Source organism: Vidua macroura, chromosome 3 (genome assembly GCF_024509145.1).
Source record: "Vidua macroura isolate BioBank_ID:100142 chromosome 3, ASM2450914v1, whole genome shotgun sequence".
NCBI classification, from domain to species: Eukaryota; Metazoa; Chordata; class Aves; order Passeriformes; family Viduidae; genus Vidua; species Vidua macroura.
In genome coordinates this window covers 104,043,714-104,115,802 of record NC_071573.1, presented here as the reverse complement: position 1 = coordinate 104,115,802, position 72,089 = coordinate 104,043,714, and positions in this window count along the sequence as shown.

Here is a 72,089-nt window from a genome sequence, read left to right as displayed (position 1 = left end):
CCAAACATAAGCCCATACAAGCTACTATGAAAAAATTTAACACTATCCCAGCCAAAACCATCACATTATCAAAAAATCCACATAGATATTCAGCATCATGCTGCAATTCCATAATTGAGATCCAGCTTAGCTGTAGTCCTTATTAACATATTTATGAAATAGGACAGATGAACTGCTAGATTTATTTTATTTGCTGGACTAGAGGGAATTATATCAGAAAGGTTGAATTTTTAAAGGATTTGTAGCTTTTACTAAATAATTTGAAATTTGGAAATTATATACCTTAATCATTGAATTAAGTTACAGGTGAGGGGAGGGGAGAGTGAAAGGAAATTTTTTATCACCTCTTTTCTCTGAATAACACCTAATAAATCTAAAAAAAAAAAAAAAAAAAAAAAAAAAAAAAAAAAAAAAAAGCCAAAATGCTCTGTTTCAGAAACATTAAAGTCAAATGTGTAACTCTTCTCAATTTAGAGCTGGTGGCATAGTGCTGATCCAGTCCTTCCTGTATGCCTAGATTTTTTTTTTTTTTTTTCTGTCTGCTTTTCTGGAGCATGCATGATTTGCCAATAAAAAAAATACAAACAAAAAATTCCCCTCTATTGCAATATGTTTCTCAACTTTAAGGACTACTTTAGAAGAAAGGACAAAATTGGCTTCAGTGGTGCAGGGATCTGTGGGATCTTCTGGTACTGAGCTGAATTTAGAGCCAGCTTAAGTTCTGCCATAAATAACAATTGCTTGCTTTGAGATCTTTAAATTGAAGCTCTGTGTGTGCAAAGATGTTTGTTATGCAAGAGACTAAACATTTACAAAGCAGTAGCTACATTCTCAAAGTTATGTCAACACTGAATTACACAGTATTAAGGCAACTTAAAAAGTCTGGAGTTTTAGTCTTCTCCTGGATATGGTATTGGAATATCTCATCTGGCCAGGTCTCCTTGCTTATGTTGCATGTTATTGACTGATTACTGTGTATTAAATGTTATGCTGATATTCTGATGTTTTAAAAAACATGGCTAATTTCCTAAATTGGCCTACAAAAATAAACATGTATATGAAATGATCCTTTAAGGTATTTTGATAATTAAATAATTTTAAAATGGAGCTTTGTCCTCTCTCATCCCCACTGATTTTAATGTGATGAATAATTAATTTCTCACTGGCTGTTAGTTAAAGAAGGTGATGGACCTCTTTCCTGCTAATTCCTGCCCCTTACAGAGCAAGACTATGGATGTCCAGTTGTTCAAGAAGACTGACACTCTTCTTATTATAGTTCACCCTGCTAATGTCAGAGATCCATGTATTTTAACATGTTTCACTGAAACAAAGAACAGAAGCAAATGAAAATTAACTGTACCCAGGAAAATCCCCAGGCCATATTCAGGACAGAGTCTTTGACATAAAAAACTGTACATCACATAAAAAACAAATATTTTTTCCAATACAATTTATTTTTGTTGTTGTTGTTAGTGTTAGTTTTTTATCATTGTTGTTAGTTTTTCTTAGATGTATGAACCCTAAGGTTCACTGTTTTTTTAAAATGGATTTTTTTTTTCAGTACCAGACATCTAGTGCTCCCTATAGGGAGAGAATTTAAACTGAAATTGAAAGCCATAGCCAGTGGCAATGAAACAAATATAACTTAGTTAAGTTTGCCATGACAACTTCTGACTGTAAATCATGTCTTTTTCTAAGTTAAACTTTCTGGAACCTGAAACCATACATTCCTTTTTCAAATGCAAACAATTGGCATGAATTATCATCAACTAGTGATGAAGAAGAAATTAATTAAATCAGTTCATTTCCAAAGCTGAACCATGACTTCCAAATTATTAATTTACTCACTAAAATAGTGTGATTTCTTAGTTATGATTACTTTTATTGATAAGCAGATTGACAGTCCCCCAGGCTTACAATGTGAAAATCCTAATCAAACTGATAAATAATTCCCTCCATTCACAATAGAACTTAGGTGACTGAGTGAGCAGTCTCACTGAAACCCACTATGATGCTACAAGAGGGAATATTGGCAAATTTTCAATGGCACTAATGTCTGATTTCAGTGTTTCCTTTAAAGTCCACATGGAGTTCCAACAGGCACCTTGGAATCAAAAATCTTACTTCTCATTGCCAAACTTCTGCAATAGTACTGTAGCTGTTTTAGCCTTTTGTTTAATGAGCTAGATTTGGATCAGATATGTCAGTTATTTAGATCATTTTTAGCAACTTAAACTTCACTCATTTGCACCATAAATGAAACTCTTATGTGAGAATAGGGAAGAAGCCTACTTTTCATTCCAGCTTCAATAATATCTGCAAAATCTAGAAATTTAACATCATCAAATGTGCAGCTGCATTAAGAAAGAAATGTGTGTGTGTATATCAGGGTAGTTGAGAAATATAGATTGAAAAGTGTCTAAAACTCTCAATTCTCAAGTGTTTTAATTTAAAAATATTCTGGTCATGTAGGGGCTAATTCCAGATCTCATCAAACTCTGAGAAGCCAAAATAACTCCTGCTTTTATCCATGGTAAGGTAATGTAGGTGGGAGCTGTAATTGGTCCATAGCCTTTGTTTTGGTTTAGATTTTTTTTTCCTCAGGATAGCAAGACTTTGTACCAATTAGCTCATGAACCCAAACTAAAAATGTACATTTTTAGTCCTTTGAAAGATGTCATTACGTCAGTAAATTTTCTGCCATCTCTACATGTTTTGACAACTCTCTGAAAGAGATCTGAAGAATAAGACATGCTTGAAACATGCAAAGTTTTTCTGGACAGTATGCCAGAATGGAATTCAGTTTTATTTTAAATGAAATTTAAGATTAAGTAGATTATTTTCACCTGGTCTCATATAGTCTAAGAGGAGGCATTATCTGTGGAAGAATTCTGTCTCAACTTACTCAGGGTCATATACACATCAGGTCATGGGAGTTGCATTCAGATGCCCTGCATTATTTCTTCTCTTACAATCTGAAAACAGAAGTAGTGCAAATGACTAACAGAGCAGAGATCTAACTTCAGGGAAATAAAGTTACAGGAGATCAATCTGACCCTCCATATCCATTTTCACTCAATAGCCATAAGCAGCAGCACTCATAAATTCTGCCTTACAGGAATATGGGCAATTACTCTGTTTAGCATTCCTACTGTATCTTGTCTCAAAATAAAAGTTATTCTTGGTCTATCTAATTGATTCAGACTCACCTCTGTATACAAACCAATCATTCATTTTTCTCATTCAGAATTATATTTATTGTTTGTCACTGTAAGATATTTTCCAATGTCCATACTGTGATTCATTGTATTCATTACATTTCTCTTCACTAAAAAAAAAAACCACGAATAGAATAGACTATTTTGGTTGTAAGGGACCTAAATCAGTCATCCAGTCTAACTGCCTGAGAACTTCAGGAATGACCAAAAGTTAAAGCATGTTCTTGAGGGTATCATCCAAAGGCCTCCTGAGCACTGACAGGCTTTGGCATTGGCCACCTCTCTAGGAAGCCTCCTGGTGCCCTCTCAGTAAAGAAAAGCTGCCTAATGTCCAGTCTACACCTTCCCTGGTACAGCTTAGAATCAATCCCACATGTCCAGTCCCTGGATGACAGGGAGAGGAGCTCAGCTCCTCTCTCTCCACCTGCCATCCTCAGGAAGTTTTGGAGAGCAATGAGATCGTCCCTCAGCCTCCATTTCTCCAGACTGGACAAACCCAGAGTCCTCAACTGCTTCTCACAGGATATTCCTTCCAGCCCTTTCATGTGCTTTGTTACCCTCCTCTGGATGCATTCAAAGACCCTCATGTTTTCTGTCCCAGACCTGCCCACAGTGCCCAAGGGGAGACTGCACCAGCCCTGAAGAAGTCAAAAATGTATGAATATTGCTGTGTGAGTAATGTCTACTTTTTATTCTTCTCGTTTCATTATTACATGAAGTCAGTATGAATTTGCGCCCAGCTCTGGATAGATAGATATTCGTGGTTCATGTACAGACAAGCATTTATGCATCTGGCAACCCTGGCTCTCAGTGGCAGACCAAGAGTGAGATGGGATCAATATTCAGTCTGCTATGGGGGAACTCAGTGAGTCAATATTTGCCTGTCATCACTTCCTTTGGAATTTGGAGTGTCCCAAGTCCTTTGGAGTAACCAAAGTTGACATGATAGACTAAAACCTAGTTCTTGAAAGAGGTGAATTCGAGAAATATTTATTGCAGTTAATATCTTTGTTAGCAAGATGTCTCTAAGCAGTTACACTGTGACTAAGTTGTAAAATATAATGTATGGGAGGAAAGCTAGACATCCAGTTATCTTGGTAACTGAGGAGAAGCTTTACAAATTTTCTGTCATACTTAAATTTACTCTACCACAGCAATAAGCCATAAGACCTCTTCTTGTCTCTACCACCACCTCTTCTTACTCCATGCTCTCCCAGCTGTATGTCATAAATAGAACTATTGGAGCACAAGAATAAAGCAGTTATTCCTGGTCCCTACCTCCCAGGAACTATTTCTTTCCAAGCAGCCATGGGCTGGAGACTTCAAAGATTTCTTGCCATGTTCCAAATAAAAACTATATTCCTGAAAAGAAATCCATAACCATTCACTATGGATGGACAAAGCTGACATATTAATTTTGAATATAAGAGAATTTATATAAATATTACTGTAATATTCTGAATGCTTTGAGGTACTTACAGCAATCAGTATAAATACATTACTTATTACTGGATTTTAACTAGAACTCAATCTAAATTAATACATGAACCTTTACACAATACAAGAGACAGCAATAAAATAAAATTCAGACTACTGAATCTAAAGTCAAAATCAAGCTTCTCATTGTCCTCCAATATCTACAAGAGAAAGAGCTGATATTGCCAGGAATGTAAGACCTGAAAGATACAGAAAGTGATTCTGAAAAAGTCCTGGCATATTTTGAAGGTTTTTGTTTTTAAAAAGTGAAGGAAAGAGATTTGAAGGGTGTGCTTTATCATAATGATGTAGTCTAGGAACATTTTTTTTCTCACTGCAAATGGGGAAACAGAATCTTTTTCACTTCATGTGGTGCTCTCCTACAACAAATAAAAGGCATAAAAATCACAAGTTAAATGTGCATGTACCAGACAAGTGTGTACAGACAATAACTAGAATTCAAACACTACAGGGCTGTAACACAACACGTTGCAACACTAATTCATCATCCTGCTTGCCAGCAGATCCATGTGAGGGACAGGTTACTTTTCATTTTAGTATGTCACAATGGAGCAGACAAAGCAGAGATCTCAGGAGCACTGCACTCAGCAGTTGTACATGTATGCTGGAACAATTCTTTGTGCCACCTCAGCTTATAGCTTAGTCATAATTGGTGTCATTGTAAAAAAAAAAACTGTTATAAATCTGTTATAGGTGTTTATCTTTCCCTCCCCCCTAACAGATAACAAATTACCTCTCATTGATTGATGAGGAGCCATAGGTTAGTTGCTCTTCCAAGTACAAAAAAAAAAGTTGCTGTAAAAGTTTAAATTATTTTTGCATATTTACAGTTAATATAGAGTTGTGTAACCAGAAACTATTTACACATAGATAGCTCAGTTGGTTAGAGCAGGGTGCTAATAACACCAGGATTGCGTATTCAATCCCCACATGGGCCATTCACTTCAGAGTTGGATTTGATGATCCTTGTAGGTCCCTCTCAACTCAGAATATTCAGTGGTCTTACAGATACACATGTGCATAGATTAAATAAAATGTTGCTTGACTGAGTTTTCAAATGAGCTTTTTCCATTCTGTTGGGTGGCTAGGGGAGGTTCTTGCTTCTTTGAGCTTGGCATTGGCCTGTGAATACACAACTAGAAGGAATGTGGCTTTGCCCTTCTTACTGACTCCCTAGCAATCATGAATTCAGTCCCCAGGGAAAGCATGGAATAGGGAATGGCAAACCGAATGAGTTTTCCATGAGGACACATTCCAAGAGCTCAGCTGGAACAGCACTGCCGGCGCTGGTGCCAGGAGGGCACTTATAACAGAGCCTGAGCTCAGCTACAGGGCTGTGTGCCTCCTGCTGGAGCAGAGTGAACCTGTGCATTCTGCATGGCTGGGCTCTTCCAGGAATCCCTCTGTAGAGAAATGAATGCTTTATTTTGAGAAAAGAACTATCTGAAGGTAACAGTGGTGAAATGTTCTCTCTTGTTTGAGTTTTAGCGCAGCAACAAATACTTTACCCTATTTGAAATGTTTAGTGTATTGTTTCTTATAAAAAACTACATCATAACCCTTAGAAACCAGAGTGAGTGCCCTCTTAAAAATTAATCACTAGGAGAAGGTGTTTGCACAGAGCTGAAGGTATTAAGCTGTACAGACAATAGATAGCTTGATAAAAACATCTTGGCAGAGAAGTGGTTCAGGTGTTTTACATGTCACCTCCAGCTTTAATCTTGACTAATGGACTTAATGAGGATTTTTTTTTTTTCACTAGCTAGCAAAGTGTTTTCTGTTCTTTTCATTAAATAAGAAAAATCCCACATCCTCATTTTGAGATTCTCCTTCTCATCTCTCACTATGAGAAGGAAAGACAAAAATGGGTCTTATAACAACTTTGTGATATTCTACACATCCTTAATTTACACTCTGTCCTAGCAGCTCCTGTACAGGATTTTACTAGGTACTACCAGCTCATTTAAAAAAATATATTAAGAAATAATAAAGAAAACTAATTAGGTCCCTAAAAAATGTGTGGTGCAATTTAAGGCACCATAGAATAACCATGATGCTTGGAAAAGAGGTACCAACAGAAATGCCAGAGACTCTTGGGCTGACTGCAGCCCTCTGGCAAAGTTTCCTGGAGGCCAGGAAGAATGTTCTAGGAAAAAACCTGCTTATCTTTGTAAACTAAAATAGAGATTCAGGCTCTGCTATATAAATGAAGTAGATAATAAGTAATAAATAAAGTGAATCTATGTGATGACATTTTTATGCAGCCTTAATGTTTAGATGGAAATAGCTGCTGAATCTAATGGGTTTATGGAATTTCATGAGAGGGTTCATTATGTTCACCGTGGCATGAATGCAAAAACTAACTCTGCTGTACAGAAAAGAAGGTGTCAACAAGAGATTGGGATTCACACTCTTTTCTTGCACATAGATTTCTAAATTTTATCATTCAAAAAAGACATCATAGCTACTCTGCTTTGGCAAAGGAGAGTGAGGAGATTCTCCCTTGTATTCAGTGGATCACTGGCTAACCCATCCATTTGGGATTATTTTTTATTCTTTAGGGAGGGCTTCATACTTTCATGGGTTTCATGGCTCATCAGCCTGGGGAAGATAAAAAAATTTATTTTCTACCTGAAAATTAAAGTATAGAGAATATACCTGCCTGGTTTGCATTATGACTGCCATCTGCTTCAGCAATTCTGCTTTGCAAAAAGAAGTTGATATTTAATGGGCTGAGAGCACAAGCATCTGGGGAAAACAAATGGTAAGATGTGGATTCTAGCTTTTTTCATGAGGAGTATTATATATTTTATCCCTTATAGGATGTATAATCAGTCTTTAAAATAGGTATCAGAACATATAATTCCCTGATCTGACCCCAAATTACCACTTAGTGGATTGGCAGGGTTTCTGCATTGGGCACAGAGCATGTCATAGAATATTTTTATTGGAGAAATTAATGTACTTGCCTAAAATTGACTTGAATATCTTGCAGAATTTCCCTCTAAAACTGTCCAGCATTTTTAATTTGAGCTTTTTGTCACATTAATAAATTCTAAAGATAGTCTTAATCTTATGTTTCACTCTGGCATTATATTTCTTTCATTATTGCTCTCAAGCTTAAAATAGCACAAAGGATAAGTGGACATAAACACATGGTGAATATCAGCCCATTAATTGGCTCAAATAACTCCTAAAAATACTACAAAAACATTAACTCTTCATCAATTTCAAGAGAAGGTTAGTTTTAATTGGGTATGTTGGCAGCTGCATATTTGCAAAAGGAGAAAAAGCTGGATACCACAGCCATAATGCACCTCTTCTAAATGTAATTATTATATTTCAAGCAATTATATTTGCATTTGAATTTTATATAATACATATAATTGTATATGTATGCACTTATATAGTACACCAGTATATTGTCATATATTTTATGTGAGGTTCTCTTTCCTGCTAGAAGAGAATCATCTTTAACCTATAGCTCACACTTACCAACAAGAACAGTGTAATAGAGTCTGCTGGGTCTGCATTGCCAGATTTTGGTACCGGGGACGTTACCACGTTGGGGGTGGCTTCTGTGAGAAGATACCAGAAGCTTCCCCTTGTCTGACAAAGCTGATGCCATCTGGCTCAAAGATGGACATGCTGCTGGTCAAGGCTGAGCCCATTAGTGAGGGTGGTCACAGCTCTGTGATAAAATATTTAAGAAAAAAACAAAAGTTAGTGGCATAAGTAATTGTGGCCAGAGAAGAGCAGAGTGAGAACATGTGAGAGCAATAACCCTGCAGACACCAAGGTCAGTGAAGGAGGTGCAGGAGGTCCTTCAGGCACTGGAGAAGAGATTCCCCTGCAGTTCATGGAGGACCACAGGGGTACAGAGCTTCATCTGCATCCCATGGATGGGAGGATCCCAGCAGGAGTAGGTGGATGCTAGAGAGAGCTGTGATCCCATGGGAAATCCATGATGGAGCAGGTTCCTGGCAGGGACCTGCAGACCCACAGAGAGAGGAGCCCACTCTCAAGCAGGTTTCCTGATAGGACTTGTGACCCTGTGGGGGATCCACACTGGAGCAGCCTGTTCCTGAAGGACTGTACCCTATGGAAAAATGACCCATGTTGCAGCAGTTCATGGAGAGCTGTTGCTTGTGAGATGGAGTTGCATTGGAGAAGTTTGTGGAGAACGGTCTCCCGTGGGAAGGACTCGCCTCCCTGACCAGCAGCAGAAATGAAGCGTGATGAACTGACCATAACCCCCATTCCCCAACTGCCCTCATGGAGGAGAAGAAGCAGATCTTGGGCAGGAGGGAGGGGGATTGAAAGGTGTTTTTAAGATTTATTCTACTTCTCATTATCCTGCTCTGTTTTTGTTAATAATAAATTCAGTTAATATCCCCAAGCTGAGTCTGCTTGGCTCATGATGGTATTTGGAGAGTGATCTCTCCCAGTCCTTATCTCAATTCATGAATCCCTGTATTTTCTCTTCCCTTACAGTTGCAGAAGGGAGTGATAGTGAGGCTTTGGTGGGTGCTTGGAATTCAGCCAGGGTCAACCGCCTACATACAGTTAACTATAAAATCTTTAGGCTAGGGTTATTTTTATACCCACATAATTTTATAAGACTTTTATTCTTTATTTTATGGGACATTCGAATACTTTCATTCTGTATGTGGTTCTTAAATCTACTGTACAATTGTAATTCTTTGTAACCACATACTAAAATTAACTGGTCCCTCAAGAACACTTGGGAAATTAGGACTGGACAAAAGGAGAAGTAGGACATAGTGTCTTGGTGCCTTTGGGCATTCTTTTGAATTTCCACTAAAGCTCCACCTTGGCTGCAGGTGACAACACTCCTATAGATGCCAATATGTGGTAGAGCAAAGTCTAGCAGTGTTGAAGCTTTTGCTAAGCAAAACTTGCTTTGGTTGGAAAATCAAAACTTAACACACATAGAGAAGTCAGAAGAGTCTGTCATGGCAAATGGAAGAGGGGTTAAAAAGCAGCAGCACTCTGAGTACACTTGTTCTGTCTCTAAATAAACACTCCAGAGTTGTTTAGTTGGCTAAAGGTATGTTAGGCCATTGCTAGGCATCATGACACTGCATAAAGGTCTAGATTTCTTACCCAGTCCTCTGTATTTCAGGAAAGAGAAATTCTATACTGCATAAACTCATCTGGTCATCCAATGCCTTTCTTCTCTTCCACATTAAATGGTGAGTCAGATGATTCTAATCAACTGAGTATTGACTTTAACATTGTCAATTAACTCTGACTGAGGATCTGACTTGGTTTTTAGACCGCTGTGATTTTTTTCCTTCCTAATGAGGGCTACACTCTTACTTCTGCTAATTTTGAAAGCTGTGTGGAAGTACGTGGAGCAAGAGAATATTCTTTTTCCTGTTGCTGTGTATGACCTGGGCTCAGCAAAAGCAAAACTGCCTGTTGTATGCATGATCTGAGAACTGCAGACTGTTTCGTCTTGAATCCTAAATAAGAAATTGTCAAGAAAATACAGAAAATCTGTAAGAGCGCTTTCCCTTCAATTTTCAGACTCATACTTGCCTGGAAGAAGAGCAGCATCTTTTAAGGAAATTTAGGTGCTGAGCCTAAGAAATTATCTTGAGTGGAGGGCACTCTTTTATAATTAATGCAAAATCATGCTCTGAAATGCAATACTCATATTTCTTTAGAGAACACACCCTACAGCAGATCAACACATCACCCAACAGAGTCACTTGAGCACATATATATGTGTAGATATTTTCTTACTTAACTCTAAGAAAAGTTGGGTGGAATAAGCACATTACAAATCTTTGATTCTTTAAATTAAATAGTACTTCTTTTTTATGATTTTTTAAAATTTTATTTTAATTTACTCTTTTTCAAGGAAATTAATTTATATCCACAACCAATCTTGAAACAAGTCACCTGAATAAGGTAAGTAGATGACTGTAATCAAAGAATGCCATTTAACAGTCATAGGAGCTTAAGGAGAATAGAGACTAAATTTGGAACTTCTTGGCCTTTAATGAAATTTAAATAAAGTGATCAGTTTAAATCATTCAAAAATGATCTCTGCTTATGATGACAAATCATGCAGTTATTGATTTGGTAATGCCTCATCAGAATTTAGGGCAACCCTTAGTCTCTGCCAGAGTTTTACACGTTTCTCTCAGTTCCCAGCCCTGTGCTAAGATAATGCCTGATCTCAGTCACAACAGCACCAAACAGAAAAAACTCCACTGAACAGAGCTAGGTGTGACCAATTCTAAACATCAATTCAGCTGTGTGTGCTCTTGCTTCAGGTATAAACATCCCCACTCCTAATAATACCACAGGCACAGACATTTTACATTATGTTCTTCTGCCTTTAGGGACATAGCCACTGTGAACAAAGATAAGTGATCCTGAACTTGCTTTGTCTGAGCTCTACACTAGACAAAAATGATTTAGGACTGAAGAAGTGTGGCCACATTAGTTCAGTGCTGCATCCAAGCTGCTGCAGGCAGTGTCACAGTGTCACACTAACACAGCATCTGTTGGGGCTTTCAGACTCTAAAATGAGGGCAGAGATTTTGCATACAGTGGCCCACACAGACAGGTCCTATGGCTCTTCTAGTGCATCTCTGTTAATAAAATAAACAGAGAATGGACAGAGGTGCAAAAGCAGCAATTTGGGCACTGTATTTTTACACTGATAGAACAATTTCTGCAACATTTTGATATGGATAGTCTCTAAAATAACACTTAGGTACAATATTGGAACTGTCACTTAACACCACTCCTAACAGCAATTAACAAGTAGTCACCCAGTATCAGGACTCAGGACAGTGTAATAATTATGGTCTGACCATGCCACCTCTGGTCACAGATCCAGGAAGCATGCTCTACCACTACTCCAGTTTACAAGACTTTTACCTCTTGATGGCACTCCACTCATGAATGTGGCAGCAGCTCTCTAGCCAAAGAGAGCAGGCACAGACTTTCCCAGGCATTTTCCTGGGGAAGGCTGCAAGAAGATCAGAGAAAAGAATGAGAAACAATTCTTATCTCCACTTTTGCACCTGCTGTTGTGCACATGTGGAATGTGTCATGGAGATTTGTTTACTAAAGGGTGATTTCTTAATTGGACAGTGGATGGTGTTTGGATTGACTGACCAATTAGGTCAAAGCTGTATCAAACTGGCTGTAAGGGTTACCGAGTTTCTTAATAAGTACAGTATAATATAGTATAAGAAGATATAATAAAGCAATCGATCAGCCTTCTACAATCATGGAGTCAATGCTAATTATTCCCCGGCTGAAGGCCTGCAGCAACACATGAATCATGAGTCTTGAAGCAGCCATATTCAGATTTCTTTATCCAGCCAAAGTTGTAACATGATCTGAAGTGGCTAAGCAATAATCTGCTGGCTTTATACATGCAGAATTCACTTTAAGGCTATTGCACTCTCTTTTTCCTGATTTAAGGACCTGATTTAACTCTCACTATCATGGAAATATACTCATGAGTTTCATAAGAGGCAAATCATGTCTCAGACAACACAGAAAGTTGCACAGCCCAAGGAGTTCTTTAGAGGAAATATCCTTGCAGCTGACTCCAGGAGGAGTCGGCAAATCCTTGTTTTATAGTTCTAATGAATCAAGATCAAGATATGCACACAATGAATTGGATGCCTCACTTCACAGGTCAATATATTGGCAGAAGCATTTTCATCTCTAATCTAGTTCAAAACATAGACATAATACACTTATTTTCTTTTTAAACTTTTCTGTCCTAACCACAAGTCTTTCCAGCAGAGTTAAGTGAACTGATAAATCTGTCTCTGTTGTTATTATACTCCATTGATTAGTTCTGGTTCATCCCACAAGATCTGTACATGAAGAAGTCCCTTTTTAATAACTAGAAGTAATCTATTTTATGTTGAAAACAATACTAGGTGAAAATATAATTTTTTTATCAATTCATTTCAAAAGTAGAACAAATTATATTTTCCAAGTTCAGATACAGTCATCACAATTAGGAAATTGCTTCTCATCATTCAAAACGTCTTTTAAATTTTCATACATTTTTTGAACTGTTAAGGGTTGAAAATGCCTTTTTACAGAGGACATTAAAGCCAAATGACTCATAACCACATCCTGGGTGGGATGGTGATTAGGAGTCTGTGAGTAAGCTCAGAGAATAATTAATTCAGTGACAGGGCAATTCTTTATCTGTTATATAGACAAAATTGTGCTTTCCCATGAACACTTCCTGCTGGATATTTGATAAACTGAGGCATATGAGACCTCTGTCAGTAAAAGTACTCATGCAACATCTCTGATGTGTATGGCAGAAGTTTTCTCACAGGAATTCCACTACCTTAGAATTTGCTTCTGTCAATGGAATCAAGTACTGTGAATGAAATAATCTTCATGGCATGGTACAAAATATACTTTTTTCACCAGATTTTTCCACTGAGGAAGGTTTTTAAGACACTAGAGAGAACAGTAATAATATAGCAAAGAACTACTGTGGGGATGAGGAGAGGAAGAGAAGGACGTTTGTGATGAATTACCTGAAATTTCTCCACTTTCAGTATAAGTATACATTCTTTGGAAGCATTGAGGCATGGGGTCTTTTGGAGGCCTTTAAAAAATCCAAGCAAATACAGAGGAATAAAACCATGGGTGAGCTAGAGATTGGTTTCTTTCGCTCACAGTTTTGTAGATTTCCAGCAGTAAAACTTGTAAGTATTTTCAGTTGAAAGCCAAACTCTAGTTCTGTGATGAAAACTGGCCCTACTTCCCTCTCAGATTTCCAACAGCACTATTCAGAGTCCCACTTACTGAAGCTTCCCAAACACACAGCTGCACAAGTAGCACCTTTGAACAAAGTAAGAGTCTTTAAAACCTCAACAGGAATTGTAATCATAACTTTATTTAGATTGGAAAAGACCTTTAATATCATTGAGTCCAACCATTAACCTCATACTGCCAAGTCCACCACTAAACCAAGTCTCTAAATGCCCCATCTACACATCTTTTAAATACTTCCACAGATGGTAACAATGGACATTCCCTGGTTTTCTAGTTCTTTCCCATCTCTTCATACAAACCCACAAAGCCAAGAGGGACAACATCATCTATCACCACTCTGTGATTCACAGAACACCATTTCTTCTGCTGAAATCAGTCAAAGAGACCACATGTGTACATTTTTAGTTCAGAATAGATTTTGCCAAAAGATACATTTCTTCTCAAAAATGTTTCATAAGAAACATGTTGTGTTTTAGAAGAAAAGCTTAATTCTGCTGATTTTCGGGGATATTGAAATTGTTAAGTTGAAAGAGTTTTCATGCCACTGTTTTATGTAGTTCATTTTTTATACTTTAAAACACTCATTTTACAAGTAAGGGATATTAAAAAAATTGTCATTTTATAACATGAAGAAAAATCACATGCAATCATGTAACAAACTCCAAAACATTGCAAACACAATGAATGAAGCATTTCCTTTCTCCTTTCATATGGGAGGGCAAGGTGAAAAATAGAGGATTCTTATTGAAAACACTGTACTTTCAAAGAAAAGAAATTAATATTTTTTTATTTAACACTAAATACTCTAAATATGTTTTCATGTCACCTAATTTTGCTTATATAAACATTCATTCTGTAAGAGTCCAGAGACACAATTCTTCTTTTAATATTTGTCCATTTAAATTACATTTGTGATTCACTGACCTTCCAGCTATTCATCATATCTGTGAGCAATGAACTTATATTAAGAAATAGCACATTTTATATCTCTCAGAAAAAAGTGCATGAAACTCATTCATGTGGTCAAGCTTAATGTAAATGGTCACTTTCCAAGGTTCATTACTACTATTTCAACTTCAATGTTAAGTCATATACAGTACAATGTTTGGCTTTACAAAAGAAAACAAAAACCCACCCACTAGAAAGACATTTCAGAAAGCTGCAGACATTTACAATGCACTCATTTGTATTAGATTCTTATTGACTTGAGTGTTCTGCAGAAACTTTGCCAAAGAGGAGAAGTCTAACACAAGGCTCTTGGTTTCATCCAACATTGTAATGCCATCCAACCTTAGGTAATGTGTCCTGAATTTGTAATGGTTATTGGACATAAGCCTCAGCACTTATGAAGACATCCATATGACTGTGGAGATGTATGTTGTTCTAAGTTGATACATTCATAAACTCTGCAGGTTTTGACCGCATAGGAAATCAAGGGACTAAATTAATTACTATATTACTTTTTACTTTAAAGCAGACTTAGTTGGCACAAAAGAAATTTATTACAAGTCAAATAACATGTTTTACAAGTCAGAGCTTGGATTTTTTTGCAGTTATTCCCAAATTTGGGATCAAGGTCCTTCAGTAAATAATGAACAATTATTTACAAAATGTCTTCTCATTCTGAAAAATTATTTGTCAATCTAACAACTTTCCTTCATTTTGCACTATGTTTTCATAACTAATTTTAAAACATATCCTGCTCATAACAAACTATGTTTTTTTATGTTGGGGTTGCATAATATTTTCAGTCTTCACATTCACAAAGTACAGAATTCTTTTCATCCAGTTGTGTAAATTTGGATTATAGATTTCAAGAGTAAAGTAATATTGTCCTCAATATTAGGAAGCCAATTTTTTCTTATGGTAGAAAGGGTCCATCCCTTTTAGTGTTCTTGTTCATTCACAGAACATAGTTCAGTTCTGCAATTTCTATCTCTGTTCTGTTCCGTGTCAATGAGCCCAAATCCCTGTAATTCACCCCTATCACTATGCTGATGTGAATTTCTCAATCACTTCATTGTTTACTCTACAAGATCTCCCCTTGCCCTTTACTTCTCATCTTTCAATAGTTTCTTTTGCTCATTCCTTCCTATTAGTTTATTCCTTTCAATGAGGTGCACATTTGCTTTTTTGGACTCTTCCATGTAGCCAGTAGCATCCAGTTCAGGGAGGGACAAATATAACTTTCTAAGGACCTTAGTTGCTTTTGAAATCGGCAACTCTGCACAATCCATTTAAGCATTTAAGAAAAGACACAAGGGTGTGACAAGAAAAAGAAGAAGAAAAGGATAACAAGATTCCTCATGTGGTTTCTGCTAGCTTGGTTGTAGCTTTAGGATTTTGAAATGACATGTTTGTATTTGATTTGTTGGGTTTGATGTGTCAAAGTAATAGTAGATCAATATTTATGTACTGGTAATTAAGGTATTCTCCCTACCCCCTCTCCTCCAATCCCAATAGCATAGCTATAGTTTATAGTCTGTCAGTATTTCCATTACAAAGTCCATTTTTCAGAGGTCAATAACTCAGCAATTTAAGACTACATCAGCTCAAAAGTAGATGTGCAAGTTGTCAGAGACTCTTAATTCACTTTTTATATCCATGGTGGAAGGAAATGTTGGTTTGGGCTTTTTTGTTTTGTTTTCTTAGGCTTTTTGGTAATGTATGAGATTTTGTTTCCTTTTTGAGCTACAACTTGGCTTTTACTCTGAAACTGAAATGTTGCAGCTAAATTGTAACTTACATTGACTAAACATTTCAAGATTTTTTAAAGTATAACTAAACATTCAAAACTTCCAGATAAAGAGCACAGCTAGCAAGCAGTCAGTGCAAATGGGTTTTGTCCCTTTTTAGACTGCAGAAAATGTTTGCCTTAGCTGTCAGGGTAAATGGCATGCTATGAGTTTTCCAAGAAAAGCACGTTAGGTACATGCAAGGCGATGGCAAATAAAAGGGCTCTGATTCTCAGCTTAGGCTGTTTGGTGCAATTCCAGCCGAATGCTGGACTGGTGTCAGTCTGTGCCACTGGAAATTGTATTCCATGCAATAAACAGAAGTGAAAATGTTTCTGTCAAATTTTCAGCCACATCAGCTCTTTCTAGTTGCATTAGGAAGCCATGAAGTCATCAGCTCAAGTGGAAACACCATTGATTCCTAAGACACTTTACTGTAATGAAGATGCACTGTGTGTTGTTTTGCTTATTTGAAAGGATTTATTTTGCCCTGTCTGAAATGACATCTTGAACCAGTAGTATGGTTGCTTGGTTTTAATATGGGCTGGTTAAGGACTCTCTGAAAGTTGGTGTCCCTTGAATAAGTGCATCTTTTTGTGCCAAAATATTTTTGAGCACAATGTGGAAACAAGGGACTATACCACAAAATCAGAAAGATGCAGTTTCCCTCCATTGAGAAAGAAAGAATTGAGAAAAACTTGTCTATAGTTTTATAATAAGTTTTCCAAGCAAGGACAACGTCTTTGATCCATTTGAAGGACCCAGGTGAAGTACTTTTCCCACTAATGCATTCCACAGTATGACAGTGAAAGACAAACAGGCACAAACAAGAAAACTGACAGAAGAAATTAATGTGTCCTGTTACAAAATTGTCATCAACAGTTTTATGTTTATGTATGCTGTATTTGTGATTATAAAGATTATATCAGGCAATAACACACTACAGACTACATTGGAAATCACTAAAGTGCTTGTATTGCATTCACTATTGCTTCTGGAAAAACAAACCTGAAGAAAAAGCAACTCCTGGATAATTGAAAAACAAGAGTACCAAGTGTAAATAATCAGCCACTACATTTGCTCCCACTAGCTGCTAGGAACAAGTTCATATATTTAATTCAGAACCAGTGCATACTCAAGTCACAGCCATTCTTTCCAAAAATTATCTTGGTTGTAAAAACAATGGAAGTTTGGATTTTTTTTCCCAGCAAAGTTTAGCTGTTTTACTCTGCCAGTTTGCACATGCAGTCACCCAGAGGAAGGCCAGTGAGCATCAGAGGTTGTGTGCATCTGTTTCCTGAGCAACCTGAACACTTTCCACTCTGTGCTTCCTCTCTGCAGCAATGTGCTGCCATTCAAGGGCCACAGGACTTGAGGCAGCTGGCTCCCTTCCTCAAAACCCATCTGCACATTTTGGCATAGAATATGTTAAAGCAGTATAGCCAGCCTTGTCCTTTGGGATTTGCTGTAACTATAGAAGAAATGGAAGTGCTGCAATGCCTGTGAGCTTTGTGCAGCACCGTGCAACACACAATGATTCATTACAGTTTACCAAACCTTTGAGAGCTCTGTGGCAAATGGACATTGTCACTGCCAGATGTGATTTAGCCTTCAGATGTTTTAATTTGAAAAGTGCTCTATGCATGTGTATTCCTGGTCCTCATAAAATTTAACTATAAATAATCAGGGATTAATTTTTTTTAAATGGCTTCAATTTTTTCAGCACTCTGTTGGAAAAATTCTTTAATGCTTTCTTATACTACAGAGTCATCAAAGGAAAATGCCAATAAAATCAATGAATAATCATTTTTTTAAATGTTAATGGGAAAATATCCTAATTAGCTCAAGTACTATTACTCAAGTAATATCTGTCACTGTATAACACAATGCAAGCTGTCAGATCAGAGTTCAGTTGCAAAATCCCAGTGAAGTGTCAGAGCAAATTTTCAAAGCAGAAAATATTCCTTTTGTATTTTGACAGAGAAAGCATTGTGAGCAGGAAGTTCCATTTTAAATAGGATTTTATTAGTCTTTATAGTTCATATTCATGCTGTGCAGACTATATAATTGTGGAAAGTATGAGCCTCCTCTGAAACTTCTAAAAAAAACTATTTTCCACTTAGAATAAATTAATTTCAGTGACCATTAGTATCTGAAAATGAATGCATATAGTTTAGGGAATTGTTTAGCCTTTTCCTCTATCCAGTGGGTAGAAATGGAAATCCCAGTGTTCTTCATTTTAGCTGCATAATAACCTTCTTTATAAAAGAGTACATTTTTCTCCATCTGTAATGACTTCTTAAGTAACTAGAGAGCTTAGATCTCTAGTTAACAGTATATACTGTTAGATAACAGTAAGGAAGATAAAATTGGGCAAAATTAATCAGAGCATCTAATCAGCTTGGTTTGCATTAACTTAATTCTTCTGATCACTAAAGAATAAACTGGAAAAAACTTGAAGAACCAACATATTCCCCCCGTCCTTAGTTCCCTGATATAAAATAGTGGCCAACCTATAACTGCTTCCTCACTGTCATGCCACCTTCACCACTCATGCAGATTAATAACTGTACTTTTGCAGTTGAAAGCTGATTGTAGATGTCTAACAGCAACATCTTGGGTGTATACAACAGTTACAACTTGCCCACTCCAGTGATCACTTTGCCTGGTAGGGCCAGGAAGCAGGATGTTACTCTAAATGTCTAAATCAACACAACATTAAATATAGTGACTACATATATATAGACCACCAGAAACTAATAAGAGTTTCTACTACCAAGGTTACAGAGCAATTAAATTTGTATCTTTAACATTAGGCTTAATCAGCAGAAAGAACATTTCCATTAATGTACAGATTCAGTGCTATGTGTCCTTTCTCCAAAAGAATTGACTTAAAGTCAGTTTTAAGGATATTGAATTATGCTGTTACCCAAACAAATGAAGTAAATTTGTGTTGCAAATTATTTATTTCAACACAAACTGTCCCATGGGACACAAGATTTAAAAAATTCTTTAAAAAACAAGGTCTCTGAGCATTGCCAAAGATGCTAAAAAAGTCAAAGAAAACAGAGCAATTAGATGGCAAAACTTCACCAATGTGCCTTTTCATCTTTCAGCAAGCTTTGGTTCAGTGATCTCACCAGTCAGAGGCAGCAACCTTAACATTGAACGGACATTTAAATTTACATTTTTATGTCAAGTCATGACATAGAAGATTCACCAAAGTTGTGCCAGAAGGTTGCTTTTTTGCACACAGAATTCCACTAGATTATTTGTTTTGGCAGTTTACAAAATATGCTAGTAGCAGTAAATGAGAGAGAGTTTGATACTAAAAACTGTGCCTGGGGCAAAGAATGCAAAGAGCTTGAATCCAGGGAGCATTTTCTGATTTATGAAATCTAAAACATGCCCCGGGAGAACATCCATTTCTGTAAATTCACATAAAATTTACTGTGGCTGTCCTAAACTATAATATAGTTATAATATAGCTTAAAATCTCCTCAGGCACTAGGAGGTTTGTACAAACATGGGTTCTGACCTTTGGGCTATTGGGAAAAAGAAAGAAAATGTTTATTCCAGATTTTTGAGATGAAGAGAGATGAAGGACTGCATTTTAGTACCCAAGCAATACCTAACAATAAGATTAAAGCTTACAAAACATTAAGAATTTCTGTATAAATCTGTCAGTACATTTTCAGCTCTAAATGTTTTGTCTCTTCAATATCAGTAGCCAAGATATGCTTTTTGTAGCAGCCAAGACAAAGTTTGCAGTGTTTTTTGCAGTCAGATTGCAGGTACAAATTCTTGCTTTCATACTGACATGCGAAATCCGGGTCAAGATTTGGAGCCTTTTGTACTCAAATCTATAAATACACAGATCAAGACCTTTCCTCTATCAAGGATGTTACAAAACTCTCTGTTCTTCAGACACAAGTTGTACTTTCAGGCTACTGTAAGCAACAACATCCTTCAATTTAACTGTTTTCTGTCTCTTCTGTGCTGTGCAGGAGCTGTCCTCTTACCTTGGAGCTCGCTGCTCCTTTGAAAACATAGGAAATGCAACATGTAGCACAACTCCCTTTTTCAAAATGATCAAGAATTGGAATCCATTAGTGCTGTGAATGCTATGTCACTTGCCCCCAGTATGGAAATATATGGAAACCTGTAATACAAATTGAAGTGAAACAGCAGGAAGGTCCAAAAGAGAGCCATTGCCTTCCACATGACTGTTGCTGCTTCTTAAAATTTTGGTGAAAACTCCATTTTTATCCTCAACCCCACTGAATTGTTTGCAAGGTGTACAGTGACCACCACTTCTCATGCTGCTCACCATGTTCTTATTGGTGCCTTTTGTCCTGGAGATGGTTTCCTACACCTCTCAAAGTTCTGACTGTCAGCACTGTGATGAGGACAGTACTTTTGTTATCAGATTCTACCTAGAACAGCAGGGTCCTGAGTCCTGTTCTGGCTCTACAAAGTTACAGACACAATGCTAAAACTTTTTCCAGCTGTAACTGGAAGGCAGAGAACCTGCAGAGAAAACCTAGTGACACAGAACAAACCAAGATCTGTACTTTCAGCCCTCACTTCTCTCATGTGTGTGTCAGCTGCACATCAGATCCTGTGCAAGGACTCCCTAAGCCTGTGAGATGCCTTCCTCCTTCCTCTGCACAGAACTGAGCAGCAGGCACTGAGAAATGTTCATCTGCTTTTGCACATCTACCTGGTATATTGTCAGAATTATCCCAGAAGGAATTCATATTACACACGTTTTTATGGCACTGCTCAGTGCTTCAAGCTTCATTTACATTTGTGAAAATGTCCTGTGACTTCAATTCAGGTGTGAGGCTCTTCCAGTTTTGTTCCCTTTGCAAGAGTATAAATGACAATGCAATAAGCAGGATATCTGCTTTAAAGATGCAGAGTAGATGCAGAGTGCAAGGTTTACTGAAAAAATCAGCACCACTGCCTCTAACTGACTAGATTAATATATATAAAAAGTATATAATTTATTTTTTACTTAAAATTTTTACTTCCTTTTCACTGTAACAGAATTCTTTCACAGATTTATCTAACACTGATGATGATAATACTGGTTCCTGTTCTACTGCAGATCTGTTTTAAATAGTAAATGGTTGCTCTTCAAAAACAAAACAGAACCAGAAAACCTAAACAAACAAAAAAGGCAGTAGATTTCCTTGAACATCTGGAGGAAAAAGGCTTTTGTAGTAATAATTATGTATGTCTTTATATTTGCATAATGTTTTGTAACTGTACAATGCTTAGCACATTAATAAAACAGCAATATAGTAATAATAAAGGATCTGGAAAAATCAATGTGAACCAAAGCTCAATTAAAGAAATAAACTTTCATTAAAAATGTGCCTGCTGAAAACATACAGGGAGATGGGATCAAGGCTGAAAATGTAGCCACTTCAATTATTTCAAATGGACTTGCTAATGAAGGGCACATACTTTAAATTATTACTTCATGTCGTGCAAGTTATTGTGAAAGTCATCTAGCACAAGAATTTGTGTTTAATACTTGCATCATATTTTCCTAGAATAATCTTCTGGCTTTGTGGCTTATCACATATTGTGTTTTTGCCTTTCTGCCATTGAGACATGGCTAGACTAGAATAAATATTTTTCAGGTATCATTTCTTGTTTTCAAAATGTACAAATCTGTGTTTGTGAGTCATAAGAAGCTACAAAATATGCATTTTTTTCAAATAAGCTATGAATAATAGAGTAGAAGATCTGGAACTCTGTGTTAGTTTTGTGTTCCTTCATTTGAAGTCATTAATAATGATAGCAGTTTTTCTCTTAATGATTATGATTGATTTTTTTTTTTTTTTTTTTTTTTGTGGCTTACCATGCTGATTATATGGTCCTTGTCTTTTTTTTTTTTCTAGACCTTTTATTCTTCATTTAAAATTCTGGTATTTTTTAATCAAACTGAAAGCACTATTGCAGGTTTTTTCTCTGAACCTTCCTCCCCAGAGTACATATCCAGTCCTCACTGTCAAAAACCAATATCCACTGAAATCAATGAAAATCTGCAATGAAATCTGCAGATTTCTAAGACCTTTTTTACCTCACAAAGCAAGGCACACTTTTGATGTTGAATAATAAAAGACAGTCACAGATTGTGATCTTAGCTATGTGGGAATCGATGGCAACTTTCAGTAGTCTCCAGTTCATGCTGGATTTCAGAAACAGTATTTGTCTCTCTTTGCTTAACACAGGTGCTGCATTTCAAACACCTAAGAACACTGAATGGTCTTCAAAATATAGATTAAATACCTGGCTTTGCTCAAGGTCAGATCAGAGTTATATTGCCACAAAAACTTGACTGAAGATAGAGTCTGCAGGTCTGCTGCACAATCAGTGCTGGGGATTCTGGATGGAAAGTGGAGCTATGCTCATGGCTTTCCACAGACAATATGGTTCACAGAGGGGGAGACAGCAGTGTCAAGGAAGAAGAGAACTGGAGACAGTTATTAAAGGAGGTCACTTATTGTGACTTTAACACCCATTTTTTACCAAAACAGACCAAACCACTTCATATGTAGCTCTGGTCAATAAGATATTCTATGATATTTAGTAGCTGAGAACTTCATACATCTTTCAGGAGAAAGAATATGTATTTGTCTATATTGGTTTAATATGTAGCTGCAAAACATCCCAGTCTTGAGTTGAGTCTGTGGTTACTCCTGCAGCAGAGATATCCCACTCTAATCATAATTACTGTGCCACTGACAGCAGATGAATGCAGAACTACAAGGTTCAGTTCCTTGTTGATTACCAGGCTTTCATTTCATTGCTTCCTCTTCTAGAAAATACTGAGATGCACAACCAGAGTATTATTCTGCAGTGAATAGGCAGATTTATTACGCAGGGTGTGAATGTACTTTAGATTTTTGCTCAGCAAAGATCCTTTAGGGCTATACAACTGGATACTAGGGAAAATGCATAGTCAGCTCTTATGAAACAGCCTGGGGTATATTTGCAAACTTACAGTTACATTTCGCAAGTACTTTGCAGCTGTTAAAAACAAATATGTTATTATGATCATTCAAAAATTGCCAGCTGCATTAGAGTATTACCTTTGTGTACTTTGATTCAATGTTTAAAAATGCCATTTTTGGCAACTTGTCTTCCCCCCCACACACACAGAAACATTACATTTTGAGAGAAATACTAATGCCTTGGATAACTTTATCTACAGAAGATCATGGTTACTGTGGTAGATATACTCTAAAAAGACTAACTGAGGGTAACAGGGGACCCTGAGTATCTACTCAGGTTTCTAAGCTGTCTCAAAACACGCATCACTTCATTTTTACTTCAATTACTATGAGTTCACACCAGAGTAAAAGCAGTTCAGATATGCCTGTACATAGGCACAATCACAGTGCTGGCTGCAGCACAGACTCATGCTGAGCACTGTATTAGAACATCTACGTGTTCATCTTTGAACCTGACATGATAGCTGGTTCTGCTCATGGCAGTGGGGAGTGCCTCTGGACTGCAATGTTGCCAGTGTCTGCAAACAAATTCTATTTAATCACACGTGAAGGTTAAGTACAGAATTTTACTGATGCCAAGTAAACTATAACTTTTCTAGCAAATAAGAAGTCTGTTTCTCCTTATTTTCTAGCCATACTTTTGAATAATTGACCCTTTCCAACTAGATGGACCAGCCTAGAGGGGAAAACACAGTCAATCAAATTAGTCAAAAAACAGCTTAGAACTCAAATGAGATCTTTATTAAAATTGTCCCTCAGAACCTGTTGTCACAAGAAAGACTGTTCTTTGATGTAAGTGAATCAAATGTTTGGTCCAAGACTAAATCTAGATTGTACAGAATCAATTTTTTTTTTGCTACCTTCCCTACTCCCAAGTAGAATATTTATTGAACCTGCTTTTAAATTTCTTTTAGTACAGTTTACTGTCAATCATTTTAGGTTCTGCAGTCCTGTTGGGTGTATGTTCTTAAATATTTTATACAGTGCTGCATTTTGAATACCATTCAAATTTAGTCAATCATGTACATTAGGAAGAGTATTGTCTTGTCTTTAAAATTCCAAGAATCTTGACAAAACTTGACATTTTGAATCTTTGCAATAAAACCTTCCTAAGGTGATGGCATTTGAAAAATGTGTGTGAGCTTGAAGCTGACAATATATTCCTGAGCTTGAGCCAGCCACAATCATGTGTATGCTTTAATGTCAATCATCTGCTGCTTCCCTTGACCTTTAGGAACAGCTTCCATGTGAACTGGAGTTCTCTATCCTTCCTTTGGTGGAGCTTCCTAGCAGCAAATCTGCTCACCCACAGCTACATTGCCAATGCACAAGGATGACCCATCACAGTCATTGATGGCATTATCCCTTCAGGTAAGAAACAAACCAGAAGCTATAAACTGCTTGTTAAATTATGAAAAAATGTTGTTAAATGCATAAAAGCACATGTAGTTAAATAAATTATAACTTGTAATCAATTTGTCTGAGAGCAAAATGGCAAATCAAGGATTGAAGATTATTTGAAACCACTCACGGAACAATTACTCTGCACTAGTAGCACTGAACAAAGGAAATTATTGGGATGTTTCCTGTAAGAATTCTCAGCCACTGCATTGCAGGAACAACTTGGAGTATCGCTAACACATAACAGCCTCTAATGCTTCCACAAATGAAATCTTGTAAAAGGCTACTATCATTAATCATTAGTTGTAATGTGCTATCAAGCAATTTAACCTACAGAATCAGCCCACTGTAGCAACCACAGTATAGTTCAATCTCTGTAACAATGCATATTCAATTATCTAGCTCATCTTCTTCTGTCTTCATTATAATTGATAGTCACAAATTGCTTAACTGAAGCTCTCCATTAAAAAAAAAAAAATCTGGCATGTGATCATTCCTATGTGTAGGGCATATGAAAAGGTCAATATGCAAACTGTATTTTTCACATCAGCTTTGGTCTTGTAATTGTTCTTAGTGCACTGCCTTAGGACAAGTCTGTGTACTTCACTCCCTACCAAAAGTGGCAAATGTGCAGATGTCTACAAAGATGTCTGGGGTACTACACTAACCAGTCCCAGAGTGTGGGTGCAGTCATTGGAGCTGGCTGCCAACACCACATTTTTGGACCAGCCTCAGTGTCTCTCTGGCCAGGACTGCCTATTTTTTCTTCAAGCCGTGCTTGGGAACAGATCAGGGTTAACACGCACCAGGAACAATTTCCACAGACAGTTGGCATTCAATAGCCCTGTTTTGTACCCTTAGCATGTCCAGACCTGCTGCAAAGCGAGTCCTGGTATTATTTGCTGAACTGGTTCATAGAGATGTAGCTGTGATACATCTGTACAAAGCCGATGGTTCCAGGAGCAAGGTCAGTACTTTACTGTTCTGGTTTGAAAGCAAAACCAGCAAGAGACTCCAAGTCAGAAATACAATCTATTGGGAAAAGGGAAAAGAAACAAAATACATGCAATAATACAAAAGGAAAACCACTGACAGAGTCAGAATACAACCTGACACCCCCTTTGGCCAGTGTGTTGGTAGCAGTCTAAGTTGGAGTGGCTGCAGCCCTCTTGGAGTGGCAGATATGGTTCTGTTGGGGCAGTGGTCCTGTAGAAAAGGTGTAGTCAGTCCAGTGGAAAAACTCCAGCTGTGTCCTTTTGGAAGCCTGTGGAAAGGCTGGCTTGCTCTGCCCAAAATCCCAGAATATATCTAGGTGGGAAGCTTAGCTCCTCCCCCCTGGGCAGAGCAGCTTACAGTGGGCTGATGCCATTCTGAGTCATGGGTGGGTCCTTGATCACCTGTTAAACAGAAAGGGCTCCTGGAGGAAGTTATCTCTGAGTCGTGTGGCAGACATTGATGGACCCATTAACAGCAGATAAGGAAAACTGCCCAGAAGACAACTGCTACACAGATGGCAATAGAAAACCTCCTGCTTCCCAATATCGGACATTTATAAAGCAGGTGTGTTACTGTGGGCCTGACTTCACCATATGATTCAGATTTTATAGCAGTGATTAGACTATCTGAAGGTAAGCCTGGGATTTCCACATCTGGGCAGCACTACTCTAGATAACCTCTTGAAGCACCAGCTCACTACCAATGCATGTGAAATTGACTACTCTGGTTTCATGGATCTTCTACATTTCCAACAACACATAGAATCATTAAGCTGGAAAAGACTTCCAAGATTACTGAGTAATGTTTTCAGGGGGAAATTTGCTTCCCTTGTCCTGATGGCGACACTATTCCTGACCCAGGCCAGGATGCCATTGGCTTTCCTGGCCACCAGGGCACAATCCTGGCTCATATTGAGGTGGGTATTGACCAACACCTGAGGTCCTTTTCTGCTGGAGAGCTTTCCAGCCACTCTGACCCAGACTGTAGCACTGCAAGGGGTTGCTGTGACCCAGAGGCAGGACTTGACAATTTGTCTTGCTGAATTAAATAATAGAGGGCATCTATTATTCTGTTATCACTGAAGATAACATCCAACTGAGAACCCATGAACACCAATAATTTAGGGATGCCTAAAGAGAGAGTATAGAATAAGAGCATGGAGCATTTTCTTCCCCTTGGTATTTCCTTTTCAGCTTCTAGCCAACAACAATTTAGGAATTTCTTGACCTGAAAATCCCACTCAGACTTTTTTTTTCTTATTTTCTGTTCTGAGTTTATTTAAAGTCTTTCTACAATTTATTATACTTTCAGTTTCAAAAAAATCCCACGTCAATCCTATACAATTCAATCCTCCATTGTGTGAAAAGTGCGTAAGGGATGAATGACTAGGTTACACAAAAGGACTGGAAAATAAATAATGCATTCAATTTTGGTATTTCAGAAACATTTTTTAGTGCTGTGCTATTTTTAAAAAATAAATAGATGAGCAGAACTTTTGAACTCTGTACCTTGACTGTTAGAGCATTCAGACCCCTTTATGCTCTGAATACTCAGACTTAAGGACATGGCAAAATTTGTCTTTCATTTTTTTTACCTTTATAAACTTATAACAACGTTACTATCTTCAATGTGTCAGGAAAATATACTGTTTATACTGGCAGTGTAAATGTTATCATGTTGTTCCATCTGTTAATTCCAATCTTTGATGATATTCTTATGAAGAATTTCCCTTTGGGAAATGTGCTGTATGCATTTAATTTGGTTTTTATAGAATGTTTTTGAATATTGAAAGACATGTGGTTTCTTTTTTATAATCCAATAAGAAGAAAACAATGTATTCATGACTTGTTTGTAATTCAGTTATAAGAAGAGAGAATTTTATGTTTGCATAATTTGCAAATTGTAAACTTTGCTGATTTGTAAACTTTTTTCCTCCCCTATCCTGTTTATGTGGTGGCATTTTGCAGAAAGAAATAGACTGAAAAAAATAAATCAAAATGTAGTTGAAATAGGTAGCAAGTTAATTTTTATTTTTTGTCTACTGCAATGAAAAAGGTTATGTTGGGAAAATCAACTCTCAGAATAGTCTTTAAATCACAAGAATGTCACTGGACACCAAAAGTTGCAAGATATGCTTTCTGATGTGTTGAAAGGAAGTTTGCAGGATTTGGGCTGGTGAATTTTCTTCTGGGTTAGATGGAGTTTAACAGAGACCTCTCCAGAAACTGTGCATACTTATTTCCTGGACCGTTATTCCTAGTAATAACAATATGGCTTTGCTTGATGAAAACCTGAGCATAGATATTAAGTGACCTGTTCTGAAGAGGTAGCTTCACCAGAGTTTATCCTTTCCTGGCACACAAACCAAATTAGTTTGATATCTCTGGGGGAAAGCAGGGCAAGGGGGGCAGAAAGTGTCTAAGACAGGTGAGATGAGTTACTTTCTGAACTAGTACACTTTTTTTTATTGAAGATAACGAGATCTTAGCTGACTGGACAAACAGACTTTGTAAACAAAATGGTGGAGGGACTGCCTTTGGCAGTGAACCAACCAGATGTGATTGGTTTGTATCCATATCACTAAACTTTCCTACCTTCTCAATGGGTTGGCTGTACTGGCTACGTTACCTCAGACCATCCTAAACCCCAGACCATGCAAGATCTCTGGGCATGGACAAGACACTGAGCAACCCTCTTTGACCAGTAAATTAGACCAGATAATCCCCAGAGGCACCTTTCAACCCAAATCATTCTACATGCCTATGATTGTTTGGAAGACTACTACATCACATGGACTACACACCTGCCAGTGTGTAATAGCTTAGCAAGGGGTCACATTGCATCAGCCTCGGGCTCTCTGGCTGCTGTAGGTCAAACTATGGGCTACATATACAACAGGGAAACAAGAATGTTAAAAAATAAAAGCTTGATCTTTTCTTGGCTGTACTTCTGATTTAAGTAAATACTATTTTCTGATCAAATCTGTTGTTCTGAAATTTTTGAACATCCCTAGTAAAAGGAGAAATTTCCTTATTCCTTGGTTTTGTGACCATTTCCCTGACAAATGGGGAAGATGTGACTCAGACTTCTAAGGTATAACTGGCAAAATATTTTTATTAATAAAAATATTTTATTACATTATATATTTTTTTATTTATAAAAATTATTATTATTAATTAAAAAATCTATTTATGTACGTACTCCTGGAAGTTCAGCTTACTATTGTAGCACTAATATTGCAGCGCTGAGACTCGTACTATGTTATGTGGTTGTATAGCTACATCTGGCAGTATTTTGTCTTACACAAAGGAAAAAAATAGGTGAGAGAAAGTCATGAAAGTATCATACATCCAATTACGTGAGTCTGAAGGTACAAACTTCATCCATCTTGATCTCATCCAAGACAGCTTGAAGTTCAAAGTTTAATCAAATATAGGGGGAGGAGTAACTGTCTTTACAATTGTAGAAGACTCACAGAGGCAACCGTTGACTTAAAATCTGGTTGGAAATGCAGTGCAATAAAAATACATAGTGTTCTACAGAGTTTGGATATGACAAAAATCATGTTGCCACTCAAAATAATTTCCCCCTGAAGTTTTAAGTGTAATTTCAACACATGTGGCTGTATTCAGAATATCCAGCCTGATAATGTTTTGATAGCAGCACGTCCACGCCAGGGTAGATATGCAAGATCCACAGCAGGTCCTCAGAACTTGACAGAGTTTTACAGCACATGGTGGCTGTGGTTCTTCACAACTGAACTGAGTAATGAGGGCTGCCCATGTGAGCACAGCTGGCACCACTCCAGACATCCCTTTTATTTTTGGTAGTAGAACAATGTGACTTAAAATAAAGCTCCTCAGCACACCCAGCCAGAGATGGAACTCACACATTCCTACCAAATGGAAAGCAATGCAGTAGTGAGATGTATAGTGTTTATTTGAGCTTGATATCAGTACAGGAAGGTATGAGGAAAAAGAGGGTGCTAAGACAGAGTTTCAGATGAGTATGGGATTTGTTCAGAGAAAAAGAATAAAGTGTAAAGATGATCATAGGCTATCTTGCTCATTTTAATTATTTTTAAAATATTGCTTTCCTTGATATGAACTGCAATTTTTATCTGCTGGCTACTGCCACAGATAATGTGAATTTTAAAAGTAATTTATTAATATGAGCCTGAATAAGTATGGTTTTTAGAGCATTCAGAAACTTTGGGTATTTAATCAAACCTTTTCTGAAAAACACAGAGCCACCAAGATGGTCAGGGGGCTAAGCAGTTGGCCTGTTGAGGGGAGGCTGATGGAACTGATCTTATTCAGCTTGGAGAAGAGATATCTTTAGGAGACATAACAGCAAATTATCAGGAACTTGGAGATGGTTATGGAGCCAGACTGCTCACAGTGTTGTATGGCAAGAGACTGAGGCAATATCTCAGGAGCTGAATCAGGAAAGGATTAATAAGGAAAGGATTAATAAGGAAAAAAAATCCCACTAGGACAGTCAAGCATTGGTACTAATAAGGTTATGGCATCTTTGGAGATTTTTAAGATGTGGATGAATAAATACCTGAAGAATGCAGTCTGACCCTATAGCTGACCGTGCTTCCAGCAGAAGGTTGGAATAGAGACCTCCAGAAGGTCCTCCCAAACTGAACTATCCCATGTTGCTATGATCTTGAACATCAATTTCCACAAAAGTGTATTATAAACCAGGAAAGTCTAAGAAATTATTTTAATATTCTTGGCATTATGAGCTCAAAACCATATACTTTTTAAAGAAATTAAAATTGTAAGTGCTTTCCCACTTTCTGCAAAAAATATCTTACATTAATTTTTCCCAAGTAATATCTTAGCAGCTGAAATTATTTCCCTACTAAGAACATCCTGAAAAATCCATGGCACATCACTTTATTAGAAAATTGGATATGCTTTCCATTACTTAGCACTTTGCTACATCACACCTTAAGAAAATCCTTGATTTTCTCATATCCTCATATGATCCTCATATGATCCTCATATCCTCATGTGGATAATTTTAAAGAGAAGTAATTTTAAGGAGAAGACATTTATTCAAATGAGTTGATATCAATTTCACTAACTAGATCTAAAAATAATTTCATAAAGAATGAAAAAATATCCTTAAAAACCCAACCTTGCAGCTGGAGTCTATGTGCATTTTGGTTGGTGAGTTTTTGTTTTAAATGAGTGTTCTTTTATGAAGCATTAAAACAACAGCTTTGAACAGTTTTAGGATAGAATCATTCCTATTGAATCACATAATCTTTAATTTATAAAACCTGAAGATAACTTTTAAGTCTGCTGCACATACAGAGCAAATGCGTCAGCAACTGCTTTATTTTCTCTCCATTAAAACACAGTTAGGAAAATATTCTTTGACATAAAGAAAGCAAAAAATACAGACTGAGGTGGGGGAAAGGATGATTGGGGTCCAAGCATAACAAAAGTCTCAAGAGGGTAACCTTACTAGAAAAAATAATGCAGCAGTAACTCAGCTAAACAATGGAAAAATGAAAATATGAGTTGCAAATTAAAAGAAATCTCAGGAGTGGGTGGAGGGGAAAAGCAATCAATATTTTTTTATTTTACTCTTCTGATACAGGAATAGAAAAGCTGTGTGAAATAAATAACCATGTTGCTTGTACTTGGGGAAAAAAAAAAGTTGCAATGCTTGCATATAGGATAAAACTTTGGCTTTTTGTCAATAGTGCCCAACAGCAGAGAAGTCCCAGGACACAGCAAGTCTGCAGCTTACCCAAAGCTTCTTCCCAGTCTACAGCAATTTGTAATTCAGGGACTTCCTGAGCCAGAAAGTCTGCTTTCTGTACCAATACATCCAATAAATTTCATAGGATTTTCAAGATTTTTAATGAACCCATGTAAAACTTGGCATCTTTAGTACCCCATTGGAAGGAATTAGCAACTAAACTATACACCATATGAAATAGTGCCTACTTTTGTTGGTTTTGAACCCATCATCTGCTGGAAACAGCTGAATCTACTAAGCCTTTCTTAATTTTCTGCATGACACTCAGGATCTATAAACCTGAAGAGATTTTTATTATGTGCTGCCATTATCTTGGACTCCCCCAGACAACCTCTTTTCACTCTCAGTCTATGGTTTTTGTCATCTTTATGATCCTCTCTGGGCCTTTTTCATATAGACTTTCTGAGACAAGAAAACCAGATTATGTGTAGTATTTAAGATGTGATAATGCAATGTATTTTTACAGTGATAAAAGTTGCTGGCTTCTTCTCTATTCCTTTTCTAAAATACCTACTGATCAATTTGCTTGGCTGAATTTTAATGATCATTAATCTGATGTTTTCACAAAGTTGTTATTAAGGTTGATATTTTCTCTTAGTACCAACATTCAACTTAAAGACTACCACTGTGAATGTTTAAAAAAAAAATCCTTAATTTTTAACAGATGAACAGCTTTTCCACTGACCTTGCTTTCACTTTTCCTCTTTTATGATGGCTGCTCAATAGAGGGAAATATAAAGCAATGAAGGAATTTCTTTATTCTGGGTTTAATCTCTGGGTGCATTGGTGAGATATATTCTCCAGAGCTGTACAAGTAATATACAGGCAAAGTTAACAATGAAGTGCTAAACCAAATTGATTAACAGCTGCAAGATTTGAAAGCTGAATGAAAGACCTCAAAAAGTTCCAAGGTAAGAAAAACAAAACCTTACTTTAATCTGCTATTATCAGGGAGTATTGAGGGATGGAAAATGCTGTGCTTGTCCTTAAGAACTGCTTTGGCAACAATCCAGAACTATAAACTAGTAACTTGTACTTCAGCATTGGGCAAATTGAAGGGGAAATGGAAATTAAGTTTGAGACTACCTAGATGAACTAGATGATGCTGGCAACCTTCCATTGCTCTCTATAAAGGAAACTCATACCTCTCTTTTTTATTTTTTCATTATTTAATTTTTATTTCTTCAAGCAAACTAGAAAAATTAATTAAAATAAAACCTGATTATAGGAATTATAAGCCTTTAAAATTTTACAATATAGAATTTTATTCTATAGAACTTTCTAGAAATCTAGAATTTTCTAAAATCTAGAATTGTATTCGATTCATGGCATTAATAAATTGCTCAGTTTTACCAGAATTAATAAAAGGTTTAAAATGTAGAAACAGTTATATGAGAGGCAATAAAAACCAGATTTGTGTTGGCTTTTACGTAACTTTTGCAAATTAAGCTTAGACTTTAATTTAGCAGTTCCTCTCCAGTCAACAGAGCCAAAAACTTACATTTAGATAATGGTTTATCATACCCTAACCCAAATATCTGATAGGTCAGAGGAATTGCTCTTTGTAAATATGTCTCTCACATGGATGGTAGATAGAGTTCAAAGGAGTTATTGAGATTAGTAAACTAAATTTTATATAGTCAAATTCAGTGAGATGAATGCCTCTCTCTACAGAGACCCAGGGAAGCCATTGTGCAGTACCACTGGCATTGCACAAAACTCACATTGTGTTGGCCTCAAATACTGGGTAGAGTCACTGATCTTCTGTTTGTGTTAAACCTACACAAGCCCACAAAAGCCGTCTTGTGTGAGAGGTATGGTTACAAAATGAAACAGATTTAGTTCTTCAAATGGAGATTTGATAACTGGATCCACATGACTTTAGCATTTCTGACTAACAAGGCATCCTTTCTGAGACAGGCTGTCCTTAGTCTTGTGTGACAGAACAAAAAAAATCAAGAGGAAAAAAATATCCATCCTGAGTTTTGTGACCTTTAAGGGACTTCAGGGGTTTATGCCATCAGCATATTCTCTGCCTCAATGAGTTATACACTCACCTGTGCTGCGATGCCAGGCATATTTCTGTTCAGTTGCTAATTCAGTTTAGGAATTATATAACAAAATCAATGCTCCCATTACTTGTAATGTGAGTTATTGACTTTTCCTTTACTTCAGAGGGTGCAAGTAAAAGAATTTCCCCATTGTAAAGCAGGGGGGGAAAAAAGCAAACAAGATTAGAAGGAGCAATACTGGTTCAGTGCTGTGCTCTACTTGGAATGCAGTTTCTGGTTCAAGTAACCTGGTCAAATGGAAAGTTTCCTGTCCATGGCAGGGAAGTTGAAACTAGATGATCTTTAAGGTCTCTTCTAACACAAACCATTTTATGATTCTATGAAAACCATCAGCAAACCTTTTCACCAAGCTGTCTTTTGTGTTGCTTGCAAAGATCTTGTAAATTTGGTCTCTTCACATCATTTAATTTATATGTAGTATGTTTATGTGGTACCTATTCATTTAGTCTGATTTTATTAGTGTTCCTGTTTTTCTTATTTAAGAGTAACAACTAAAGATCCCCCTATTATCAAAGATTTCTTGAATTTGGTCTAAGTAGAATACAGAAACACCATTAGTCTGAGACCAGGAGAGAGCCAAATGTTTGAGACATGGATAATATTTGCCTACATGCACAAGTGTCTCCATCTGCAGCCTCACTGCTTAGTGCCATGAGGAACATAGAACCTCAAGTGACCACTCTTTGCAGGGCCACTTTCAAAGCCCTGCTCTGAAGAAGCCAAAGCAGGCAATTCAGCCCATACTGTCTGCATTCACCTCTCCCAAGGCAGAATAAAGGCTGGGAATTTGTAGACTCTTGAAGAGCTGTTTAATGTCAAACACCTAAGTATACTTTGGAGTTTAGATGCCATTCTTTTTTTTTTTTTTTTTTTTTTTGCTAATGTACACCTTAAGATGAGCTGTGGGCATCTTTCCCCTTGCTTTTTCTCCCTATAGGCCTTTGAAATTTGTAGAGTTGCACAGATTTTGAAGAGGAACAGGATATGTCTTCCCCATCGTGTGCCATTTTGAGGTCATTCCATAATTCACAACGTACCTAACTCAAATTTGTGAATAGTACCAAAGTCTAGAAGACAATGAAAATTTCAGATTCAATCTTCATCTGTTTTCTACTGTGGTGTTTCATTGACCTTCTGGATATTTGTGCACCTAAAGCTGCCCCAAGCTCCCCGGTGAACACACAGCAAACTGAACTGAGTGAAAGCATTTTGAGAGCTAGCTACATAAAAGCTGGCTACTTGGCAAAATACAATTCAGGTCCTTTCTGATTTGAGTATTCAGAAAAGAGGCAGGTATAAACCATCTTTAGATAGTTACTATATACATAGTCAGGAGTTCACACTGACAGGGTTATTAATATTCCTAAAAAAGTCTTTCACTATTATTGATAGGAGAATAGAAGAGTTCCTCCAGGGCCTTTTGTCAACAAGCCAGATGGCAATGACTTGCTTAGAGTTGTAACTATAGTGGTAGTTATCAAGTGCTTTTTGCTGTGTTATTCAATTTTAAATTGAATTATCCATAACTAAATGCTTGCCTAGGTCTTGTCAATGAGAATCATATTATGTGAAGGGGTTGGAATGGACCTTAAGGATCATCTAGTTCCCGACCTGTCATGCCATGGGTGTGCACATCTCCTGTTATACCAGGTTGCTCAAGGTCTCATCCACCCTGGCTCTGAACACTGCTAGGATTGGGGTACCCACGGTGTCCTAGGGCAACCTGTTGCAGTGTCTCCCACCCTCACAGTAAAAATTCTTCCTAATATCTAACTCAAATTTCCCCTCTTGCAATTTGTACCCATTACTCCTTCTACCACTACAGTTCCTACAGTTCCTCTCTGGACACAGAGTCCCTCTCTGGTTTCCTTGTAGGCACCTGCAGATACTGGAAGGTGCTATAAGGTCTCCTCACAGCCTTTTCTTCTCCAGGCAGAACAATGAGGACTGAATCTTCCCTAAGCCGATGATTTATTTTTACCATTAGCCCAGAACAAATGAAAAAAATCATTACTGAAAACCATTACTGATAAGGTCTGTGAAATAGAGATGTAAATAATAGGCAGAATTACTCTTTCATGGTCTATTTTCCAAAAAGCCAAGTATAAAGTTGCATATGATGGCACAATTTAGACTTTGTCTAGAACGTGCATTTCTCTTGTTAAGACCTAGGTGAGCCAACAATGGGTGCAAAAAAGCTAATGCACACTTGCAAGTATATGCAGGAGAATATGAAGTGGAACTAGCAAGTCTAACTCTAAAGTTTGGAGACTGACACATCCCTGATTGAAGTATTTGTTCTACATCTTGCATCTGCAATTCAAGCAGGAAGTTGAGAAATCTGAGAAGGTTCAGGAATGAGTCATTCATATACATGACTAATGAGAAATTTAGCATCATTGACATGTAAAAGTTCCAAGAAAAGAAACAGAAATATGATTACTGAGAAGGCTCCTGTCCAGAAAATACCTGCAAAATCTAGTGAAGGTGTTCAGCTGAAGCTGTGTAAATTCAGGCATGATAATTTAGTGAGGCTATTTAACAAAGTCCACAGGACACATGGAGGACTTATTTTACTGGAAATTAAGTTAAATCTGGATGTGGTTTTGTAAATATATTCCATTTCAATCACAGTTATTTGGGGATTTTTTTTTTCTGAAAGTATTATGGAGAATGTGAGAGATGATAATTAATATATTTCCCTTTCTGTGAACAATCCTACTCTTCTGGAGCAGGAATAGGAATGTACTCAAAGAGAATTAAAAAAAGATCTGATGGCACAGAAACAAATTAGGTTTTTAAAAATCTCTCCTTTCTCTTCACATGACTTAAGTAAGCAAGATATAGATCCTTGTAGAAATCGTCTGCTAGGTTGTTTTAAAGGCTCACTTATTTTCAAACTGAATTGTGCTCCACATATTTGATCCCAGGTGTCCCACACCCACAGAGTGCCCCTCTGAACAGCTGCTGAACCACGGTTAATGTGACTTTCCCTTCCAAGAAGTACAGACAGTGCTGGAATAGGAAAGAAAGATTACAGAGCTCCAGGGTTAAATGCTTATGTAGCCTCTGATAGCCTTCCTAACAAAAGCAGAAAAGCAGAGACTGCTGGAGAAAAGTCTCAAAAGAGGACACTTCCCTGTTCTGACATTTCATATAAATAAGGAAATGGGAAAACTTGGCTGAACCTCTGCTTCAACTGTCCACAGCAATGTTTTTAAGATTTCCAGCTACCAGGAGATCACTGGCAAGCACCAGCAGGCTGAACACGCTGTATGGTGAGTTGCATTTGCTCTCAGGATACAAACGGCATCAGCCCGAGAGTTATGGATCTGCTGCTGTGGGGCTTTCACTCAAACAGAGGTTCATAAGAACTTAATGTCTTTAAGGAAATGTTTAAGGAGTTTTCTAGCCCTCCTCTGGTACAAGAGGCATTGACTACCTCCTCTGTGCTCTGTCAAGTCCTATGCCTAATTGCTAGATGTAGGTGTTTTTGTTAATATCCTTCAAATGCCAAAATACGGATTTGAACATGAGACCTGTTGGTTTCCACATTCAAGGGTGTTGATATGGTATACCAAAAAGCATGACACACCATCTTGGTGGAATTCTTTTCCACTAGGAAATCTCCTGCCTTCTTTGAAATCTAGGAAGGTATGGTGGACTTCAGCCCTGATACTTTGCCTGAGTAAAATTTATTTTCATCATGAACTTTCCTAACTGAAATCAGTAACTTGCTTTCAGAAAGTCACCTGCCTCTTTGCACTAATCACAGATGCAACTGAGTAAAAGAAATCTTACATTTCTCTTGATTTGAACAGTGCATGCCACACATTCTCATTCCAATGGAAATTTCTGAGTCATGCTGCCTTAAAGCTCAAACAAAATTCACTAATAATAATCAGAAATCTGTGCATTTCTCCATATAAGGGGCTCATTTTACTTCCATTCCTCATAATCTGTAACAAGCAGAATATCAGAAAAATCAGGGGTAAAAAGAATTCATTACTGTTTTGATCATAACCAATAACTGACAGCTTCACCCGAATTAGTTTACTCTTTCTTCTTTTTAACACTGGAGCTTCTTTTGTCTCTGCCCTTCATGTTCATTTTGATTGCTGTCTGTAAAATTTGCAGCATTCAAAATTAGTTTCTGATCATGGCAATTTGATTTTCCCTATGCTTGGCTAATTGCATCTTTCATTTTACACTGATCATTATGAGAACAGATGACAACAAAAATCAGTTCCTTCAGAAAAAAAATTTCTTTTCAGTTCCAGAACTTCAAACATATTAAATCCTTCAGCATATTGTTGCATCTTTTTTTATTTTCAGAAGAATGTTAATATGTCAATTTATTTGTAAATTCTATCAAAAAGGAAAATCTGCAAGAACTTAGCTGACTTACAGACTTAGCAACACACATCCCATTAGAAACATATGTGATTGTGGAGAGACCTATGAATATCCTAAAATTTAAGTAACTGCATGGAAAATGAAAGCTCTTGTACATCCAATATTTTCATGGAGTGCTCCTTTTTATAACCTCCTAAATCTGAGGCCATAATTGTGGTCCCTTCAAACTGATAAGAGCTAACAGTGTCAAGAGAAGCTGCCTGGACACATCACTGGCTTCTCCCTGTGCTAGTACCAGTATTTTCATTTTTTGCCTGATTTAGCCTGGATCAGACTTTTGCTGGTTACTCCTTCTCTGGAACCTCACTTAGAGGGTGTGCGCTGGGTCTAGACATCATCTCCACTTAAATGGAGACTGTATTGTTTTGTCATCAACCATGAGCCCAATCGTATAGAGGTCTTAGCTGTGGTTTTACTACCATGAAAATAAGTCATATTTTCTGTGTGATTGTGAACTCATGCCAGCTGGAGGTATCCAACACTTCTTGAAGGCAATATTCAGAAGATGGCTCTTCCATATCTCTCCTAATTGCAATGCTTCTTCTTTTATGTCCTTTCCTGAGAGTATCTACATAGTCTTCAATTAGCTAATTCTGAATAGAGTTAAAAGAAAAGTAGGAAGTTATGTAGAAAAATGGCTAGCATGTGAAAATTTGGCACAGGGTGGGAATAGAATGAGTCTTGTATATCTGTGGTATCCCAAACCATCAACCTGTCATTTAGGACTCCCCTCCAGTCAATCAGGCAATTTATTGAAGACAATTTGTTTTACAGGTGCCTCCTATTGTTGCAAACCTGCAGGATTTCAGACTGAAAATTATAGTTTTAAGCAAGTTGTTGTCCCTCTTTGCCTTACAGTAGCTTGAGATAGAATTAAATTTCTCTGTCTTTCAGTATGTGAAAAGTGTAAAAGGATAAAGTCTACAATGAAGAAACATGTCTAATAAGTTCAGGCATAGATTTGTATCATCTCAAGTTCAATAATGTGTCCTGGTTTTAAGGTGTTCTGAATCAGCTATCAATCTTGGTCTGACTTGCCTTCCTCAGAAATCAACCAGAGCCGCATCATTAAATCCTGTGGAAGAAGCAATAATCCAGAAATTAAATTTACAGAAAAATTCATCCTTGTTAGAGTGATCCAATTGAAAATTGGTAACCAGCAGTGGCAGTGCAATTTGCATTCTATTGAATATTCTATTTTGCCATGACCAAGATATGGAGGATGCCATATCTATGCTTGTCTATAGTGACATATACACATGAAGGCTTAGATCCATCAAAAGAATAAAAGATGCAATTGCATTAAAAAATTCTTAATTTCTAAGCCCACATTTATCCACAGAAAATATCTTCCATAGGATAACACATATGCTCCATGATAAAAATCTTAAAGAAACTGTACAGTCCACAGAAAAATGGCCCTAACATCCAATTGCAAGGAGAGCATTGGTTTATATACATTAGTGACTGTATTCTTAGCTTTTTACTGAGCTACTGAATGTTTGATTTTTTTCTATGCTGACTAATGTTCCATGCTGCAGGATATTGGAGTCTAGTGGACCATGCAATTAGAATGCCAGGGCAATGGTAATATGCAATTTAGATATGAAATTTTGCATGAAGTAACAAACTGTGCACTGCTTATGTTCCAGTGCAAAATCTATCACTAGCTGAAGCATAACTCCATGAGGCTTGATAAAAAATAGTAAAAAAATAGGAAGCGTAACACAACAAAGTGCTACACCAGTAATATTATGTTGTTTTCTAACAGTATCTCCTAATGAGAAAGTAAAAATATAATTCCCTCCTAAAATGATTCAGTCACCTCTAACATTAGCTAATGACACAACCACAGACAGGCCTATGCTGTGCTTACCAAGTACTTCTTTTCAAAAATTACCAGCTGAGAGAAGTGAATCATGGTGTAACCATATACTATTTTTTCATGTTCAGCCATGTCTTCCTCTTGAATTCATACTTGTTATTGCCTCCAGCAAACTTTCCTTAATGCACCAGACCAGAGTGAAACTCTTCTAGATTGTGTCAGTATCCGGTAATCAAGCATGAAACTGTTGATGTGATTCTCCACAGAACCAGATTTTTTTCATTGGATATTGAATTGAGAGGCTAAGATTGCATTGAAGAAAGGTTAAATATTAAATTGAATTCCCACATTAAATTTCAGGTAGGAAAATAGGATTCATTAATGGCTCTGAGGCATTCAAAGGCATGTATCCTTGTGCTCTTACTATACTGGGAATTTTGGCTCATCTTCAATGCTTAAATTAGATCCCATATTACATTATTGTTTAGAAATGGTAGTTCCACAGTTTACAGAAGTTAAGGATGGCTGGTACAGATTTTTTTTTTGCATATTAAAATTTAACTACATCATTTTACATATATGATTTATAATAAAACTTTGTTGACAGTCATCAGAACAGTCTGTCCCTTTCCTTTATAATTAGTAAAATAAAATTTAGGCTGTAAAATCAAGACAAGTGACATGGAAATTTATACAGATTTTTACAAAATCTGCTCTTTAACACTGAAGTTTTTGGTGGATGTAGTAGCAATAAAATGCAGCCTTTTTTTCTTCTTTTTTTTTTTTTTTTAAGATATTATAAATATCCTTGGGATGAACAACTTAAAAAAAGCACTTGTCAATAGCTGCAGAATTTAAATTCAGTTTCTCTGGTCATTAGAGATAGATTTGAAAGGCCAGATGTCAAGGCAGGTGCTCCACTCTATCTGATATTGTTTTTATGTTTAGATGAGATAGCATATCATGTTATATCATTTTAATGTTCACCATCTCTGGGTCTTCTGAAGCTTCAGTTCTATGAGTTTTTTTTCAGATCCAGAAAAATTATGTTGGTGCACTCCAAATAAACCTTATTTTCTATTAAATGTAGCAGCAGTTTTGTTGTTTCTGTTCTTGGTTATTAAAATTTTTCTCTTAAGGCATAGTTGTATGGTCTATTTTTTCTGCCTTATGAGATGGAGAGGAATCTTTGGAAGGCTAAAGAGAGAATGCTAAAATTTTATTCAGAGTGCTGGACCAAATGATAGAAGTGCTGGAGCCGACTTTTACACTCAATACAGACTTGCAGGTGCAATTTGCCTTCTTAGCTTTTAGAACATCCATTTGGGTAAGACAAGCATTCTCTTTTCAGGCTCCTTCAAATGCCTCATCAGATGGTAGCAGTGTTTTATAGCCAGCAGTTGAAAGACATGGCACAGACACTGCAGGGAATGAAAAGGAATTTAAAAACTGAGGCAGAGTTTTCTGAATGCTGTGCAGAGTCATCAGTTGCAATGACGTTCTTTGCATATTTGAACACAGAATATCCCTGAATGTAGGATCATTGAATAAATCAGCCCTTAGTAGCAAAAGATAATCCTCAGCAAGTAAAAAAGTTTAACTGTTTGCTGGGTTTTTATCTACCTGAGCATTTCTTTTTTGCACTTAGGTGATGATCATTGAAATTTGCCCAGCTTTAATATCAGCTAGATAAGTTTTCCTTGGTACATCTGTCACACTCATTGTATTTTAGAAATGATCATAACATGAATGTTTAACCAAGTCTGTGGAACATTCAAAAACATCTGCCAAAACAATGTCTGCATCCCAGATGCAGGACTGCAGACCCATGTCTTCACACTAAATCAGATTTTGTGCACATTGCTACTGATGAGGTCAATGTCTTTTCCAGCCATGGCACCCATTCTTATACCTTTTATTGGATCAGGTTTAGGCATCTGAGCCTGTGATGACTCAGATCAACTTTCACTTTAAGTGTCTTTGGCCCATCTAAGGACAATCTTTACAAAGTGCTTATGGTTCCTTCCACTGGCTCATTATTCCACTGAATAAAATTAGCTGGTGTTCATTAAATGGATGAAATAGACCCAATTACCATAACATGCTTAGCACCATCATTTCCATTCCCTCCAAAAGAAGACCCCTGCCACTTGCTTGCCAATACATTGATTTTGAGAAAGAATTGCAATATATAAGCTAAGTTCCTAAGAGGGAGGATGTGATAAAATGGTGGAGGACAACTGAAAGAAAAAAGCCCACAGTATTTTGACTGGAGTATTCTGGATACCCAGAGTATTCTGGATATTTTTTTAATAACTGAGAATATTCAGAAGATAACAGTAAACTTCTGGACATTTGTTCCTATACCTTCCTATATATATATGTATACTGATACTGATAGATAGATATATATATATACTGATTTATATATATATATATATATATATATATATATATATATATATACTGATACCTCTGAGAAATCTTAGTTGTATTTTAAAGCAGGAAAAGATGTAAAATATCCTGGTGCATTTAAAATCCCAGCAGCTGGCATGTGGCATTAGCCTTCCTTCTGAGAGCATCCCTCTCCAGTGGCTGTGGGAGCACCCAGCTGGCTGAGAGGCACAGGGAGTGCCAGGCACACCTAGGGCACTGCCAGCACATATCTGATTTCCTTCTAATTGCATCCCAGCAGTCACCCACGTGAGAAAACAGTTTATGTAAACATGTCTCTTGAAATTCTGTCATGTGGCAAATATTCCAGAAATTACTGCTTAATTCAGCTGATGCTGGGGAATCCGGATCCATGCTGTGAACATTTGCCAAGTCAGTAATCCCAGTGGTACAGCCTCCAGGGGGAAGGGTAATGTACAGCCTGAGCTCATCAGCAAGGGTACATTGAACTGTGCAACATGGTTCAGACTTCAAAAAACTTACTCCACAGAAAATTCCTAAGTTACCTTTTATTCCACATCATTGCAGAAACACAGAAGTTTAATATATATTGAAATTCAATTTAAAAATTTATTAGACATTAATATACTTGTTACTAGATTTAAAAAGTGAATCATTGTTCAGGCCCAGAACAGGGGGAAATGGTCTCACTTAAGGGTTTTAAAATTTGAATGGGAGCACTTTTAAAGTGGAAATAATCTCCTTCTTATTTATAATACTTTTTCCTTCAACATTAGAACAAAATGAACATACTCCCATGATAAGTTTACACTTTGACAAGCTTCGTTTTCTGACCAAAACAGTCCATTTGATTTTTACCATTCATAGCTCCATTGTTATACTTTTAGCTACAGGATGAATCAAAATGACAATTGAAAGTTTATATAATTTTTTGCCATTGAAAGTTTATATAATTTTCCTTAAAGCCTATTCAAAAGTGAGAGGAGAAGAGGTTCATTAAGAAAATATTCCATGACAGTCCAATATTTCTGCAGAGCAAGACAGAAAGCAAAGGGGACCATGACAAAAGATTTTTCCGCTACCACAACACCTCCCCCTGAGATTGTTTTCTATATGAAAGTACATTTGTATAGTGCTTTGTTTCCTAGTGAAGGAATTTTTAGATTAATAACATTCTGCTTCCATAATGTGGTAAACAGATCAGGCTCCTGTCTAGTCCACATGTGACAGAAGGTTCTGGACAATTCTCTTATTTGGCAATTTACAGAATTCAGTACATGTTCTCCTGGCTGCTGGCAGAAAGAGGCAGAAGAGCCCACTCTGGTTCAGACAGCTCATTTTGGAAACAATGATTTCAGTTCTATTGCAAGTTCAATAACACATTATGTTTCAGTCCTGTATCTTTTCAGCAGTAATAATACCAACCTCACTTTATAGCAGTGATCATAATAATGAAACCAGGTCTGGAGGCTGCTGCTGTAGAGAAGCCCAGTGGCTGTCTGATCTCCACGAGACAGAATTTCCCAAGCCATATCTATTTTGGCAGGTACCTTAGGGTATAATTTATTGGTATGTGACCGATAAGGGGAAATTCTGGAGATTTATTCTCACTTACATACAGACAGGATTATAAGTGCTTCCTCCTTTGCCTGCCCTCCTCTGCTTCCTAATTCCTCTCCAAAGCCATATTTCATGTACTGAAAGAAAAACATAAAAAAAAAAATTACTTCAGTTACCACTATCCTTTAAAGAGTGTGTGATCAATACACAATGTAGTTTCCCAGAATTTCTGCACTGGCTTCACAAACTGATCCTTGCTGAAAAACAGCAGCTGGGAAAAAAAAAAAAAAAAAGCTTTAAAAAAAGAGCAACATAATTGTGTAATTCTTCCAGGAGTATGCTAGAAAAATAAAATTGGCAGAAAGAGACTGATCTTGGGACCCACAGAAAATTTGTGTTGTGCCACAGCCAGCCAAGAGGCTTGTTCCTGTCACTAATGGGTCTATAATAAAATGTCAGCTTTCAGCAAGGAGGTGTATTTTTACAACTTTTACTGAAGCAAGGATGGCCATCCAGAATAACATTACTGTTAGTTGTATTGCTCTTGCAAATCCTGACTTCTACTTACATTTCCAGATAAAGGGACATAGAAAGGTCTCTGTTTATTTGAAAGGTCTCTTTGTATTTAGACTGCTGTGTTTCCTTTCAAATTTGGTTAGGAGATTTTTGACCTTGAAGGTTTGGATTTAAGTGATATGCCTAAATGTGTATGGTATAAAGACATGTATCAGGAAATTAATTATGATGGGTAACAACCACAGGAGTTGGAACTTGAGCATCCCTTTCCTGAAGTGTCTGCAGCAGCCTTTTCACATGTTTGGCTCGTGTCATGAAGCAAGGAACTCTTAGAAATAATTTGGAAATTAGCACTTGTTAGGAAATATTCCCAAGAGGTAGTCTGGATGGAGACTGGAAGACCTCTGAGACCTCTGACCTCTGAGACTGGAAGAGCTAAATGATGTAGATGTGGTGAAATGTGCCAGCTGGGCTCCATGCCAAGAACAGGTCCTGACACTCCATCCTATAGATGCAGCCAAAGGGAAGTACTAATACAATTAGCAGCAGGTAATAGATAAAGCCAATCCAAACACACTCATCTGAAAACAAACACAATGATCTGAGTTAACAAAACTCTTCTTGGAAAAGTTTCGTACATAGGAAAACACCTGCATAGACCAAACATTTCTCAGAATCTTTTAGGCTGAAAAAGGTCTCCAAGGTTATTGAGTCCAACTTTAGACCTATCACCACAACCATTTTACTGTAGATGAAACAGGGCTTTAAGTTGCCTACATTTCCACTTGAGTAATTGACAATCCAAACTTACTTGGATTTGGGAATCCAAACTTTGTTGTGCCTGATTAAATAAATTATGATTAATACTATGACAGTCAACATTTCTCTGACAGTAATTAAAAACACCTATCCAAAATGAAAATACTTTCCCCAAGCTTCAGCTACCCCTTAAAGAGACCTTCATATGTGTTGGATATTCAGTCTGGTTCAACAGTATTCTGTATTTATCCAAGACAGGATGGCTACTGCTGAAAAATTTATGATTTAGCTACCTTGTAGTTTAAAAAGTTATCCTATATTTACATGACTTGAAAATGTGTTACAATGATTTAAAAGAGAATTGTGGGCTGTCATGAAAAAAGTATATTAAAAAAAACTGTATGAGAGGTTGTAATTCTTTCTCTAATAAAGAGTAAACTTGTGAAACTGAAATAATTCTTGCTGCAACACACTGCGAACTTGTGATATTAAGAGAATGAAATACAGACTTTGCACTTAGAAAAGTGTCTAGAAAACAGTCTAGTTTTCCAGTCTAGAAAACAGGTCTGGTTAAATCTTTTTAAGCGGAACTTTTAATCCAACTATGTACTGTACAGCTTTTTAAACTATATACATATTTTAAGCCAAATTTATAGGCTAAAGTTTAATTAAAAGTGATTCCTAGCTTGGAATCCCCTAAACCTAATGGTTTGCTGTCGTAAGGGGAAAGGACATGACTCTGTTGATCACTGACTGCCACTAGCAGCTTTTCCTAACCTGTAGAAGATTTTGAAGCAGTAAAATGAAGGAGACTGTGCTCAGTTGGTGTCTCTCAAAGAATCCCATGACCATAATGGGACTCCAAAACCTCACTGCTTAATATCTTGGCTTGCCAATAGCTCTTCCCCAGCTCCTAGGTACCCTGAGGTCTTCTCAGCTCTGTCCCTCCCAAACATGCCACATATAATGTAGTGTGTGTCCATCTCCTCTTTTATCCTTGCAGCCCAAACCCTTCCCACCCACAGAGGAATGTAATGTCACTGTAATTACCTTCTGGTCATGTCATGGCTGTACTCAGTAGCATATCTGAAAGGCTAAGGTCAGCTCATGCCTTATGGCACCCAGCATTAACTGGAGCAGTCTGTCCAGAGCCACTCAGTGTGACAAAATGCAGCAGGCTCAGGACCCATTTGATAACCTCAACAGTTTCTTTAGTAACAGTCAGTCAATAAAAAAACCCTGCATGATAAAAGCATTTAATCTTTATATTGTAGGAAAAATTAATATTCATGCAGGGTTTCAGTTCAAGTTCTATCTCTGTAGAAGCCCTCAGCAGCATGTCTCATTAGTCTCAGTGAGTATATTATCTTTCTTAATTAGAAACTCTTAAACTTTTTAGTCATGGGAATTCAAGGGTTGCAAAAGAAGAAGAAATTTTGTGTGATTCATTTTAATTACAGATTTACACACTGGAATAGGAAATTGGAAGTAATAATCTTAGTCTAGCATTAGCTAGGTAGTCGTGTCTCAGATATACTGTGCACCACTCAGGAAACACAACTAACCTAGGATAAATGTGAAATAAAAAATGCAGAGGGCAAGTGGGACTATAAGTTAAGAGTTTTCTGAAACATTTTAAAATCTTCCCCTCCATGTGCAAAGTTTTGTCAGGGAACTGAATGTCTTACCTGTGAGGTCAAGAGGAGAAATGCTCCAAATACAGGGGATTCTGGTGAAATCTTGTAGTTCTTTAGTCAACAGTAAAAGTCACACTGACATCAGGCTGTTCGTGACCTTGTCCTGCTCAGGGCAGCAGAAGAAATTTGGCTCCTTTTAAGGGAAAGAGGTTTCCTTTTACCTTCCTTGCTTTTACCCACCAGCTCCTACCCCCTGTAGCCTCCTAGCAAAAATGATGGATTTGGATATTTCAAAAACTGTAGGTGTTAATTTACATTTTGTAATTGTCTAATGTTGTGGCTTTTCTGTTGTGTTGTTGATATTAAAATTAATATTAAATCTATTGTTCACTGGTTGCTGATTAAATGTTGTTAATAAATCAATAAACCATTTTGACTGTGAATTGGTTTAACCAAATGAACAGAGCAGTTTTCCCCAGCATTGTTATTGCCAAGTGTCATTAAGTTGCCGCAGGCTTGAGGCCACTCGTGTCTGTTTGCAGCTCAGGTCCCCTGCAAAGAGGAGCTTCCCAGCATGCAGGGTAGTGGCCTCATTTTTGAATTCAACTAGTTGGGCTTGTCAATATAATAAACTCCTAGTTGTCTGATGTTGAGAACTTCTCCCTAAATACAGGAAGGGTATTTATTATTTTTTCTTCCTAGTGATACTACATAATAATGTCAGCATGTTATACAGCAATGATGATTTTATTAAGACAGACAGAAATAATCAGTCTTTTTGACAAATATAGTACAAGCAAAGAACTTCTATCCATCAAAGACTACAGAGGAAAAAACGATTTTTTGCGAAATTTACCTTAAACTTTGGTCCACTTAATGTCTTTCATCAATTTCTATTGTCTTAGTTTAACAAATGGAATCATAAATAATGCAATCTACATCAACTGCACTTATATGCAATTAGAATTTTTTTTTTGTTCTCTGTTTTATGAATATTTAATAAACTGTGTAACCTTGATGGAAGGACTGCATTTTAGGAGGCCATAATGAAAATGCAGTAAGTGTTGGTTTGTGAGCTCAACTTCTGGTTCAAATTAACATCCAGTAAACCTTTCTGCACAATGCTCATCTCTTCAAGTCTCAGATTTTCCTTATGTAGAAGTTCATGGGCAAATTCAAGATATGTTTTCTACTTCAAAGGGTTTGGGTGCTTTTTTAAAGCTTCTATTGCTTATGACCTAAAATTTTAGAGTACATATTTTAGGGTGTATGTTAAAAAAAAAAAAAAAATGAAAAAGTTACTGCTAGAATATGTACTTAGGATGTGTGATGCCCAAAATAAATGTTATATATACCAGTAGCTATGAAAACAATGATTCACTTGAAAAGTTTTTGCGTCTTGATAGTCAGTAAACACCAGTTGAACAGTTTTGTTCAATTTCGTTGTTTGCCACAGAAAATTTATTTTAAAATACAAGGTCACAGGGGAATACTAACACCCTGCTAAACATTTACATTTACTGGTCATTTAAAATACAGCAAAGAGAATCTGCAAGACTATTTAAAAAAAAAATAGTACTTATGAGAGATAGGATTCTTCTGGCAATAAGAAAAAACTTGTGACTGAGCAGTATTCAATCAAACTAAGGCATAACTCTGAAATATGTGTGAGATACAAGGAAATGTATATACAAATGCTCAAAATTAGGTAGTAAAATTTCTAGCTAAGGGCCTAGATTCTGGTGTGGGCAACAAAAGAAAGAAAGTATTAGTTTTCTGACAGCCTTTCTTTTATGTACTACACCAATACCATTACAGCTGCAAATGCTGGGGTGTAATTGTTGCTTCAAACGTAGCTGCTTCATTTGGAATTGGATTATTAAATTACTTGCTTGGTATTTGATCATAAAATAGTTTTGAGCTTGCTGACATTTCTTCTGTTATTCTTATCAACGTTGACACAGGAAAATATTTATCTTTGCTAAGAAAATGGAAATTATCTTGTGGAATATGAACATTACTGCTTAACATATGGGTTTCAATGTCTTCATAAGCAAGCTATTACTCGGTATTTCATTTTGGAGTCAAGACGAAATATAAACAGAAATAAGCTTATTTCCCTGAAGCTGGAGCTGTTTTTAAGAATGTTCTGACTGCAAAGATGGAAACAATACTTCAAGTATTTGCACTGGAACTGTCTTCAATTAGTGTTTGATAAAAAAAAGGGGGTGGAGAGGAAAATCAATTGACATGGCTGAGTGCTATTATATATTTTTCTTCCAAATACAAAATTTTTCATAAGGAACGAAATGATTATTCAAAGGGCAAAGAGAAATAGTGCATCTCACAAAGCAATCACACACAGAAGGTGCTTTAAGAGAGGAAGAACAATTTAAAGCTCCATTTGAAAAAGTCAAGAGCGGTGATTCACAGGTCCTGGGTTACCTCTCCCTTTGACTTGCAGTCTGCACAGAGCTGCTGACTTACACTGCTGTTGCTGGAGGATGATGACAGTAGGGAAGTCTCTGTTGCTGAGCATTTGAAAAAGGAATTTTTACTTCTTTGTCCTGCTAACAAAATCAGACCACTAGGGTGCCATAAGCAGATACTTCATCCAGCCTTCCTGTAGTTAAATGTGATAGTGGCCCTACATGCACAGAATTTATCTTTCCAGTGCAATTTGGTATTCCATTAAAAAGTCTGATGGGGTTATTAACTTATTCATTTTATTTCAATGAAAAAAGATTTCAAAAGTGTTTTGAAAGGACAGGTTTCTAATCTGCAAGCAGTATAAACAAGCCCCACGTTTTTCTGGGTTCAGTAAACCTATATATATCAGATATATAGCAGTCTATAAAAGACTAGTGTCTGAAAAATTTGTTTTTCATAAAACAGCAATTTAGCTGACTGATTACAGCTCAGTGGATTTTTTTTCTTTTTTAAAAACTCATACTTTTATAAGCTGTAAATTGTCATTTTAAAAATTTTCCCTCTTGTGGCTGAGACTATGATAGTTTTCAAGTAATCAGGTAATGGTTGTTAGGTTAGCTTCTTCTTTTACTGGAAAAATTCTAAAGGGAAAGAAAACAAATAAATACTTGCAACTTACTTCCTTAGAAGTTCTAGCCATATTCCAGTAACACATTACAAATTATTGACATAATTCAAGGAGTACCAGTAAAATCAGTACATGAGAAATAAGTACTGTAGATAATTTAACTTAATGCTGCAAACAGACAATCTTTCTTAGCTTTTGTTTCTGTTGTAATCTGGAAAAAACTGACATTAGTATCAATGTATGTATGAAGTTTCCTGGCCATGAAGTCACAAAATAGTTAAAAGCAATAGGTCTTTGACTTTTTTATAGTATCAGAATTATTTTCTATGTCTTCAAGATTAGTCAGAATGGTCATGTATAATATTATGGAATCACTAAGGTTGGAAAAGACCTCTGAGATCATCAAGTCCAACCACTAACCCAACACTGCCAGGTGCACCACTAAACCATGTCCTGAAGCCCAGCATGGCTGAAGCTTGCGGAGCCAGCTCTGTTTGAGCCAGCGTGGGCCAGCTCAGCATTATTCAGCTGCAGGAGCTCAGAGAGAACAAGATGGACTTTATGTCCTGAGCTGATTTCAGCACACCCTCAACTGGGCTGCTGCTGTGCCAGATCGAGTCTCTCCAGCCACGGCGCTTTCTAACCCAGGCAGGACACAGCAGCACCCCCAGGCCCTGAGCAGAGCAGCTGGCTCAGCCTGTGCTGCACCCTTGTAGCCCATGGCTCTCACCCAGGCACAGCACTGGCGAGCCTCCACCACTCTGCAAGATTCCCTGCTTTTCTCATACCCTGTGTGAGAAAAGCCAGCAGGAGTGGCACTGATTCACTGATCTTTCCTAGGAGTTGATTGTGCTCTCACAGTTGCCAAGTCCTCAACAGCCCCCAGGAGCAGCAGTGACTATGCTACTTCTGATGTGCTCTTTCCTGTGGGGGTAGCAAATGCAATACCATTTTATCTAATATTCCCACTGAACACAGCAGTGTGATTCCCATTAGTTTCAATCAGTACCTTTGCACCACTGGACAGGCACACTTTGTGAGATGGCCATGGACCTATTAGACTAATTAGATTAGTCCATAGCTTTTTCCCAGCCCTTATATTTATATTCCTTTCAAAACAAACTGGGACACACTGGTCTATGGTTATACTCAGGTCTCATGCTCATCATCCAGACGGTTGGAATGGTCCAGGTTGCAAAGTTGAGCACCAGAGCCTATTGCAAAGCTATGAGGGATATCTGCCCAATTTATCTGACACAGCCTAAGGGCTTGTGGCATTGCTTACAGCGAAAACTGTAATTTCTGGACAAAGGCTTGAAACCTGGAAATGAATCTCACTCTTGTTTTTACAGGTTTCACGTATCATGGTCAATCTCTGCTATTTTTGGTCACTTCAGCACTAAGAGTGGATAGGATGCTGGACAGGCCAAGTGGACATTAATTAGGTAAATTAAGAAAACCAGAAGTCAATTTTACTTATAAATTGCAAGTTTCTAAAACAATTGCACTAAAGCAAGTGACTAGAACCTTAGGATGGCATAAAATTACTACAAGATTTACTTTTTAAGTTTTTGTAGGGCACGAACTGGAAACTGCAGCAAAAGCAGTATGGAGAGGACCAGCCAACAAAGTAAGTCATGCTGACAGGGATAATGCAATAACACTTTTCAAACTGTACAAACATTTGGAATAAAAATGGCTTATTCCAGTCCTGTAAGCACAGCATGTTTTGCTCTACAAGTATCTTGAGCTTTGATTTAGCAAAGCATTCACCCATGTTCTTGCCTCTAAGCACACAGTTAAACTCTGCTTGCCACATACTAGATTTATTATGCTGCAGGTCTGGAAACTCATGGCATTCAACACTGAAATAGAAAGCTTCCCTTTGCTCTTGAGAGGTCTATCATCGATCCATCAGTCAAGGCATTTTAACTTTTTTGTTCTAGTTGTTTTGCTTTGGTATGGTTTGGTTTTTGTTTTTGAACTGATTTAGCAAGATATACTTCTAGGGGTAAAATAACCTAGGCAGTAAAAATGAGCAACTCTAACAAAATAAAGTCGATTGAATACCAAGGTTATGGCTTGGCAAAAATGATTTCAAACTGGTGAATGCAGTACTCCTCTTCTTTGGCCTGTGCAGATGATGCTGCAGGTTGCCAGTGTGGTTCAATCAAAGCCAGCAAAGGTTTTTATGCATAAACCTGGGGACCAAAGTGGAGGAGAAACCAAACATTTTCCAGGAGGCAAAATGTTTCCTGATCCTATAGTGAAAAGAGCAAGGAGGAACAGGAATAAAGAAAAATTAACACCATAACCTGAACAAGCCCTCAAAATTTATTCTGGGAAAAGAAGGGGGGATTTGGGGGCTAGTCTTGATTAAAAAGAGCCTGTAGTAGTGTACTCTGCTAAGATACTCTATTGATTCATTCACAGTGAGTTCAGACGGAAAGGGACTTAGCATTTCTTTCCCAATTAACATCAAAGAATCATCCTGAGCAATTGGCGCAACTCTTAAGGTCCTATATTTTTGGTTAAGTGTTTAGATCAAAAGCAATCATTTAAAGACCTCTGACTATGTTCCTATTCCTTATCCTTCTCTGTCTCTGAACTGACTGCACAAAATCTCTGCATTTAGGTTTATAATCAATAGATTTATATTTAAATCACTTTTGCCCTCCCTAGTCTCATTGCATTTTAATACTTTAAAACTATTAAATTGATCATGGTGGAATCTCTCATCATAAAATACTCATTACTTTAAATACATGTGCTTCATTTAGCATTTTAGAGCAATCTCCATCTGCTGATTTTTCACTGGTATCTTTTTCATTATCTCCGTGCCTTTCCCTGCAGCCTATTGTATAACCTTCTAGCACACTTGAAGAACAAAAAATGCCCTAGGTTTTTATTTCACTCCCTTTATTGAAAATAGTGCCATTAGCTGTCCAGATTGTCCTTCACTAAGCCTTTTTACTACAAATTATGAAGCACTTCACTAATAAAATTAACATTATGAATAAATGCTACATTCTATGCCATACCATTACTCTGTTCATAAATCTGGTCTTCTTTTGAAAATCCGTAAATCTCCTATTAAACCTCACTGAAAATAATGGCAGGTCAGAATTCCATACTGTTTATTTGCCTTCTAAGATTTGCACTTTCTAAAATTTCTGGAATCAAATATGATAAATAACACCGCTCAGTATCCCAACTGATGCAAGATTGAAAAGTTGTAGTTGCTCTAGAACAAGCTGTCCTCTCTACTGAGACTCTCAATACCTGAAAACTGTTGATCAGGGTTCTGAGAAGTGGCACAGGTCAGTAAGCAAGACATATTTAGCATAAGAAATTACAGCCAGCAGTGGGTTTAATACTGTCTGTATTTAAATAAATTTAATCTTTAAGCAGATTAAATTTGAAGATAGACTGCAGTTGCACATGATTCTTTTCTTTCCCCGCTGCTCTTCTCATTTTGAAGCACTAATCAAACGGCAAACCCTTTCAAGCACTTTTGCAGTAGGAGGGGGACTGTTTCATGTACCATAAACAGTATGCCTATCCCCAATTTAATCTTCTGGCCTGTTCCTTTGCTATTTTAAAGAGACATCATAACTGCAGGCATGCCTTTTTGTTTTTAAAGGCTTTAACTTGAGTATGAGATTAATAGTTTGGGGACTTTTAATCAGTTAAAAACAGAGTTGGGGGAATTAAATCATGTTCATAAATACTGACAGAGAAAGCATAGATTATTACACTAGAACTTGACCTTAGAATCAAAAATAAATCTGTGCCAAATGTCAGTGTGAAGACTGAATATAATTTAATTCAACCTTAATACGGTCGACTGACCTGGCATTACCCCACAGGTAACAATTATGTGTTACCGACCAGGTTAGGAAACTTGTTTTTTGCTTTCAAAAGAAAATTGTCCATTTATCACACTAAAAATTCTTTATGGTTTAAACTTTCCAGTTAACCGAGATTTTATCATGTTGAATCTGTCTAGACTATCCAAAGTGCTATTGCCAGCACAATCGACATGATTATTTTTCCTATTTATCCTGAAGTTATTTTTAAAATGTTTTCAGTAAGACGGGTCAATTATTTCTGGAACAACATCAGGGACTGCATTGTCTTCTTCCTGGTTCTCCCAGGCTCTCTGCAGTCCTGGAACTGAAGCAGAAATTTGAATGATGGCCCACTCATATTTTTGACAGATGCAGTTCATTTGATACATTAACGAATATTTTGGGATTAGTAGTCTATTTAAGGCAGTTGCTATTAAATTGTCATAATTTATCTTTGATTGTCACACAGTGTTATCTACAGTCTGAAAACATGTCCTGGCTTTGGAATTAAAGCTAAGATAACCACTGACCTTTTGACTCTGTCTTTAGCCTAAGACTTCAAGACATTTTCACCATTAAATTGCCAGTTCATCTCCAGTGTTGCAGTGAGATGGGCAGTGTTGGAATGGGATTTCTTCTGCCTAATGTAGCCACTTGAATTTACTCACCTAGTGAAATCCAGTCACCTGGTCCCCTCTAAAACTACCACATAGAGTTCAGAAACTCCAGGGAACAAACTGCTTCCCAATGTGACTGTGCTCTCTGGTATGCCAAATTATCTTGTGGAGGTACATGCCTAGCTTAGGCTGAGCACCTGACTTTGAAGCACTCTTTTACATGAGATGAATCATTGCCCTAATCAAAAATGCCCTCCTGAACTCCAAATGCTACAGCTAAAAAATTTAGACTTAATAGACAATCCTGTAAAGATACTTGCACTTGCTGTGCTGCAATACCTCACTTTTCATTGTCTTTGCCTCAAACAGAATGTACAGGTTTGATGGACACTTCTGGTTTTTCTTCTATGTGTTTGTTTTAGTAGCTAACTGAAAGTCGATCTCATCACCTACAAGATGGAGCTTACACAAAGCAGAATGTTGAAGCTCACAAGTAAAATACTGGCCTGACCATGAGATCTGATGAGCCCATGGAAATTCAAGCCTTTCATCCTATAAAACAGCAAAGGTTGGCAACACAGCACCATACATGCCTGTGATTTTGGGTTTTCTGTTAATATTCCACAAAGAAACATTTTAAAATAATATCACTTCTCTTTATTTTCTCCTCTTAGAAACAAACTTCTGATCATTTGACATGAGTTTATTTGAACCTGACCTCTGACTGAAATGCTTGTGTCAGTGTATGTGAAAAAAGAGCAGCTGTCCTAAAAGTATTATTTAGTATTTAACTAAGTCTTTATGAAAGACTGCTCACTGGAGTGCTAACAGGTATTTGAAACACAAATTAAAATATCTCACAGCTTCTATTCCTTGAACCTCCTCTTCTTTGCATCTTTAGCCAAAAGTTTTGGCAAGCTTTTAGGGCTTTCAGAGAATATTTGTGTGGAACAAGTCACTACAGGACAGCCCTGCTCCATATAGTTGTGTTTTGACACAAGAGCAAGCTTCTTTCACGTGCCAGGTAGCACATGGACAAACACCTTCAGAGCCTTCCATGTGCAAACTGTGCCTGCCACCAGCCCTCAGTCCTATCTCTCATGCTGGAATTCCCAATGTGTTTGGCGCAGTGTGCCTGCCCTTGTCCATCACCTTCATCTTCACCCTGGACTCTAAGAATGAAGATGCCCCTGGGGCACCCTCCCTTCCTTGCTCATTGGAATGAGGATATGAGTCTGCAAGGGCCCCTATAAGATTTTCTGCAACTCCTTTTCTTGCTATTTCCTCCTTTTTTCCTTCCTTTTTTTGTGGGGAAAACTGAGATTCAGAAGTTCAGCATAAATAAAATAAGTTTGTTCTACAGCAAACAAATTAATCAGCCATTTACTGCCACCAAACATGTCAGTGTGGCACGTACAGCTTTTGTTAATGGTAGGGACAAATACAGCTGTTTGAGAATGGCTTTGCATCAGGCCTGGGGAATGCTAAGCAAAGTAGCTACAGAGATAGAGGAAAGAAGAAACACCTGTGCTCTCTGAATGACCAGAAAAGTATCCCAGATTACAGAATTCAAAGCAGTACAAATGAAGAGCCCAAGGGTCAAACAAAAGGGAGTCTTCCCAAGCTTCTTTCTGGGAAGGGCCTTTAATAGTTGCACACGTATCCAAGGCTGGCTGACTGCAGCTTCTGCCGCCCAAGAGGAATGTTTATGGAAACTAAAAGAGGCCAAAGTACAAGGAACAAGGGATGTTCAGAGTCAGTCTGTTAAGCACCAAAATGTTCCCCTGCAGCTCTGCAGAAATGGACCAAAAATGGCACTGATTGCCTTTGACATATGCCTAGGCAGGGTGCTAAAAGAGAACACATAGCAGAAATTTCAGGTACTTCTGTCAGGAAGGAAAAAATTAAGAATACAAAACCTGTACTCTGCTACTCACTAACCAGTGCTCTATGATTGTCATTTCAGTTAAAGCCTCTGTCGTTTCCTGCCCTGGCAATCAGATTGTATCAGCAAAGAAAATAATGAAAAGAAAAAGGAATGTATAAATAATTGTCATAAATTATATATTGCTTTTTTTCTATACAGAAGTATCTGACATTTTAACTGCTTCTGTGAGGAACACAAGACTCAATAAAAGTCCCAGGTTTGCACAATTTTAAAAAAGCAGTAAATGCATTAAATTTTTCAACAAAACTTGGACTGTATTCTCAAGCTAGAAATCGACTGATAATGTACAGGGAATGGAAAAGAAGCACCTTTATTAACCAGAGCTTTCCTCTGAGAAAGAATGGTGGGTTTTTATCAATTGGTATTCAGAGCTATAGATCAGTTGAAGTGTTGTAATTGAAACCATCGTGGAATTATCTATCCAAAATATAAGTATGTAAGACAGTCATTTTATGGGTGGGCATTTCCACATACCAAGAGAAGTTTAGGCTCCCAGCAGAGTCTCTTAAGTTTATAGGGTATCCATCTGACCCAAGCTAATTTTGCCTAAACACAGCTGAACAGTGCCTTATCAGACCCTGTGAGGGCATCCAGGGCAGACTATCTGCCCTAGGTCTCATGCATCTCTGCCAGCCCTTAGAGGACATTTTGGAAGATGAACACATCTCAAACAGCAGCTGGTACCTAAATTTAGGCAGCTTTCTTATTTAGGATGAGCAGGACAGGTTTCCAGGCTCCATTAACAGTATTGGCTTGGTGTCCTCTGACCACTCAACACCAGCTCATGTGCTAGCACTCAGACATAAATACCTGAAGTCAGATACATTATTCCAAAGCTAAATCCCACCCCAATGTTAGGTCACATCAAAACCCAATGTTCCTAGCAGAAAGTGCATCTTAGATTCAGGTCAAAAGTAGCTGTGGCTCTTGAGTATTCTTGCTGTAATGTCCTTTTCATTTTGATTGAGTTAATCTGCCTCCATGGCCTGCCATGAAGAGAGCTGAGTTTTAGGGCCAGCATTTCAACATGAACACTAGCAAGGAGAGTGATATTTTTGCTGCTTTTCTAGCTTTCATAACATAGTACTTGAGAATCCCAGAGAGTCCCTTTTTACCATTTTTTTTAGAGGCTGCCTGAAAGGGAGCAGCTACTGATTTTATTCCATTTTGGAGAAAAGTGGTCATATTTTGAAGGTAACACCATCACTGTGGACACACATAGCCCAAGTGAAATTTTTAAAGCACCTCAGACTCTAATTTCAGATGAAAAATCAGGCTCTTTGTGTCTAAGTGCTTCTGAAAACCCCACTAGGGTCCCATTTGCTGTTTCATTGCCTAACTTGATTGTAAATTCTGCTGTGGTTTGTTCAAGGTGACATACAACTTTTGAATTCTACTTTTCATCTTATTCTCTCCTCAGCTCCCTTTGGTTTTGGTCACTGATCTTTTTTGTCCCTAACCCCAAACCCAAACTCTTTCCTGAGGTTCATCTGGCATGAATGCATCACGGTGTGATGAGGTCTGGATGATTTGCTGACCATTTTCTGTTTTCCTCTGTGTACAGCAGGACCCAAGAGGCTCTTCTTCACAGCCCTGCACTCACTTTGCATTTCTGCTATTAAAAATCTCCCCACAGTCTAAATAGTCTGCTATGGTTTATTTATATTTGAGTTAACCACTTAAACACATCCAGTGAAACAGGACCTTTCTAGGCAGCTGCTGAACCACAGTTTCACCAGAAAGCTAAGAAAAAAAAAGTTCATTAATATCCAGCATAAATATTTCTTTCAAATACAAACAATTCCTGTTTTCTTCTACCAGTAGGATACTTGGAAAATAATCTATCATTGTTTCCTTTCTAACCATTTTTTCCAGACATGGAAACAGTGAAGTACATTTTTTTTTCTCCTATGAAAATTAATCCATTTCCTCATAGCTTTAAGCTGATTTGTCTGTAGCAAGCAGAGCTGCTGTTATTTTACATATCCCTGATTTAAAATTTTGGGGCGAGGGGGGAGGATAAATGAACATATAATAGAAGATGGCACTAATAAATGATAAATGGCTTAATCCACCAATTAGATACCAATTTCTGCCAGATTATCTCAGGAGGTATCGGCCTGCTGCCTGTAAGCTACTTCTCAAACACTTTGTATGCCTTCGACAATACATACAGAATGATGAAGCTTTCAAAAAGAAAATGTCTTCTGAATGTCAGAAGGGACTAATTTCCTCAGTATCCTGAACAATTTTCCAAAGCTGCAAAGCAGTATACAGGAGAATTAGCTCATAGCTGTGCTGTGATTTCCCTAGCCAGTAAATTCAAGATCTATCTCTGCATTTTAAAAAGTTTTATAATAGTAAGTGAATTCTGTAATTCATAATCCCTTTCTCTCCTTATATGAGTTTAAAATTCAGCTCCTCATCTTTTGTGAGGCAGATAAGCAACAGTGAAATCAAAATGAAATTTTTCATTATTTGTAAGAATTGTTGTATCCTTAGAAGGGTTATCTGAAAAACAAACAAAAGAATTTGTGGGTTACAAATAGTTTAGAAAACATAATGCAATCCTCATACTCAAAAGACAAGTGATACACCATATAAATGACAAATGCCTCTTGAGAAACTACTTAAGCTGGTGCAGCCAGCTTTAGACACCAACGAGACATTGCTGATGAAAAAAAGCATATCAAAAACTTGCTGGCTTGAAGGACTTGGAAGAGGGAATAGAGATATGCTTCAGATAGTTTTTGCCACTGTATCAGTAATGTTGGCTATCTTTCTTTCTTTGGAACTGCACATGAGACAAGGATCAGAAAAGAATATGTGGCTTCTGTGATGGAAATTATTATTCATTTCATATAAACAGAGTGGCAACTGATTTTGTGGAAAAATAAAAAAGCAAAAGAGTCAGAAGACAAAACATGATTTTTTTTAAGGAAAACAACATTCAGAGCAAAAAATCTGATCAAACAGGAAAATGAAACAAAATTTCTGCCTTTTGAAAAAATAAAAATAAAAGTATATTTCCTGACCAGCTGTGATCAATTCAGGCACACAGATATTGGTGAATAAAGGAATATATGGCATTACTTTGTGGAATACATTACTTTCAGGAATGATAGAAAGACCATGTTAGGCCTTTTTAACAGATCTTGAAAAAAATATACATTATTATAGCATTAAATATTAGATATAATTTTCTCTTTGTTTTATATTGTCATAGAAGTTCTGTCTTAAAACCCAGTTTTCTTGAGGCTTAACAAAAGATTTGCCAACAATTATACTGAAGAAAGCTAAAAGGAACTGTTAATCTTCTGTAACACATGGGATCTCCCCAATGGGTCTGCTACTGGGAAAATGCAACACTACCAAAATAAAACAAATCATAATGGCAACCACATTTCTTATTTTTTTCTGCATAAAATTCTTGGTTTTTCTGCACAACTACATCAAATGACATTTTAGACTTTTAGGGTATTTCAAGGGGAAGGCAGAAAAGAGGAGTACCCAGTTTCCTTTGGAAACAAACTTTATGCAAACCCTGTCTACTAACACTTCACCTTCCCTCCCCAGCAAGAATTCAAATCTAGTTGCTTATCAATAATTAAATGCTATGAGGTGGAATGGCAAGACCCATTAAAGCCTGACATCATGTTGCTGCCATGTAGTAGGCATATAAACAATTCCTTCTGTCATGGCCCCAAAATGCTTTGAGATTTTTTGCAAGTACAAAGCTGATGGTATTACTATAAATATAGAGCTGAGTAGATCCAAATGGGCAGTGTAGTCAGCATGTGGAACCTATAGACTATTGCCAAAACAAAGTTGAACCTGAAAAATGCTCTTCAGTTTATGTAAATTATATAGCTCCAACAACTCAAAGGATTTACAAACTTATGTCAAATCCCACTTGTCAACCAACTGATCCATAATGCTTAGTCATAATCTGTACGCTTCCTCTAAAGAGTAAAACATTGTGGTTGACATGCAAAGAAAATGCACTAAGCAGTAAATAACATCTATTGCTTGACAGATGCTTTTGTCTTACATATAGTATCTAAATAAATAGTAATAGAAGAGTCTTATTTTTTTCCAGGATTTTCCATGCAAATGAAAGTAAGATATACATTACTTGGGTTGTTCAGAACATACAACAGTTCTGCAGTATGCCAGCAAACCTCAGCTCATATAGCTGATTCAGTGAGCATTAATATTCATTAAAAGCAATAATGAAGTGATATAGCCCTGATTTAGAGGTCTGGCAGGAAGATGGTGGCAAGACTCAAAGCTGGCCCCAGATGCCCTGTCTTAATCCTGACTCAAGCAGGTACGTGCACCAGCCCACAGCTCACTAGGTCCTGCTGTTAAAGTCTGCTCCCCATGAAGAGCAATGGAGTCAGGGTGAGATCCACTTCCATCTTCATGACTTTTCACTATGACACAAAGTTGTGGCTTGCCATGGACATGATAAGCTGCTTCACTGGCACACTGGGGCCAAAGTTTTAAAGACTGGGGAATGAGATGCTGGAGAGCAGTGCCATGGGAAGGGGCCTGGGGGTCCTGGTTGATACAAAGTTGAACATGAGCCAGCAGTGCCCTGGCAGCCAGGAGGGCCATCCCTGTCCTGTGGACATCAGGGACAGCATTGCCAGCCAGGCAAGGGAGGGCATTGTCCTGCTCTGCTCTGCACTGGGGTGGTCTCACCTCCAGTGCTGGGGCAGTTTTGGGCGCCACAATGTAAAAAGGACATTAAACTATTGCAGAGTGTCCAAGGAAGGGCAACCAACATGGTGAAGGGCCTGGAGAGGAAGCCGTGTGAGGAGTGGCTGAGGTCACTTGGTCTGTTCAGCCTGGAGAAGACTGAGGGCAGACCTCACTGCAGGCACAGCTTCCCTTTGAGGGGAACAGGAGGGGCAGACACTGAGCTCTGGTGACAGTGACAGGACCTGAGGGAATGGCCTGAAGAGGAGGTGTTAGAAAAACATTTTTCCCCCAGAGGGTGGTTGGGCATTGAAACAGGCTCCCCAGGGAAGTGGTCACAGCACCAGCCTGACAGAGTTCAAGGAGCATTTGGACAACACTCAGGCACATGGTGTGATTCTTGGGAATGGTGCTGTGCAGGGCTGGGAGTTGGGCTAGATGACCCTCGTGGGTGCCTTCTGACTTGGCATAAGGTGTGGGTCCTTGACTCTCAGTAAGCAAGGTTCAGCCTTGAGCTGGGCACAGAATCTCTTTATTACACACCAGGGATATTTGTAGGCCTGAGATATTGTTAAATCACCTTCTACCCATTAAAGATTCTTAGATGGCAAGTTGGAAGTAATTTTGCTCTCAGGGCGTCCCGAATTTCTGCAGCAAGGTTTACAGGATTAGTTCGTCCATCAGTGACACCAAAGCTCTCTGCTGAAGATGAAGTCACAGGTTCCAGTCTCAGCTCTCTAGTACATTTGTTTATTTTATTCACTGGCTGTTTAATATTTAATATATAAACACTGTTTAGGACAAGAACAAGAATCCACAGCTTACCCTTTTTAGGCAAGTTTCCTCATAACATTATTAAAGACTTTTGCTGTTCTTGTGTTTTCTGGCTGTTTTTACTGGGTCTTCATTTCTTTGCTGCACAGAAGGGGAAATGTTTCACAGATGCCAAGATCATCTCTAGTTTGGATAGTATCCTGATTAATAATTTTGAACAACTTCAGCATTAAGAGCTTTGTGTGAGGGTGTTGACTGTCCCCAGGGTGAATTACCCCTAACACCTGATCCAGGTGAACCACAAATTAAGTGATTTTTCTTTCCTGTTAATTAATAAGGTAATCTCAAGTAGGTGATGCTTTTTTGCTCATTTTCACAGATATACCACAGGTATATTTTGAATGCTTTTGATTGAATTTTTCAAGAAACTAGATAGAAAAGCAAAACAAAAAATCTCTGAGATTGGACTCAGGTAAGACACAGAGATGAAGGAAGGAGCATTTTGTGGGATGAACTTCAGATGCCTTTGCAACTTCATCAGCATTTGCAGACCTGAGGATTTCTGATTTTTCCTCCTCAGGTGGCATCCTAAATTCTAACTACATTCATTTTTAAAATTCAGTTGAGAAGTCTTCAGTGATCCCGTGTTGCTCTGTCTCAGTTTTCTTGTTGCATACAGGTAGCACCATTTTTGTGCTTCTGGGTGGGGATTTAAGAACAACTACTGAAAATTTGGGAACTTTTGTTGTGTTAAACATTTCCTTGTATGCAATTTTATTTAAGATTGCTGCAGTTTGACTGTTGCTGCTGTTAGGTTAGATCAGTATCAGCACAGACACCCAATGGGAAACTGGGTATGAAGTTTACACTCAACCAGGAGAAAAGAAGGATTGAAAATGAAGCAAAGAACAAAGAATGAGAGATAAAAGTGAAGCAAGAGTTGGGACAGTTTTGTCCTTCTGAGTCCTAGGAGCTCGTATCCACAGCAATAACTTATTATTGCAATGCTTGATTTTACTAGATGGTAAAAAATAGTTTCCTGCAAAACTTTACTTTTCATGGTACTGCTTCAAGTGAGGTCCTTAATTTCAGTTGGAAATATAAACACTTATTCCAGTGATTGCATTGGAATGACAAATTGAAAGAAATATGAGATGTAAAAACACAAAGTGTGTGTTAAGAATGCTCTGAGAAAATGAATGAACTGAATTCTAAGAATGAACTGAGAAAACAAGGTAGCATCCCTCCAGAAGAGATCACCTGATCAGTGTCTCAGTCCTTACTTGATGGCAAGATGCCGAAAGGGTCTGAAAGCTAATTTTTCCAATTCATTCCATCTGGGTGATAAAACTACAGCCTGCATAGAAAATGTTTTTTACTAGTGCTCATTAAAGGATTTGAAATAAAGAATAAGGCTTTGGTCTTGCATTTAAAAACAAACTTGAGAAATGTTTCCCATATGGTAAGCAAATTGAAAGAATTGTGCTTTGAAGAAAAAAAATCCCTCCTAAACTAAACCAGACCTGTCCAGTCCTGTTCTCACCTGAGGTTAGAGGAATATTTTGTGTGCTTCTCTGAGATACATTACTTCTAGGATTCTTTCCCCATTTTAATAAGGAAGGCTAGAAGACAGTCCATCTGATTTAAGCTATTTTACTGGGAATTTCTGCCATATTTTGAGCATGTTCCAAGTAGCAGTTGAGATATAAATAGCAGAATAAACAAACAGCTGCGCAAGCAAAGTTGAAAAGTCAGAGACCAACAAGATTATCAGTTGTTTCTGCAGTACTTCCAGACTGCTAACATACCAAATGTGATATCATGTGACAAACAAATTCTTTATTGCCAGCAGCTAGATTTGGCATTTCTTCATTCCCTACGTACTCATTCTGAAGACTTTTTTCCCATGTTTTCATCCTGAAAATAGAGAAAATTATATTAAAACCACTGACAATGAAAATCCCATGGTTTTGGTCAAAAATCCTAGTTTATACTTTGCATTTCACTTGCTTTGTGGTATATTTATAAATATAAGAGCAGTTATATGTTAAGAAATGAAAGTCCAGAGGTAAAATAAAATGTTCCCTCCCTTCCAAATCTACCTTTATTTAAATAGTGGGAAGATGTCTTTTATCCAATATTTGTGTGCAAATACTGTTTATGATAAAATAATGAGCAGGCATAAGACTCTGTATCCCATATTTGATTATGAATACTACTCATTTGGCATTTCTTCCTGACTATAAACACTAAGAAATAGACAATCCTGCATAATGAAACAGGCAGAGTAATGAGAATGCCAGTCTTTTAATGCTCTCTACACATGCAAATAAGTTTAAATGTATTTACTGATTGCTGAATAACTACCTGTCTTCACTGGGTTTCAATCTGAGTTTATGTCCTCTAGTTTACAGGATTTTTTTTTTTTTTTTTTTTTTAATTAAACTGAGTCAAAGCCTTTTGTTTTTTAATGGGTTATAGTGTATGTGACCAAAATGTTTAGACCTGTTAACATTTTCCAGAGCTCTGGTGCACGAAATGATTTATGATTCTTACTAACAAGGACCAAAGTCTCTGCTGAAAGTACTGTGAAGAATCACATTCGCTTTAATGTCTTGAAATTAAGCATAAAATTGAGCTTCTTTCATTTATTTTACTGCCAGTTTCAATAGTGTAGTAGCAGCATTTGAATGCATTGCATTGGTGTTCAGTCATTAATGTGCAAAGGAAGTTAAAGTGTATTTTAGAAAGTCATTGCCCAAAAGTAATTTTTAAGCTGCTTTGAAATTCTTCATGTTTTGACATTATTTATGTGTTTTGACTTATTTCAGTGGGAATGGCCATCTGCCCCTTAAATGTGCCAGTTCTTTGTAGAATCCTGGTAGTTAATTTTCTAACTTGGTCATAAGTCTCCTCTGATTCAGGTTCTCATGTCAGCATTGAAGTGCTCTTTCATCGTTGTTTTCTTGAGTGATGGTGGCATTTGTGAATCCTGTAAGCATGACTGTAGTTTGAAATTGGAGAGAGTTAATCTATGTACACTTATTCTGCTACCATTAAACCACAGTCTCATGGGATGAGCTGAGAGGAAAGTACAGGATGCCCAAAACATTTACTATATTGGACAAGAAACTGGAGCCCTTTGAGCTCTTTCCAAGTACTTGTGATGTTTGACCTATCCATTAGTCATATTTGGTCTATGATCTCCGGAGTATCTTTTATAGGAGGTGAGCTAATAGCCGCAAAAGATGGATAGTCAGCTAAAACACTTAAAGGGATACAGCCTATCAAAACAAGATGGAGTTTCTCTATATTAATAGTTTAAGTAATACGCTAATATGCCAATTATCAATCTCAACATACTGTAGAGAGGGAATGGGTATCATTATTCCCATCTGACAAAAATGATATCCAGCTTCCCAAGGTCACCCATGCCATAGGTAGCAGAGTTAAGAATAAAACAGAAGTCTGAGAACACTGCTTGTGATCAGCCAACAATAACAGCCTCTGTAAGAAACTATTTATGATATAAAGAGTTAAGGCATGGGGGAAGGAGGGAAGCAGAGCAGTGCAGCAAAGGGACAGAGAAGTAAAATGAGGTGAATTCCCCAAGGAAATTCAGTTGACCTGATATTCAGTGACCTTCCTTCAAGAAAATTCAAACTCAGAATTTGTGCACAACACTCGTAGTCATGTTCACACCACCACCAGGATATCCATGGTACAGTGCAGGAGAATGTGTTTTCCTGAGTGCTGATGTTTATGACACTGAATATCCAGGCCACCAGATATTTTAGACAACTGTCCTCAGACAGTGTCAGGCAAGAGCTAGAAGATGTTTCCATTACTTTGCTCGAGGTCCTGTAAATATTATTTTTTATCCCAGTCTCTTTGTGATAGCTACCATTCCACTTTCATTGTCAAGAGCTTTCCTCTCTCCTTAGAAAATACTGTCAGTGAGTTCTCAGCTTAGTGTCTTTCACATTGCTCCTGAGACTTTTATTACTTAGAAATACCTTTATACAATTGCAAAATTCCTCTCAAAGCTTTTCTTTGCCAGAACACCATACAGTAGTTAACAAACAGCCTGCCCTTTTTAAATCTTGCTGCACAAGTAAGTGTTAAAATATTTATCTTCTGTCTGTGCCTAGCTGTGGTCCCCAGATTTATAAACACTTCATACAAAACAATCCAGGTTAAGCAGAAGAGTATCTGTGCACTATTGATATACAGATATGCCTTTGTTCATGTTTCTCTCTCTATAAATCTTTTTAATCTAGAACATGATCTTTGGATGCAGTCAGCCAAATATGAGAAGAGATTTGTGTCAAAAGCACTGACTCAGAATCGCTCCTCAGCCCTTACTGGGCAGGATATGCCACTGAGAAATGAACAGAACTTTAAGAACAACCAGTTTCCTCAGGTAACACTTTGCAGAAAGGATCAGTATGGGGTCTGGTCAGACCTGTCAGGAGAACACTTTTTTTTGGAGAAATGGTAAGATTAAATGTAAATATAGATTATTGCTAGTATATTACTCCTGCTACTAGAACTAGAAACTAGTAGAATTAGGAGGAAATGAAGTTTTCTTAAATATTTTTTAAAATATTTCAAATATTTAATGCTTTTTACATAGCCATGTGCACTGTGTTGATTTATTCTATTTACAGCAGCTATCTTCAAGATGATGATTCTTATCATAATGATATATGTACCAGGATTCCTGTTTTATAGACAGAGATTAGGTTAAAATTTGAAAATGCAGAATTTTTTTGTTCTTCAGTGCATAATTTTGGTCATAAATATTGAAAATAAACACATACTTTGACCTCTTAGCATAAAGTTACAAAACCAAAATTATCATGGACCTCTCTCTCTAGAGATATGATTGATATTATCAAGCAGAGAAACTTTCTAGTAGTGTGGATACATCCTGACTCTAGGATTTTTCTTTATTTTACAACAGGCACAACAGCATGGAGAATCTGACACCTAGTGTAGACTTTAAATGCTCATATAGAAATAGAGTAAAAATCTTGAGATTTGCTTATTTTCTCATCTTCCATAATTTAAAATATTTATTACTGTAATCTTTTATTTTGTCTATTCTACTTGAATGTCTGAAGCTCACATATCTGTATGAGAGACAAGATGATGTACCTCATGAAAAAACAAAGCTTAATATTGTGTTCAAAACAGAAGCATGCCATGCCTGGGAAAGGGAGCCTAACACTTTTTTTTCTCAACATTTAGTATCAACATTCACAGTAATGAGCCACTTTACACAGGGCTTTGATTACCTGGGGTGAGAAGGGGATGTAATAGCTGACATGGATATCACTGCACTGAGCTCTTCAGCTATTACCTCTTCCCATCAAATGCAAATCTCTAACCAGATTAGGGTTTTCTGTCTCCCTTTTTCTATACCTTGCAGTAAATCGTCTGAGTCAGTTAAAGGAACCGGAACTGTAGATTTTATTTCCTTTCACTAATCTTGTGACATACATTCAGCTCAGCTTAAATCAAGCACTCAAGCTGAGCTTCCTGTTTTGCATGCCAATCTGCCAGTTGTCAGCAGCTGAATGGAAATCAAAACTAGTATCTCAATATTTGAGCAACTGTTATTGTAAATAATTGCAGGAGTGCAGCCTCTTAGAGAATGATTAGATATTGAAGGTATGAATGCTGTGCCTTTAAAGTGCTTATGTTGCTGCTTGTAGACAAATGAAAGACAGAACACATCAACGCAACAAACAAGACAGAAAGAAGAAATGAGACATAAAATTTTCACAGTTCACATAAATATTTAAATGTCACCTATAGTGAGAATTGTCAATAACAAGGTTAATATCAGCAGCATTTCCAGGAAGAAGCTTTGATAAATTTCAGAGGAAAATGTCACCCTGTGTCTTTTCACTTGCTCAAGTTAATCTGAAGTCCCAAGATGAAACTCAACCTAAAGAATTCCATCTTCTTGTTTCATACAATAGTAGGGCATTTTTGTGACTATAATTTGGTCTCAGTTAACTTGAAAATTGTTCCAGGCCCCCATAAAGTGTTTAAAGTTGATAATACAAAATACAAAAAAATTGCAACATCTGTTTCTCAATTTGATTGTTTTTGCATAGTTCATTTTTCTCCATTCCCAGGCACTAACATGACCTTTTAAGGTCTGCCAACATTATGTACCTTTTCAGATTATAGCATCTTCTCCACCACCCTTCAGTCAAAGTTCTTTTTAAAGAACTTAATTTCTTTTATTATCTTTTAAATAAGGAGGAATCTTTAGGGAAATAAGGAAACATAGATAAAATGGGCTGTCTCCCCCATCTGCCTGAATAAGTGCAATTAAAAAGTAAAGCAGTGTTAATAAAATAGGAAAACTAAACAATAAAAAGGACCATTGAAAATTGGAATAGAGAATAGCTTTGTTTTTTTAAAGTCAGCAAGGGGCTTGCATGTTGAAAGTGTATAATGTCAAGTGAGCCAGATGAAATAAGTATTTATCATTGGCTAACACAGAACGAATCCTGAATGGAAAGCAATTTTCAATTTACTGGTCACGCTGCACTTACCTGAGGTTATGTTGCATAATCAATCATGAAGAAGTGTTATTTGCCTACTGTTTATGAGACAATGGTCCCAATACTTATTCTAAAATTAAAATATTATTTTAAAAAGGGGGGGGACTCAATGGCCAAACTTGACTCCCACTGCAAAAATTGAATAAAAGAATTCTGTTGATTCTGTTAATGTAAAATTTCAAAATATTTTGAAGATCAAGATTAGAGATGTTGTCATCTAGAAGCAGAAAGAAACATGGCATTATCCTTCTGAACCAATTCCATGGTTACTTTTATAAAGAAAATTATTTCACTCTTGTTAATTGCTGAAGACTATGAAAGTCAAAAGAGGCCATTAAAGTGGTATGTAAAGGGATGTATGTAGATGGTCTGTATTCCCTCTTTGTATGCTGAAAGATGGTCAACAGTCCCCTAAACCAGCATTTATATTGCATCATTTGGTGTCTTTTAGTGTGTGTCCTGAAGTGGTTTCTCTCCTAGGGGAACCAAAATTTCACTCCTCTGCCACTGTAGAACTCCTTTGTAATGCTGCTCTGAGGCTTTGTGTTGCCCAGCTCTCCATGAGGCTGAAATTTTATGGAAAAAAGGCAACAAATTTGATAAAGGGTCTGGAGTGCAAGTCTGGTAAGGAGCAGTTAAGGGAGTTGGAGGTGCTTAACCTGGAGAAAAAGAGGCTCAGGAATGACCTTATCACTCTCCACAACTGCCTGAAAGAAGGCTGGAGGCAGGTGGAGGTCAGTCTCTTCTCCCAGATAACAAGTGATAAGACAGGAGAAAACACCATCAAGTTGTCCCAAGGCAGGTTTATATTGGATATTAGGAAAAATTTCTTCAATGAAATGTTAGTCAATTATTTGAACAGGCTGCCCAGGGAAGCAGAGTCACCACCCCTGGGGATATTTAAAAGATGTGTAGATGTGGCACTTAGGAACATGGTTTAGGTGGACTTGGCAGTGTCAGGTTAACAGCTGGACTTGAGGGGCTCAGAGGTCTTCTCCACCCTAAAGGATTCTGTGACTCTAAGATAGAAAGGCCCCCAGGGACAGCCATACATAAATCTGCTTTGCAGCACCTTAGACAAGGTGCATGGCTGAGACCAGCAATGGGTGCAGACACCACTGATGGAAGAGGTGTCCTGGTACCACAGTCAATCACCCCACACCCCACGAGGTGTTTTCACACAGAGACAGATGTAGCTGCAGGCACAATATCACACATTCCTGTGCAACACAGACATAGTGTCCCATCCTGCATCTCCTTCCAGAGGGACATAGTCAAGCATGATAGAATCAAGATTTTTCAGAAGGGATCTATGATTTGGGGTTCCACTAGAACATAACATATAACTGTGCTAAGCTCGCTCCTTCCCAAATTTGGAGTATTTATAGTAGTAGGGTCAATGGCAATTTATAACTGAAGGTATGTATCAGACCTGACTCCTTTTCAGTCTCTTGAGCTTCTTTACTAGTCACCTTCAGAATTTCTGCCTATTGCCTACTTTTCACTAGTTAAACATATTCTGCAGTTAGGAGCACAGAATGCAACTTGTGCTGACTTTACAATTTCTTAGGGCAAAGAGGTTGTGTCTCCAAAAAAAAAGGAACTCCCAAAACCTTTGTAATACAAACAAATATTAATAATGCTCATGTCTTGGAGCAGTCTACACTTCCCATGCCAAAGTATTCAGTCAAAAATTGATATATGCATGAGGCAATGGGAGATGATGTTTAATACTTTAAAGCATTCTTAAAATTTAGCTTGCTTCAAGTAATAAATATAATGGATAATTGTATTATTTTGATTTAATAAATAAATATATAAATGTACAAGTGACTGTATTTGTAAAATATCAAAGAGGAATTCTACTTTTCACAAATGTAAATATTCCAAATAATTTGAGAGGAACTGCCCAGGTACTTACTAGTAAGCATGTGCACAAAGATCTGAGTGAATGATCTCTGATTGTATAGTTGGAGGCATTATTTCCAGAAGGCAGCAAAGATTTTTTTTAAAAATATAACCACTGAATCACCCTAGAATTTCAAGCATTTTATAAAAGCTAGTTAATTATACTTCTTGTTTACTGAACTCTTAATCAGAAATCAACATCTTTTGCAGTAATTAATTAATTTTCTCTTCTGACACCACAGTGAGGTAGGAAAATATTATGGTTCCCTCTTATAATTTGAGCAGTGCCTCTTTTCAGTGATGCTGCAGTCTGTACTGCCTCCAGCAGCTGCCTCAGCAGCACACTGAACACTGCTCACTCGCCGTGTGCTTTTTGCAGGTGTTGGAATTTTTTTCAAGCAGTGATGTGTAAGAAAGTCAGAAATAGCACCTGACAGTGATGACTTTGAATCACTAAGGTAACCAGTAGGAGAACATTTTTGCTAAAGAATGTTAATTAACTTTTAAGGCACTTCTTTTTTGCAACATCTTTATTAAAGTCAGCTTCAGACACTTAGCAGTTGCTGTTAACCGATTTCATTGACACCAAGGTGAACAGAAGGGTGGTGCTAACAGAGACAAGATGTGTTACAAAGGGAACTGAGCCCTGTGAAATAGAGAAAGCAATTCCCCAGGAAGTGCTAATGGGTGAAAGACATGCCTGCATCCCAGTATGTCCTGTGGTTGAAACCCTCCTGCTAACTAATGTTGTGCTAATTAAATAAGATGCAGTAAGTTTACTGCCATAGTTATTATGTATCAGATACCACTTACCTCAAAACTTATGCAAGAATTTCAAAGTATTGCTGAAAGTGTAGTTGGCATTCAAGCAATATAGGAGGTACACAGGAAATGCAGTGTGTTGTGTTGGGCTTTTGTGATAGAACTGGAATAGACATTGTCCTCTTAACCCTGCCTGCACATAGCAAAGGCATGAGCTGACACCTCAGTAGTTTTGGTTACTGTGTACTGTTCTTCAGCTGCTGGGCAGTGTATTAGTGATGTGTCTGATGTAACTTACAGGCAATGTGCCTGATGCATCCACATCTTCAGGCAGGACTGAGGGACTGCTTTACAGAAACCACCTTGATGACACTGCTAATATGTCTCATTCCTCATTTGTCCTTCTGTGCATTTTTCTACAGCTACTACTAAGGAATGCCAGCAGAATTTGGGAGATGAAAGGAAAAGCAATCTCTACATTCCTGCTATTCCTGAAAACACTAGTCAATCACTTGCTTATCTTCTGCTGTTAGCTGTCACCACAGCTTCTTAGGCAACTTTGCAGGGAAAGGGCAGAAAACCTGACTTGTCTCACCTCATAAAATTGCAGTTCCTTGTCTTCTAACTTCTGTCCAAGGTCACGGACAGGGAATATTTGATAAGAGTTAGTAATCCTCTCAGAGATAAGGATTCCCTCCTGCAACTGGATACTACAGGGGTTTCAGTGGCAGAAGAGGATCTCATGTGCTTTGTCTCCCCTATTTTTCCATCTTCCAAGAATGGAGCCATAAAAATAGCTTTGGATGCTTACAAAAATCCTTTGAACATTTCTGGGAGTCAATGGCTGATATGATCCAAGACTCTGTGAAGAAGAGAGAAAGTGTTTCCTGGGGTGATGTCAATCAAATACCTTTAGAAGTAGTGGCTTTGGCTCATGGCCAGCATGGGACAAAGTCTCTATCGATGGCCCACTTAGATGGGGTTCATTGTTCAAGGCTGTAACGTGCCTTTCTCAGCTCTTTTTTTAATCAAACCAACTCTGAACAATTGATACACTTTTCTTGCAAATACAGAATGGCATCTATTGAGACATCATTGATGAATGTAAGAGACTTCTTTCTCTTCACATCCAAAGGTATATAAAGCCATGATAGAAAAGATTATGCTATATATATAAAAAAAAATAGAAAAAGCAGTTGGGGGAAAAAAGATCTAC